The following is a 71896-nucleotide window of genomic DNA, read 5'->3' as shown; positions in this document are numbered from 1 at the left end:
TTGCATGTCGAGGGTGGACAACTAGGTCGAGGTTTGAGGAGGGACACAAGTTTCGTATTGAGGATGGACATGCAACTGGGGGCCGGGTCGAGACAAGCTATGTGTCGAGGATGGACATACAACCGGGTCGGGTTGGAGTTGTGTCTCTAGGTTTAATAAGTGTCGTGATTTTAGTTTAAATTGAAGTAGTAAAATTTGGTGTGAAGTTGACCAAACTTAAAAATATTTGACATTTTAAAAATACACCTTATATTTTTGAAACAAAGGGAGTAATAGATATTCAAGTACGCATGCATCATGTTATTGTGCTGACACCTGAGGGGCTGCTCTGCATATGACAGTCCAGCCAGCTCGGAATATCGGCAGGAATATATTAGTGGCAGGTACATAGGGCACGTGATGGATCGGTTTGTACATTTGTCAGACCTCGTCCTACCTACGTGCAGTTCAGTAGCACTACGGTCTACTCCCTCCGTTTCAAATTACTCGTCGTAGAAATAAATGTATCTAGAACTAAAATACATCTAGATACATTCATACATGCGACAAGTAATTCGAAACGGAGGGAGTACATCATATCGTATATATTAACCGGATGCACAAGCAAGGAAATTACCCGTACGTTCGCATATATAGCTTTTTAGGATTTGTTGTTCTTGAGTGTAGCTTTTCAGGATCTTTGTATGTTCTTTGCTGCTAGCAGGAGCATTAGCTAGTAGCTGTACGGTCGATCAGTAAGGGTTTTGAATTTGATCATATTCTCATGCATGCACCATGGGAACCACCGACCCGCTGACGCAAATGGACGTGCATTTGATTTTTTTTTTTCGTTCAGGTCGGCTATAGGGACAGTGTCCCTCCCCTCCCTTTTTTTTTTGGTTGGTCAGTGCGTCCAACCGCCGACGTATTTTGTCAGCGCAGCCAGTAAGCGGTCGTATATTTACACAAATTTTCATACAAATTTAAACATAGTTTTTACATCAAAATAATAAATAGTTTACAACCAAATAAAAATCTCATATTTACAAACCAAATGAAATTTAAATTGTCACAAATACATTAAAGAAAAAGTCAGATATATCTATTGGTTGCCAAAGTGAGTCCACATATGCTCAATCAATCATTTTGAAGTTGAATATGAGTTGCTCAATCACGTATTTCATGATGAAATTAGACAAACTGTGAACACGTTGCCAGTCCATGCTCAGATACAACATTTTCACCCTGAAATTGAAGCCCTTGGCCGAACATGCTGTCATCATGCTCATCCTCTACGATCATGTTGTGCATGATCACACAAGCAATCATCACCTCGCATATTTTTTGGCGCTCCATGTTCTAGCAGGGTAAAAAATTTATAGCCCATCGAGATTGAAGCACACCAAAAACACGCTCCACATCCTTCCTATTACTATCTTATACTTGGGTAAATCTAACCCTCTTCTCTCTTACCAGATTGGAGATTGTCTTCACAAGAGGTGACCACCGAGGATACATACCATCAGCTAGGTAGTATCTCTTTTTGTAGTTGTGGCAATTGATCTCAAAGTTGACCTCCGGACACTTGCCTTCTGCAAGCTTTCCGAACACCGGAGAGCGTTGTAGCATGTTGATGTCATTGTAAGAACCAGCCATGCAAAAAAAAAAGTGCCAAATCCAGAGATATGTGAAGCCACAACTCTAACTATGACAGTGCAACATTTAACATGCCCTTATGTTTCCCCTGCATGCCCTTATATTTTCCTTGCCAAGCAGATGGACATTTTTTTCACTTACAGTGCATACAATCTATATATGCTACTAGCAATTCTGGGAAGTCTCTCTCTTCATTGATCACCAAGAACCGGGCTGTATCCACATCATTTGGCTCTCTCAAGTACTAAGGGCAAAACACTGCTCCACAACCTTGCAAAACTTGTACATGCAAGGCATGTGGACTCACTCATGTGGGCGTACTCATCAACAAGATCACTAGGAATTCCGTATGCAAGCATTAAATAGCTGCAGTGCATTTCTGATAAGAGGAGAAGCCAACCTTTCCGAGGGAATCCTCCTTGCATACGAAATAATCATCATATGCCATCACTCCCCCTCAAATACGGTTGAATGCATGTCTCACCATCCGAAAGCGGCGTCGGAAAAGCTTGGGATTGTAGAGTGGCGATGTGCATTGAAAGTAATCCGCGAAGATTAGGCAATTAATGGCCGCTCTTCTGTTGCAATTCAATGCCGGAGCATGGCCCGGGATCAATCCCCTAAACCTCGGCTGCCGCCTAGCAATGTGGTCACTGACAACCATAGTCGCAACAACAAAATCATCATCGTCCGATGAACATATGAAGTTATTGCAAAAAGAACTCATCCCCACTATCCATGGTACCTTGCGGGCAAAATGTCGAACACCTAGCGGGCATGGTGGAGTTGCGGCTGGTGAAGAGCCCCGTGCCTCTCCCCCGTACAGGCAGTAGGCCTGTCGAAGTGGAGGCGGCCGTGGGGCGAGGCCGGTGGCTGTGGATGCGAGGGGGTGGCGTGGCCGTGGAGATGCTATGACAGCGGTGAAAAGAGGCCGCCAACGCCAGCAAGAGCGGGCATCTGATGCGGCGTGGAAATGTGGAAGTGTGTGGAAATATGGGAAGTGTGTGGATACCAGCGGTGTCCTATGCAGTGTCAAACCGGCCGGAAGTACAAAGCTCACCTGGCTTGACGGTGGCGGCGAGGGCAGCGTGGCTGGAGGTCTCGGGTGTGCATGGGGAGGAGGAGAATGGCCTATGTGCCATCGACGAGCGGGCCATGGGAGGACAAGGGCGGGTGTCGCACATATCTGTGTCGACGCAAACCCGAGCCTAATTTAAACTGGAAATGGGCCACCTACGGACGGAAAACGAACAGTCGTCCGTTTGTATCGGTGCGTTGAGCCGCGTTTTCTGTCCGTTTTGATCCAAACAAACACCAAATGGACGGGGCGTTGCAGCTGCCCTAATGCAGGTGGACAATTATGCACGCAGCATGCGAATTGACTCATCAGCCATAGAAAAATGCAGGAGGTTTAATCTCACTACTCACGCGGTTGTGGTTGTGTATACGGCCGGGCTCACATGACAGCACTGCACTGCACTGCAGATGGTCGTTGCTGCATGAGAAGCGAGGCTTTTCAAAAGCGAGAGGATCGCAACAACTTCCTTTGCCGGTACGACGTACGCACGTGCTCGCATGTGAAACCCTGAACCTTTTACTTACCTCGACGCCGGCCGGTGGGTTGGTTAGTTACCCATCTAAAGCCTGAGCCTTTGCCTGGAGAGCAGGCTGGGTACCGATTCAAGTCTGACATTAGAACACTACTGGCCGTCATGGCTGTAAGAAAAATCAACCACAGTAGATAGGCCATAGATCGACCAAGAAGACTTTTCAAAAGGTGGACCGGATCAGGATCGTAACAAACTCTTTTGCGCTATGACGTCGAATCAACCATCTGAGCTGTGAGCTCTGAACACTTGCCTCGAGGGCTGCCGGTTCCTCTGCACTGCATGGAGCTCTGCTAGCTTCAGCAATGAGTACGAGATCTTTACTCTCTCACTGCAGGGCACTGCAGTGGGCTATTTCACATGCACACTCCAACCGAACCGGGTCCCTCTCGACCCCCCTCGTAGAGAGCATCTCTCTCGTGTGGCCTGGCTGGTGCAGACCTGAATGTGGAAAGTTCTTGCTCTTTTCAATGTGAAAAGTATCCTATCGTATCCATGCATGCATGCAGGCCTAGCTTGCACACTCCTACTTCCTGTGTTGGAGGACGGGGCGTCGAGCTGGTTGGGTAGCTAAGGTTGTTGCCAGTCCAACCGAGTTTGAGTCCCGGCACGGACGCGTGATGCTCACGGAGTTTCTCCTATAAAGAAAAGCCAACGAGGGTTAGCCCTCGGGTTGGTCTCATTTTTTTTTTTACTTCCTGTGTTGTATATGGATGGTGTTTTACTTTTACATATGCTTCCAGCCGGTAGCTGAGGCAGGTTCATGCTTTTTTCCTCAAGAACAAGGCAGGTTCATGCTCACTTGCTCGGTTCCAACGGTGGCATGCAAGACTAAGATCCGATGGAGCCGAAGCCAGTCAAGATCGGTGTGAAATAATACTACCTTTTCACATCTTGTATAGTTCACACCATGGGTGACACAGCTCATGAGCAAATTGCACAAACACATCATGGATATGTATTGCAGATATCGTTTTTTTTCTCATGGAAGAGAGCTTCGCCTCTACATTGTGAGACGCAGGCGCACATAATTTTCCTTTTGCCTCTGTTTCAAAAAAAGTAAATTGTAATCACTTGCATGTTTTAAAAATTTGTGTTACATTTTGCATGGTAAATCGTGAAACCGTCTGGGGCACCGATTTTGTTTCTGAAGTTTGGTACATTATGTCAAGGGGCCATGCATGAACACCCTTGGACACAAAACTTGTCTGACGTAAAAGAAAAGAACTTTCATGGGAAAATCTCAGCAAATCAACCAAGCATATAAAGGCAAACAAAAACTCCACCTAGTTCACAAATCTTACAGAAACGGTCGGAAGACACGCACCAGACGACTGCCGTTGACACACACAAACTAGTAGAAATATGCAGATGAGCGTACGTAGACATATACTACACTACTAACCCACTGCCGCTGCGGCATTACGCATGCACCGATCGACCACAAGCTCATAGAAGTAACTAACTTACATACTTAGGTAAATCACTCAGCTAGCTAGTTAACTACGCACCCCAACCCGGTGCACCATACACAGAAGCTAGATCATCGTCGGCGCCGAGGAGTTTGGAGTTGCATGCTGCTAGATAGGGTCTAGACTCTAGACTAGAGGTTGTTGGCGGCGAAGAAGGCTTCGACGTCGGCGCCGGCGTAGAAGCCCCTGCCGCCCTGCCGCGAGACGGCCCCGGGCGCGGCCCTCCTCTTCCTAGGAGGCGCGGGGCAGCCCCCGTCGGCAGCCGCGCGGGCCTTGGAGCCGCTCGGCGTCCTGCACCCGGAGGCCTCCGCCTGCTTGCCGCCGCCGCTGTCCGCCTCCTCGCTGCCGCGCCACTGCTCAAGCGGGAGACCCATGCCTGCCCCTCAAGATCTCTCTCACACACTTGCTAATTCGGGCGATGGGGTGGGGAGACGGCCGAGAGAGCTAGCTAGTCCTGAACCGCTGGGGCGGGGGTGCAGGGGTTTATATAGACGGAGCTAGGGCGTACGTGGGAGGTGGGCGGCGAGGTGCAGCGGATGTACGGACGCCCCGATGGATGTATCGCTATCGCCCCGATTCTGACTTCTGAGCCGGGGATCGAATCGGATCGTGGCGTGATGGCAGGGCAGGGCGGTGCCATGCCATCCATGGATACGATCATTCATCAGCGTAACGTGCTCCATTGCTTTATTTTGTCCGGAGGCGCGTGCACGGGATGCATGCTTGCTGCATGACTTCTCCCCGATCGACCGCCATATGCAACCTGCTGCGTGGGGTTTCTCTCCGCTAGCCTCTACTTTTTCCAGAAACTAACTCGTTAATTCCAGTAGCTAACTAAATACACGCTGCGTTGCTACCGATTAACAATTTATGTTGGCCAATATATATGTTCATATGAGAGCAGTTTTAACGAGGTCCCTCTTACCTCCTTTTTTCACATGAGAGGTAAGAATACAAAATAGATATGAGGCGTTGATCTCATTAATTAGTAACCACGTTAAAATTTTCCGTCATATGATTGGTGTGCTCTAAGAGAGACAGCGGTGCAACTAGAATCTAAGTACTAAGGGCATCTTCAACACAGACCACAAACCACCCGCAACCGTCGAGACCGAGAGCTAGGTCCGGACACAGTTTGCCATTCATCATAGTACTCATCGGTTCGCAAACTGGTCTGAATGTCCGTTTTCCCGTAAAGCGGACACATACCATGGGGGCTTTGCGAGCGTCTGGATCGGGGCCACGTACGCATCAGCCTCCCCGCACCCTTCCCAAATCCCCTCCCGTGTGAAGCAGTTGATGTGCATTCATGCCTGTCAGTGCCACTCCAGAGCGCCAGCGCCACATTCATGCCGGTTTGGAGCGGATGCGACCTCTCACTAGAGTCGTCTTGAAGCGGCGCGCCGGCAGAGAATGCAGAGGTCTCCGATGATGACCAGACGATGGAGGAGGCCTCCCCCGACGAGCCGACTTCACCATGGAGCAGGTGCAAACACACTTCCACGTCGTTATGGCAGAGGAGCAACCAGCGCCGTAGCCGGTGTCCTGGTAGGCGCAGGAGGAGCAACGTTACAACCTCGGTCTCCTCCCGCATCACCGGCTGGAGGAAGCCCATATGTACAGGGAGTTCACGAGCGAGGAGGCTGTGGCGGCCATGGCCACAGAGAACCGAACTTCATCGAGAAACAACATATGTTCTATTACTTGATGTTCTTGTTGCTTCCCTAGAATTTGATTTATTCTGTTCTTGGCGGCATGGTGGAATTTTGTAAAAAAGTTATGCCCTGCGATCCTTCTATGCTGCTCCTAGTATGCTAGTTGTCACTTGTCAGATCAACGATGTGTTCTCAATTCTTTGGATTCCACCTTAATCTGGAAAGTTGTTGTAAACTAGAGGGCATGTAGATTTGATCTACATGGGGTCATGCGTATGACGAATTTTAGTATTGGGGCTAGATATTTTTAATTAAGTCTTTTCCTACATACACCTCGCAAAGTTAATCTAGCATCTTAAATAATCATACTTGATGATGAACGTAGGTAACAATGGTTTGTTTTAAATGTTGGAAGTATGCCTTAGAAGCAATAATATTGTAGTATTATATTTTCATGTTCGTAATTAAGAGTTTATATTCTATGCTATAACTGCTATGATCCTGTAATATGCGATTCAGTGAAAAACTCATATGCACGTGTAGAATAATAAATGGTAAAATACGACTGGCTCAAGTGTTGTTAGTGATCACGTTTTCTGGATCTTAGGATATCGTTAAGTGTAAACGATAGTCCTAAAACAACAATGAGTGTATGATGTTAAAAAAGAACGATCATATTGAATCGACCCAAACTTGTATGTTATACTTTGAGATGATATCATCACAAGTCAATTGTTAATTATAACACAGAGTGTTAGCGTGTGTTTTAGTTCCTTAGACCATGAGAGTATCGTAGTCACTTCTTACCGTACGATGAGCTTTGGGGTTGCTCAAATGTCATTTGTAACACGGTGATCATAACGACAACTTACAGGTTCACTAGAAAGTTTGACAAGGGACTCGATAGCTCGAGACTGGATTTTGCTCCTTCGACGATGGAGAGATATTTTTAGGGCCCTCTCTGTGTGACGACATCCATTATTGTTTGGCTAGACACAGGTGACTACGTCACAGGGATGCCAGAACATGTGAACGAGAAAGAAGAACAAAACTAGCAACGAGGAGACCGATACAGTGAGCATGTGTTTGACTCAAGAGGATACCAAGGTATCTCACCTCGGGTTTTGTAAAGTATCGTGAAGCAAAGGGGGCATCACATGACAAGCAAAGGTTACAATCATTCGGGTAATCATATGGATCGATATGGACGTCCACAGTTCCGATATCGGTCATTGAATGAAGGGGTTTCGTTCATGTCTATGTTTTTACCGAACCTACAGGATCACAAGCTTAAGGTAATCATGATGTACTAAGTGTTAGTAGGATGAGAGTATCAAGAATTTATTTGTTGAATTGTTTCATTAATATTCGAAATAGTTCCGAGAGGAAACAGAAGCGTTTCGGGGTCATCAGAAGGGTTTCGGAGTTTATTGGGCAATACCGGGTATTACAGATAAATAATATATCGGTGGAAAATGTTCCAGTGATGTTAAATTAATAATAAAGGCTCTAGTAGTTGTTAGGAGGCTTTTATAATCAATTAAATATTAACGGGCCTTAAAAGGCCAAAGTGGTGGAAGGAGAATTGGGTCACAAGGGCCCAATAGGGGGTGGCACCCCCTTTCCTCCTAGGGACGCCGAATTGGAGTGGGGGAGGACTCCCCCTCCCGTACTAGGCCAGCGCAAGGGGGGAGTCCTTCCCACTTGTGTGGCAGATCCCCTCTCCCCTACAACCTATATATATACTAGAGGCTTTGGGCACTTTTAAAGACACAAGTTTTGGAGACTCCTCCAATTCTCTAGCTCTAGTTCTAGTTGGTCCTAGTTGATCAATTAGAGCTTGACATAGATTCTCTAGTCCTTATAGTTAGAATCCCCATGTGGTTCTAATCTGCTCCCTCTAATTCTCCGACGATGATTAGCTCTAGACGACAAAATGCTGACGGATCGTGAAGACCGTACACTTGCAATCCGTGGAGAGGCCGTGCTTTTGGTCTTCTGTTCGAGGGACTATTCTGGGAGGTTTACGAGATCGTTCATCCATGGTTCGAGGGACTTCAAATATGATGTACACCGACTCGTCTACTTCCGCTGCTACTCAGAGTCAGTAATGATATCTTAACCATTGATGCATCTTCATATTGTTCCTCGGTGATAGTAGGGCGATTTTTTTTGTTTTCTATTATGTTTCCCAACACTAAAACTATAGAAGGCACGTACAATAAATTTTGGTATAAACCGAGTAGAGGCGTCTAACTTAGTTCTGCCAGTTGCATGTGATGTGGCATAGTCTTCATCATATTGATGAAATTTTGCATTAGATGTATATATGTTGTAATATTTAACATGACGTGTGTTTCATGATATGACATAATGGCTGGAGCCATATGATTGCCGCTTTAATGACCTGCGTGTCAAGTTTTATGTAATGCTATTTTTATATAGTATCTATAGAAATAACTGTGATAAAATAGTGATTACATATGATGGTGACAAGTTTGTGGAGGAGCCCGACACAAAAGGAACTGTTACCGATTGCCACCAATTCTGGCAGAAATATGTTTTTTGTTAAAACTGCTACCAGGAAATATGTGTATTCTTGGACACAAGGAATTATTACAAAATAAGCATACAAATGATGCTAATCTCAGTAAGTCACACTTGTTTCTTCAATTGAATTTGACCCCCTTGTATTACTAGATAGATACACCAATCTCTAGTGTAAGGAAATGGGAGAAGAATTCAAAAGTGCATACAATTTTGAATGTATCGACATGGTGAGTACCTACCGTGCTACAAAATTCCACAGAGAAGTCAGGAAACCTACAAGAAATTTTTGAGACGGACACAACAGCGAAAACACTATTCACAAAATATGTTAGTCTATTCACGACAGAAATCATCCTTTTTATTACACGATGCATGACTTAAATTTGAACTCAAATTTTTGTGGCACGCTACATGTCAATTGTGTAACCCACTAAGGAGTCCAAACTTTTTAGTCTGCTCCAATGGCAGCAGCACCACATGAGCGCCATTCGTTATGTTCTCGCTGGACCAGGTTTCAAAGAAAGTTGATATACTAACAGAATAAATGGTCTCCATGACGGCTAGAAACCATCAGGGATGGCAACAAAAACAGCCAGGAACGCCTCACTTCAGGCATAATGACAACAGTAATACTCCTCGACGATGACAACCGGAAGTTTACAGGAAACACCTTTCACAGAAACTTCACCAAGGCGCCTCGCGCCTGTATACCTGCTGCAGTGTCTTACTACAACTCCACCAGATCTTTGGAGGTAGCAATCCGGAGTTCTAGACTTACAGCAACAAATTACAAGATAGCTCAAGTAAGCAACGCCACACAAAACAACGGTCTCAAGCTGGACGTTCATGTCCAGTATTAAGGCTGGAACTTCGGCAATAAGCCCAAAATGTACTTCGCTAGTATGCGGGGAAATCAGGATCGACGTCATGTGCCCAAGACTGCAGGCCACCGACTATGTCCTTGGTGGAGTGAAAGCCCTTCTCGCGGAGAAGCTGGACAGCGCTCTGTGAGTCGTTGCCTCTTCTGCAGACAACGTACAAGGAAGGCTGTTTATCTGAGGTGGCGGAGGCATCCATAGTTTCCTTCATTGAGGTCTCGAGCATAGGCAGCTTCTCCTCCAGAACGGAGAGTGGTATGTTCAGAGACCGGGAAAGTGAAACTATTTGGAAATGATGAGCAGGCCGTACATCCAACAGCACGTGAGGTTCCCCCTTGTCGATCAGCCCTTTGTACTCTGTACAAGTGATGCGGGCACTTTCTGGTAGCAGGTTCAGGCTCGGTGCCGTCTGCATTAATCATAACAATATGTGAAATGTCATAGCTTCACAACCTGGAACAAGAACTAAGTGATCCAGAAGAAACTAGTTTAGTACTCCCTCCGTCCCAAAATAAGTGTCGCTGATTTAGTACACTAAATCAACGACACTTATTTTGGGATGGAGGGAATATTATTTTGTTTGGCACTGCACCTTTGTTTTCAGGAAACTAGAGAAGCCCTAAAGAATTATGAATTCCATGTAAGGACTTACTGGCAACATGGCATTCAGCTTGCTTACTGTGTAAGCTGGTTATCAATGGTGGCCATTCCATGTGACACGCAGGCTCTACCGAAAAAGAAAAAAAACTGGACTTGGACTGCTCAGTACTCACATACCCATATTCCAACTCAGGTTGTAGAGCTACTAGAGGGTGCTCGTTAAATGTTTTCACTGCACATCTGTACTGGACTATCACTCCACATTTGTGTATGGGACAATGGATTAGCCAAAAATTGCCAAGTAGGGAAACCCAGTTGGTTTGCAGTGCCATGAGCATTTCCTATAACACTTGCTAAACACTAAGTGCTAAGCTAGCATTAGAGTTCTACTCTGTAACTCACACGTGATTAGAGTAACAAGAAAATAGTCGAAACATGCAATTCATAGCTCCCTTTGTTTACACAAAATGCCGATCGCATTAAAGACAAACTATGAAGTCAGTGTTCTGAAGCCCTCTCAAGTATTAAAAGCAAACCAGAATCTCAATACAGAGGGAAAACATACCTTGTCAGACATTGGGGATTGTGTGAAGGTCTCATAATCAAACTTCTGAAAATCTTCTTGCGTGAAAACTGAATTTTCTGCACAAATGGTACAAGTAGGCGAGCTTCCTCGAATCTTAACCTGCAGAAATATGCAGATTTGATAATGAAATATATAGAATTTGTTTAGTATGAAACAAGCATAATATAAAGTAACAAATTATAGGCAGGTTTGAACTTGTCCTGTGCAAGTCAATCCTCAAACAATTGATACAACTTCAAAAGGTCATACAAGGCTAATGACAGTTTGCGGGATCAGCAGAATAGGCTTAATGATCATAATATACTATGCATATCCCAATCCAACTGTTACATATGGTACAAAAACCTACATTGTTTAAATTGCCACTTTCAGGGCTGAAGTCAGTTAGTAGGATTGGCCAGATGAACATACCCCACTTGCCATATTATAAATATGACTAGCAGTTTGATTATATGATAAAATATACTAAAAACATTTAAGTTGGAGGTAGACAGTATATGGCGCTTGCACCCATTATTTGAGCTGCAGCAGCTGTAAATATAAGAGTAGACTTATCATGTTCAAAATTTGCTAGTACACAGAGGACTGGACAGCAAGTCTAATTTTCCCTTGTCCAAAATGCACATGAAGTACAATGCACATATTCATGGATGACTCTCATGTAGAAAAGTGAAATTTCCTTCCTAATTACTCCCTCTGTAAAGAAATATATAAGAGCTGTAAATGCTCTTATATTTCATTACGGAGGGAGTATTTGTTACACTCCTAATATATGGAACGGGTATTACAAGTAGCAAATAACACCTGACTGTATGCAGCACAATATGGGAAAATGAATAGATTTACAGGCGCATAAGCAGGAAGTAGAGTAACATACAATTCGAATACGAGCAGATAGAGCGTCAAAGAGCAGCATTCTTCCACTTAGAGGTTCACCAACATCACTTGCAACCTTTATAGCCTCTAGGGCTTGCAGGCAGCCAATCACTCCCGGAACTAGTAAACAAAAAGTAGTGAGCCTACAGTACGAAATTAGTTATGAAAAAAGAAGATATGAAGTCAATTAAGCACACACAGACCATCCTATTTACTGCCAAATAATTTACAACTACAGTAGTAAATGCATGCTCTATCTAGAAAATGAAGCATTGTTATACAAAAAACAATCTACATTGTAGTCACCCGATAAATAAACTAATTTAAAAACTGTGTAGTGTTTGATGAGTAACTTAATTATTTGTGTTTTTAATTGTTTGTGCAACAGAAATTTGGGTACGCATACATACCCGGAAAATGTTTACAGTGAAAACTACAGTTCATATTTCAACTGCTGCAGTATGCTGTTGCTATGCCATGAAACATGATTTACTAGAGTACTTACCAACCCCAAGAACGCCGCTGTCTGAGCATCTCTGGCAAGCTGCCACTGGTGGTGGATTTGGGAAAAGACACCGGTAGCATGGGCTTCCGTTATGATGATAAACAGTCAACTATTCAAGACATCAGCAAATGAAGACAAAAATACTAAGTCAGACTATAAAAAATACAAGATCTTTTGCAAGAAACAACTTTACCTGTCCTTCTAAACCTAATGCTGCACCAGATATAAGAGGCTGCACGAATAAAATAACAGTTCAGAATTTGATCAATGAAAACCAGTGCAAATGAAATAAACATAAATATAGTGGTGCAAGCTAATAAATAAGAACCAACAGCCTGGCAGAAGGCTTGCTAACCACCAACATAACACAACAGACAATCAGGATTACATTGTGAAGTAGTTAGAGTACCACTTGTTAACAAAAGCCAAAAACAAAATGTGTTACCTTGTTTAGCAATACACAACAATCACTGATCATGTACCGCGTAGGAAGGTTGTCAGTTGCATCAACAACTATATCATATCTGTGATAATTTAGTGCTGAAAACAGGGGTATTCATTGTTTTTAAATATATGTAGTGTTCATTTGCTGATCACATCAGATCACTGAAGGATACTTCCTCACAACCTCCAAAGCGTTGCTTGGCTTCAAAGTATGATGATGTTCTACCACCTTAATAGACGAATTAATCCTGATTTCACAATAACACAACTGAAATTATTTACACGGTAGCCTCAAATCTGCAAGAGCTTTTTTGCCATAAATACTATTTAAAAGGGGGTACAACCACATTCGCAAAAAGAGAGGGGATACAACCATACAAAGAATGGTTGAAAGAGCAGTATCTTACGCACGGCAAGTATCAGCTGCTGACTTCACTTTCGATCTTCCAATGTAAGCTTCTTGGTGGATTATCTAAGACAACATTCAAATATTTAATATGAGGAATAGCATGCCCCGTCACTGTTAAATACTTGAAATAGCAACCAATTTCTGATGAGCAGTTATGTTCAAAAGGTCCACTTTTATCAAGCAAAGTGACCGAATTCGATAGCTAACACCCTGAAAAGCGAATGAGAATATTTTGCCTACTTCTATCATTCAGATTTGTTTCTCAGATAGACAGATGGCATGATTGCCAACATAACTCAGAAGGTAGATTGACATAAAGATAAGAGAATAGGAGATAAGAGGAGCAAAGCAAATCCCAAGTTATTCATACCTGTCGATGAAGGTTGTTAAGCTCAACATCATCACCATCGACAATGCCCAAGACCCCTAGGAGGACAGCGGGTTACAGGAAAGCAATGCGTCAGTGACAGCAAGAAGAAGTGCCCTGCACACGGCTTCAGTCCAGCAGCAACAGGGACAGGGCAGGAGCATTACCAACACCGCAAGCTGCTAGATACAGCGCCACGGGCGAGCCCAGTCCCCCGGCGCCGACCACCAGAATCGATGACCGGGAGAGCTTCTTCTGGCCTGCCACGTTGTTAGCAAGGCGTCAGAGGGCAGGTTCATCGAGCCTCGCCGAGCAGGTGTGCAGTTGAGCTGAGAGCTGACAAACCTTCGACCCCGAAGTCCGGGAGGAGGAGGTGGCGGCTGTACCGGTAGATCATGTCGGCCGGGAGGGAATCGGCATCCGCGAGCCCAGGGCGCGCCTGGCACGCACCGCCACCGCCGACGCACCCGCCGTCTCCCACCCCCGCCCCGGGTGAGACCGGAGCGGCGGAGCCGGCCTCGAGCTCCGACTCTAGCAGCCGTATGCGGGCGTCTAGCTCGTCCCTCTCCGCCCGCAGCCTCTCCAGCTCCCTGCTCCTCCCGCCGTCGCCGCCGCCGCCGTCCATCTCGCCGCAGCTCGACACCTCTGCCGGGGTCGCCCAAGCCGTCGGCCGAGTTAACTTTCTCTAGTGGGCCGCTAAACCAACTACCCAATATTGGCTGACTATCTGGGCCCTTGCAATCCGTATGTCGGTCGGGCCTACGTCTTAGAAGCCGACTAAGGCCCGGATGACCCAAGCCCATTTAAATAGAGGCAGCCAACCCACCCAGGCCAGACGAGAAAGAGAGAGCCCGATAGCGCGTCGCGGTCGTCTAATCGAATCGAGGTCTCGTCCCGTGCGCTCCCTTCTCGCTCTCGCTGCCTCTCGGCGACTGCATCGGCGGCGGCGGCGGCGATGGCGCACCGGCTGCTGCGGGACGCGCAGGCCGACGGCTGGGAGCGGTCGGACTTCCCCATCATCTGCGAGTCGTGCCTCGGCGACAACCCCTACGTCCGCATGGTACGCGTCGCGCGCCCCCTCCCCTCCCCTCCCCCCCAAACCCTAACCCTACCTTGTCGATTCGCGCGCTCGGTTGCTGGTCCGGCTGTGGCGTCGGCGCGATTTTGTGCGCGCCGCCGCGATCTGCTCGGTGCGGTTGTTTGTCTCTACGTTGGGGAGTAGATCGGAGTCGAAGCTAGCGTCTGTCTCGCTGGCGTGCGCTTCGTTTAGAACTTCTCCGCGTTTTAGGATTTTTTAAATAAAATCGATATCAGTAGCTCTCGGCTGAACTGAACAGATTGGTTGTGTTGTTGTAGTTGCCACGTTGTAGAATTTTTTACCAAGTATCAAATCGGTAGCTCGGGGTGGATTGGTCTGCTTGGTTACATGTGTGGTTGTTTACCTGTCCCTGCGGTTGTGTCTATCTATGGGTAAATTAGATGTAAGCAGTTAACTGGATAGCAAAACAGAAAGAAGGTATCAATCAGATGGTTTAGGGGTACAATTAAACATGCAGTGGATGTGAAAACATCTGCAGTTAAAGCTTTTTTTTTTGTTTCTGTGAACTGCTCCTTGTTCTCTATTGCTTCAGTTCTTTGTAAGACGGATTATTTACCAGTTTTCCTGTTTGCGTTGGCAGCTCAGAGCAGAATATGACAAGGAATGCAAGATCTGTGCGCGTCCTTTTACTGTCTTCCGTTGGAGACCTGGTCGGGATGCAAGGTACAAGAAGACAGAGATCTGCCAGACGTGCTGCAAGTTGAAAAACGTCTGCCAGGTCTGCCTTCTGGACCTTGAATATGGTCTGCCAGTTCAGGTTCGCGATACGGCACTCGCGATCAATTCGAATGATGCAATTCCAAGGAGTGATGTCAACCGTGAGTACTTTGCAGAAGAGCATGATCGTAAGGTATGTTTTATTTTTCATCACAATCTTGCTGCCATCATTTACTAGATGTGATTTTGCTTATATCTAGATGTATTTTTAGTTCTAGATACATCTATTTTCTATCCATTTCTGCGACAAGTAATTTGGGATGGAGTGATACTTAACTTCCATATCTACTGCAGTGAGCATGTCTAAATCACTGGTTTTATGACAGGATGACACTAAAAACCAAATTTCATTGTGACTTGCAATGATCTACTAAAACTTAGTGAGATGGATGCGCTTAAAGTATATTGATAACTAATAACCACAATATCTTTTAACTGTACTCTGATTTTCCATACTGCCTTGTACAATTTATCTGCTTATGTCACCCATGCTCAACTTCTTGTGCCTGCCTCTTGAATCTATGATTAGTTCCTCCGAATGGAAGTTCATGCTTTATATGTATGCAGGCTGCAGCTGGCATAGATTATGACTCTTCATATGGAAAGGCCCGTCCAAATGATACCATTCTGAAGCTTCAGAGGACTTCACCATATTACAAGAGGAACCGAGCTCATGTTTGCAGTTTCTATGTGCGGGGTGAATGTACAAGAGGTGCTGAGTGCCCATATCGCCACGAGATGCCTGAGACAGGGGAGTTATCCCAGCAGAACATCAAAGATCGCTACTATGGGTATGTGATTTTATTGTGCCTACGAAATTGAGGTATATGCTTTTAGTTCTCTGCAATTTTTCCGTATAGCATTGACAGGTAGTTTTTCATAATCACGACATATGAGTTAAAACTTCCTGTAGCAACCTCAGATTAGCTTTTAGACATTGACATGTTGCTGTACTTTGTTTTCTGAAATTGAGTGTCCTTGATATATATGGCATGTTCATATGTCCATAATATTGCACACTTCTTTTAGAGTGTCTGGCAAGAACCATCATATCATGCAATGATTCTCCTTTAATAGCCTTGTAGTTGGATCTTAGCCGACTTATCCAAATAAGCAGATTAATCTCACTTCCTCTGTTGTTTTGACCTATAGTTTCAAGTTATGTTTAGAGTATGATGTGATTGCACCACTAAACTCAATTCTCTTTCATGTTTCCTGAGGATGGAAAAAGCAACTGCAGGATTAATAAACATTTAAACTTGTATGTGGCTGATCTGAATTTGGGCATTAACTGAAGAAAATTATCGTACATCCATTTATCTGGGGATTAAAGCTGTCTAAACTTAGATAAGAACTGAGCTTGTAGCTATTTAAAATGGTATCTCAACCTAATTGAACTTCCGTTATACCAAGCAGTAGCAGTAGATCAATTGCTCCTCCTTGTTGACTCTTGAGTGAATATCTTGATGTGCACACTTCACTTAAATCTTTGGTTTGGTTTCTGATGTTCCCTTCTTACTCTTTACAGAGTTAATGACCCAGTGGCTCTCAAGCTTTTGGGTAAGGCAGGTGAGATGCCATCTCTGCAGCCACCAGATGATGAGACTATAAGGACCCTCTACATTGGTGGACTTGATAACCGAGTCAGTGAGCAGGATTTGAGGGATCAGTTTTATGCACATGGTGAGATCGAATCCATCAGGATGGTAATCCAGCGTGCTTGTGCATTTGTGACATACACAACAAGAGAAGGTGCTGAGAGAGCTGCAGAGGAGCTTGCTAACAAGCTAGTCATCAAGGGTGTGCGCCTGAAGCTCATGTGGGGCAAGCCTCAAGCCCCAAGGCAAGATGATGACGAGGCTGGGAGGCAAGGCCATGTATCCCATGGAGGATTGCTCCCTAGGGCTGTCATATCCCAGCAGCATAGCAGCGACCAGCCTCAGCCACCTGGGATGGAGGGCCAACAGCAAGTGGCACCACAAGGATCGGGCTACTTCAACATCCCACCACCGCCAGCGGTGGATCAGCGGATGTACCCTTCAATGGACCCACAGAGGATGGGTGCTGTAGTCAGGTCGCAGGAAGGCGATGGCAGCAAGGCAGGGCCACAGCATGCCGGGCAAGCTCAGGCGTCAAGCAGCTCAGGACAGGGCTATCCTATGCGTCCGCCGCTGCCGCCTTACTACCAGGGTGCTCAGTACCCTCCATACTACCCACCCCCACCATATGGCGGCGGTTACATGGCCCCGCCTCGCATGCCGTACCCACCCCAGTATCCACCATACCGGCCAATGCTGGCGCCCCCAGCGCAGCAGCCACAAGGGAGTTCATCCCAGCAGCCGGTACCAGCGCCGGCAGGGCAGCAGCAGGCTCAAGCACCTCGTGCTCAGCAGCAGCCACCGGCGGCGGCAGCCCAGAACTGAAGAAGCGGAGGATGTCAAAACAACTGCAGGCGATTGTAAACCCCTGGCTGGTTTTACCAGCTTTTGTATTCCCAAAATTTGTGATTAGCAGTTAAACCTTTCGGAGTGTTGTTGCTTATCTGGATCTATTAAAACTGACAGCTATAGTGGGTTTTTATTGAGCCACTAGATTTTGTTTTTGTCACCTGGTCGCAAGTCTTGCCTTGATGTCTACAATTGCAGAGCACATGAGAGCTTTCAGTATCATGTCATATTACCAGTAAACGTTATAGGCCAAATTCTAATACTAACATGTTTTTTCAATGAACGGTCTGGCACTAAACGTACGATTTTTGGCACTAAACGTAGCTGGTATGGATGGTGTGCCTCCTCGCAGTATAGAAGGCTCAAAACACGAGGAAACAAGACTCACCGGACTGAATGTGCTCCAAAATTTTGACACTGTATTTTCTGAGCGAAGCAGCTTAAGAAATGAACTACTGACAGAGCTCCAGGCAACGGTATTTATGAATTCATGGTGCCCAAAAGATACCTTCAACCAATATGTCTCGAACAGTTGACAGAGTTAGTTGGAATTAAACTTCAGTGCTAGAAATGAAGTAAGAGGAGGAGCATCGTCGGTATGTCTGTGTAACTTCTTAAGAATCCATTTTCTTCTGAAGTGTTTTCATTTCTCGTAGGAATTTCTTTAGCTAATAGCCTAATACTGAACTCGTGATATGCCGGTCTTTTTACAACAACGCAGAAAGCCAAAACAGAGTACTGCAACTTAGGGCATGTATAATGGTTGATAAGATAGTCTTATCTTAAATTTTGCATATAATTTAGAGATAACAAAAAAAAACATGTTTACAATGGGTCATCTCTTAATCTTATCTTCAATAACTAGCTATTTTTAAAAACATGATGAGACATATTATGCTAAAAGATCATCTCTTGTCTTTTCTTAAATAAGATAAAACAATCATTTTTCTATGAGTTCTTTCTCCTTCATCTCATTATTTATTCTACGTGGCAATCCTAAGATAACACCATTGTACATGCCCTTAATTCATTCGTGCTATTTAAAAAAAAATTGAGGGAAGGGAGATGCCTTAGATGGATGCTCGTTCTGGTGCTCCAGTTCTAGCTGTGTTTTTCTTCCTCTCGTGTAGCCTATCAGTCCAGGTGTTCTTTCTCTTTGAACTTTTGTTTTCCAAATGTCTTTTTCTTCAGACGTTTCAGTGCCTGGCCAGGCCTTGGCTTGCTTTTTCTGCTCGTTTCATACGGAACGTGAGCCATTGTTATGTTCCACGGGCCGTTTCTCTTTTTTCTTTGTCTTCTACTAGCAGGCTATTCGTTCTTATTTTGTGCTCGTTCTTTTCAGCTAGTTGAGAGAGTAAAAGGGTAGTTGGACTCATTTCCGAGGAGATTAGAGTGATGGCTCATAAGGCTTTTCTTTTTCTTTTGTTATTTTATTTTGTTCTTATCCTTTTGTAAATTTTTACATTCTTTTTTTCTTGTTTTTCTTCTTCATAAATTAAGAGGTTATATTGTTTCTAATTTTTTTGTCAGCCTATAAAGTGTCAAAAGTTGTGTGTTCTATTTATTTGGAATTGCTAAAACTCAACTAGATGAGATATACATATAATTCACATTTCTAGCCATTCGATCAAAGCGCGTTGTGATTTGTGCAGATTGTCCACCGAACATGTGTGTATCCTGTTGTCGTCGTTCATTTTGTGGTTGTTTGGCATGCGACCTACCCGTGGGTTATTCAACGAACCTTTTTTGGTTCCACAGAACTGGATCAAGAGACGGGTGGGTAGTACTTTAATTTTTGGAACTTTAACTATTTTTTAGAGAATAGGTTTCCATAATCTTGCCATGCACATTTTTTATTCATTGGCAATTTTACTGATTAGAACATGGCAAGTTTTAATTGTCTCCGTGATGAATTAAGATGTGTTTTTGCCATTGTAATTGGTTTCTATTTCATCATAGCAATTTTTATACCATACTTGTCATCATGGCGAAACTACACATGCATGTTGTCTCTATTATCATTTTTTGGAATCATGGAAAGTTTTTTTGTGTGCATCATATCATTTTTTTTGTAAATAGCATGGACAATTCTTTTTATTAATAGCATTATGTACTATGTCAATTAGTTCAACATGGCAAATTGGGGGGGGGGGGATTCCAAATCATCACAAATTGTATTACAAGAAATTGATCACGCACATGGAGAACTCTATGATTTTTTTGTTCTCAACTCATGTCAAAGTTTGAAAAATAATTATAGGACTTTTATAACTACCAAACGTTCGGATTTTAGCAATAGTCAAGAACAATCCTTACCTCACTTTAATTATATATATGCATGCATTAGAATGACTAATTTTACTTTCACGTGCACTCTTCCCTCTAATTACATGCATATATGCACTGAAGGACGAAAAGCTGATGTCATCCTAGATTTTTTTTTCAAACTTCAAAATGTTTTGTAGCTCAAACCGTCGCCCCAAATGAAATACTGTCTTCACAAAAAAAATCATCTCGACGAGATCTTCGAAACTAGATCCTATGTTGATATGTTCTAATGACTTTTTTCGGACCAAAAGTTACCACATCCGGGCTACATGAGTTATCACATCTGTCATACACAAGTTACCGTGTCATTTACACAAAAGTTTCGGGGGTAAGTTTTCAACAAACTTTTGTCCGAGGGGTCAAAAAGTGACTACGATGTTTGCAGTGAGTTATCAGCTTTGTTGTGTATATTACCATGTTGCACAAAAGTTATCGGGGGTATCTTTTTCAATAATTTTCATCCCCTCGGTCAAAAAATTACCGCGATATTTGTATATGAGTTATCAGCTCTCATGTGCGTGTATTATCATGTTGTTCACACATGAGTTATTGAGAGGTATTTTTTAACAACATTTTCCATGTTATCAACTCATGTTATTTACACGAGAAGTTATCAGTGGTATATTTTCAACAAATTTTTTCACGTCAAAGTTATCATGGTGTTTGTACCTAAGTTATTAGGGCCGGGAGCCTATATTATCATGCTATTTACACAAAAAGTTATCAGAGTATGTTTTCAACAACTTTTTTTCATGGGTCAAAGTTATCGTGGTGTTTGTACCTAAGTTATCAGACCCGGAATCCTATATTACCATGTTATTTACACATATGTTACTGGAGTATGTTTTCAATAAAAAAATTTACAGGTCAAAGTTATCGTGGTGTTTATACCTAAGTTATCAAGTCCGCGAGTGTATATTGTCATGCTATTTACAAAGAAGTTATCGGTTGTATGTTTTCAACAATTTTTTTTCATGGGTCAAAGTTATCGTGGTGTTTGTACCCAAGTTATCAGGACCGGGATCCTATATTATCATGCTATTTACACAAGACAAGTTATCAGAGTATGTTTTCAACAACTTTTTTTCACGGGTCAAAATTATCATGGTGTTTGTACCTAAGTTATCAGGTCTAGAATCATATATTACCATGTTATTTACACAGATGTTACCGGAGTATGTTTTCAACAACTTTTTTCCAAGGATGAAAGTTATTATGGTGTTTATTCCTAAGTTACCAAGTCCGGGAGTGTATATTATCATGCTATTTACAAAGAAATTATCGATGGTATGTTTTCAATAACTTTTATCCATGGGGCAAAGTTATCGTGATTTATGTGCCTAAGTTATCAACTCCAAGAGCCCGATGGCGTGCATTGGTTGCGTACTCCTGGTTTTGAAATGGAGAGAAACATGCTACCATAATAGGAGCAAGGATTGCGTGCTCCCATTTCAACCCTCTTAATTTTTTAGTCCATTATTTACATTCCTCGAACAAGGTAGAAATGGGAGCAAGACAACAAGACATACTACCATAATGTGGAGAGACAACAATATTTTTAATGCTATGTATGGAAACTGCCTAGTGTATACCAACAGGCTATTTAAAAACATAAAATTAGGGGGTAAGACAACAAAAGTAATTTAAGTGAGCTGGTTAATGGGCCAGAGCTTAGTTGCGAGAGACTCAAGTCCGAGTCCAAAGGCACCCCACACACAACATCAAATTTATTTTCCAATTTTTTGGCTGTAGATGCAAAGGAGCAGTTATACGATGAAAGGAAATGTAACATATGTTTTATCATATAAAAGACTTAGCTGGGCTGGTTACCAGTAGTGGAAGGCATGCAGCAGGTGCAATGATCGAATCCCACCGCCGCTGATTTTTTTTGCGAAAAATAAAAAGCGGGTGGAAGGTGGAGTGCTGGAGCCGAACTCGTTCGGATCTATCGACAAGGTGAGGACGAAATTACAATTTCCGATAATTATATAGTGACATGGCATTTTCACAAAACTTTTTCCGAACACATGGCAAAATTTATAACATACTTTTCATGCTCACATGTCAACCCTATGAATTTCGTTTTACACACATGGGCAACTTTTAAAATTACTTTTTATGGTCACATGTCAATTCCAAATACTTTCTTTTTTCCAGGACATGGAAAAATAATAATGCTCACTTGGCAACTATATGATTTTTTGGTTCAACCCACACGGCAAATTAGTGTACCATGGCAATCATATTTTTTGCCATGTTTTATTTTGTCTTGAACTTGCCATCATCCCATTTTTTTAAATAAATCTTGGTAATTTTGTATATTAGAGGATGGTAGTTTTTAAAATTATAATATCACATTTTTCTATACATTTACAACATGATAAAATATAAATTTATTTCTCTGTCCCTTTTTCTTTATAAGATTTTTTTGTCCATGCATTCTTTTCCGAAAATAACTTCTTTTAGCAGGTAGTCGCCCTGGGGGATTCCTAGTGGATCGTTCCTAGTGCGAACACTCGACATGACTGATTTCGTTCACTGGAGAGTTCCTCACATATCGAATGATTCGTCCGCTGGGGGTCCCCCAGATCGAACGTTCCCGAGATATTCGGGCCCAATAATAAACATCCAGTCCGATCTAATGGAAAATTTCATGCGGAGAATGCGGTGGCTTCCAAACCTTTCGGCACGGTTTTTCCTCGCGTTTGTGCACCCAAGGAAGCTCGGCCGACACCCGAGATACCGCACCCGAGTCGCAAGATGCATGGATGTGAGCCATAGTCGTTCATGTCGCCAGCAGTTCCAGTTTCACCTCACGCCGTGGTAAGGTCATCAATCGCCATGGAGCAGCAGGTTGTGCCTGCATCAAGGGTCCCCGAGGGACTACAACTATGAGCTGGTTTTGCCCAAGGTTCTCTCGTCCTCACGGGCGTCACAGTCCCTGACGATGAGGTCGGGAAGAAGCAAGCATACGTGTTGAATTTTATCGTATGATGATATACGGTGTATTTTCTGAGGGTGTACACATGCACGTGTTGTCGTTGCATCTGCGAACTATGTGGAAGCAAAACATCCCGAGGAAGATGGGCCAGTTTAAAATTTTGCGGTGGGCGGAATAAATTCCTCTTTTTTACTTCACTTGATGGTTGAGACATTTGGTCCAAACATGATTGGTTACACCGCAATGACAACTCCTCCAACCACTCTACTTCTTCTCGAAGGGCCAGTGGCCGAATTTATTAGATAGGGAAAAACAGAGATAGTACATGACGGTAACAGTCTAGGAGAACTAGAGCTGTTACACCACATTACAGCACGGTACCATAGTGGGAAAATAAGCTGCAAGCAAAGCATGCAGGCAAGCCAGTTCAGGCCGTCAGGTCGCTGATACAGCCCGCGGATCTCCAAATGCCTATATCCTCAATTACCAAGTCCCGAACTTTGTCTGCTGTGCAACTCGCATTATCAAATATCCTCGCGTTCCTTTCCTTCCAGATCCTCCAGTGTACAAGAATGACAATTGTATCAAAGTTCTTCCTCATTGGTTTCGGGATTCCCTCCCTCGCCTTCAGCCACCAGTCTTCAGTTGTACTGAAATTGACTTCCGGGATCAAGAAATCAGCCCTAGTCCATGTCCTGAACCGCAGCCAGACTAGTCTGGTAAACTGACAGTGCACAAATAGGTGCGAGCATGTTTCAGGCGCAGAACAGCACAAAGGGCAGATGCCATTAGATGGCCAGTTTCTTTTTTCCAAATTGTCCGCCGTCAGACATCTTCTGTGTACAGCAAGCCACATAAAAAACTTGCACCGCGGCGGTGCTTTGGATTTCCAGATCAGCTTGTGGCAAGCAAAGCGGATGTTCGCGAGGTAGAACAACTGATATACGCTCTTGACGGAGAACTGGTGGTCCTTGGTGAGCTTCCAGATCGGTTGGTCCCTAGTTCCAGAAATGAGTGTTGTAGACTGAACAATCTCCCATATCCTCAGGTATTGGGCCAAAGCAGTCAGTGTCAAACCTCCTGAGATGTCTCTAACCCAGGCCCGACCAAGCAAAGCATCACTCACTGACTTGTCCTTGTTCTTGACAAACGAGAACAGAGCTGGTGCCGAGGTAGCAATCGACTTTCCATCCGGGAGCCAGTTGTCCGTCCAGAACTTCGCTCTCTCGCCATTACCTAGGCTAATGCGACAAGCTGTTCTGAAAATGAGTTCCACGTCCTTCTCATTATCATCAGGGAACAACATCCAGGGTCTCTCCTCAGTGTCCCATCTTAACCAAGGCCATTTGCAACGCAGTGCCATGCCGAACCACTTGAGGTTGATAATACCGAGCCCTCCCATCTCCAAAGGCAAGCAAACTCTGGACCAAGGCAGTAGACCATGACCACCATTGATCTCCTGTTCACCCTTCCAAATAAATCCACGGCAACGCCTATTAATGATCTCGATGACCCAAGCCGGCAAAGGGAGTACAGCCATCCAGTGTAAGGGCAGGGCCATGAGGACCGAGCGAGTGAGAGTTAGACGGCCCGCAACAGCAAGCATCTTTGGCTTCCATCCTTTCAATTTTCCTGAGAATTTATCGATGAGTGGGAGGAGATCTTGGCGTCGCAATCGGAAGATGGAGAGGGGTAGGCCCAAATATTGGATAGGGAATTGTTGCCTCCTGCACTGGAAATGCTCCTCCACAGCTGCTGCAACCCCTTCGTCGCAACGGATGGTTGTGATAGTACTCTTATACAAGTTAATCCTCAGACCCGCGGCTTCACCAAGGAGCTTCAGAATACTAGATATGGTCTGTAAGTCGGCATGCACCGGCCTGAAAAACAAGATAGCATCATCTGCGAAGATGGAAGCCCTCGGCATCTTGGAGTTGCATCCAAAATCAGAGAGTAACTTATGCTGAACCGCCCACTGCAGCATGCTGTGAAGAGTATCCATGGCAAGGATGAACAAAGTAGGCGAAAGTGAATCGCCTTGCCTGACTCCTTGACCCAGAGAAAATGGTTGGCCTAATTCACCATTAATCAAAACAGAGGAGGATGCAGTAGACAACAATCCACAAACCCAAGAACACCACCTTCTGCTGAACCCTCTGTTCGTCAGCACTTCAAGAAGGAATTCCCAAGACAGTGTATCAAAAGCTTTGGAAATGTCAATTTTCAAAAGTATGGCTTGCTTGCGTTTCTGATGGAGCCATCTGGCCGCATTGCGCACAAATTTGAAGTTCTCGTGCATATTGCGTTTGCATACGAAAGCAGTCTGGGCTTGTGATATTAAAGTGGGCAGGAGGGGGGTGACACGAACAGCTAGCACCTTGGCAAAAATCTTTGCCACCCCATGAATGAGATTAATGGGCCTGAAATCGCTAACCTCCAGGGAGTCTGATTTCTTTGGCAGCAGAGTGATAATGGAGGAATTGAGATCACCAAAGGAGTAAAAACAACCATCATACAGAGCTCGCATAATTGACATGAGATCAGGTGCTATGATTTCCCAGCACACCTTGAAGAATAACCCCGAGAACCCATCCGGCCCCGGCGCCCTATCCGAGGGCATGTCCATGATGACCTTCTTAACCTCTTCCTCCATGAATGGGGTTTCCAGACTATTGGCCATAGCAGGCGACAAACGCCCCAAGTCAAGATCCTCAAGGCTAATGGTGCGGCCTCTGCGATCTGTGGTGCCCATCAGATTACTGAAGAACTGGGTTGCCATGTTCAGTTTGTCTTCATTACTCGTGACCGTCAGGTTGCCCGCCCTGAGGTAAGGAATCAAGTGTTTTCTGCGTCTCCCGTTAGCTTTCATATGGAAGTATTTGGAGTTTGCATCCCCCTCCTTCAGGTCACGCACCCTTGCCCGCTGCCTCAAGCGCACCCTCTCCAGAGAAGCAAATGCTAGACATTTACCCTTGAGAAAAGCTTTTAGATTACGCTCTTCCCTCGACAACGGCCTGGCCTCTTGCGCCGCATCGAGTCTCAAAATGACCTCACTTGCGATCAGGAACTGAAGATTTAGCCGGCTCAGGTTCCTTTGACCCCAACTCCTTAAGGCTTTTGCCGTGCGTTGCAACTTGATTTTGAAAATCTTCATCGGATCGCGGCCCGGGGTCTCCTGTCCCCATGCTTCCCTAACAACCTCCATGAACCCAGGAAGTTTGCACCAGAAATTCTCAAACCGGAAACGGACAGCCCGCGGCCTAGCTGTCGAACAAGAGAGCACCAGTGGCGTGTGATCCGAGATATTAGAACTGAGCGGGATAAGATCACTGAAGGGGAGCAAATCTTCCCAAGCATTGTTGAAAAGCACTCTGTCCAGCCTGGCCATAATGGGTTGTTCTTGTTGATTGCACCAAGTGTACCGCCTACCCATCATTGGCATATCATGCAGTCCCAGCTTGTTGATAGAGTGTCTAAATTTGGACATGAGTCTCTTGTTACCTCTCCCAGAGCTGCGCTCCAACTCCGAGCATGTCAAGTTAAAATCCCCAGTTATAATCCAAGGCATGTGCACTTGCTCACCAAAAAGCACAAGTTGTTCCAGAAAACGCAATTTATCATCCTGGCCTTGTGGCCCATACACCGATGACACCATCCATACTTTACCATCCTCTAGTGAGAGCACGCGAGCAGAAATCATGAACTCATCCTTCTGAATGTTGGAGAGCCGTAGCTTATTGGATTTCCAGGCTAATATAATTCCCTCTCTCGTGTCGTCAGCCGGCAGATAGTCAAAACCATCAAAGGCAGGGCCAAGAGTTTCGCACACCACCGCAGCATTCACCAAAGCCAATTTAGATTCTTGAAAGCACACTAATGAGATGTTGTAGGATTGCGAGAATAGTCTGATGGAACACCTCCTCGCCGGGCTATTAAGCCCCCTTACATTCCAAACTAACACACCTAGGGACATGTCCATAACAGAGACAGAAAGCCACTAAAGCCCCACACACACCTAGGCACCACAGGGCTCCACGGCGTCAGGAAGAGAGAAAGCGCTGAATTCTGGCTGCATTGGTTCATCAAAGTCGACTTCATCCGGTGCAAAGAGAGCTATCACCGCCTTGACATGCTGTGGCGCCAATGGCTTGTCAAAAAGCTTGATGTATTCTTCCAGGGCTTCATCAGATACCTGCTCTTCTGCCTGAATGACGCCCATATGTCGGAGCAAAATAGCTTGAGCGCGCCGCACTGGCCCCAGATTAGTCCCTCCTGCAGCCTTGCACAGCCGGGCGCTTCTCCTCGGGGTGAAGTTTGGCGGAAGTATCTTCTTTCTACGCGTCGGTGCAGAATTTGTAGGCCATGGTCCCAGGATTGATGGGGCAGGGGTGAGCCCGAGACCTTGCATCAGCGTCTCCTCTGCAGATAGAGGGCCGGCCATCGCAGGCGGAAGTAACTGGTGCTCAGCCAAAGGCACGGCGATAGGAGTACGTGCAGGGCTCTGGCTAGCATCACGCTGGCGAGGGAATTGGATGGAGAGGTCCTGTGTCTGCTCCAGAATGAGTATCCTGGTCTCCTCTTCCTTGCGACTCCCCCCTTCCTCCGTATCATCTTGCCCCACTGGAGCTGTCTCAGAATGGTCCTCTATTAGATCCATCTCTGGCGCGGGAATATTGTCCGCTATAGAGTGCGAATTGAGAGCCGTTAAGGCCTGAATCTGCACACCACTTGCGTGTAAACCGTCCCTGTCCAACTCCGGCGTGCCAGCACCAGCAGGCTGAGGACTGAAAGATAGCCTACGTGGCGCTGCTGTGACCCCAAGGGCAGCCCGGTCCAGGGTTGGAGTGGAGACCAGGGCTCCCGAGCCCACTGCCGTCGGTGCGGTCGAGAGCTGCACTTTAGGCGTGGAAACGACCGCTCTCGAGCCGACCACTGTCGAGGACAAGGAGCAAAGTGTATCCCCAGCGCAGACCATGTCATTGTTACTTGCCATCGAAGCTCCTCCAGATGTGAGCTGTGAACCAGAGACATACAGAGCCCGAGATAGCGCCAAGCCACCCGCCGGTGGAAGGACACAATTGACACGGCGTCCACCGCCCCAGTCACCCGCCATGCCGTACCCACCCGGTCCACCAAATGGGTGAGCACCAGAGTATGGCCCTCCCTGGCCTGTGCCATCAATTCTGCCCCGGAGGCAACTTCTGGAGTAGTCGTGCCTCCTGGTGAGGTCTTCATCTTCATCCGGCTCAAAATTGGGTCTGAATTGGAGGTAGGGGACGGTGCTGTCTACCACATCCAAGACATGGATGATGAGAGGGTGGACCAGTGTTGGTCGCTCAGTTGGAGGCGAGGGATGTGGCGTCGACACATGGAACTCCTCCTCGAGCGAGTCCGGCTGGCCAACCGGCTCCGGAACCTCCATGTCGTAGATCCTAGGAATGCTCGAAGGATTCCTCATCCAGGCGGTGACCACCAGCTGCCAACGGTCATCTGGCGGCAAGATTTCCACCAGTTGGCCGTTCAGATTGTTGACAAGATGACTGATGACCCCACTCTCCCACCCGCTAGCCGGCATCCCCTCGATCCCCAGCTTGCAGAAGAAATCAAGCATGCCGCCGGAGGCCTAAGCACACCGGTGCCACCTCTGAAAGGAGATAGGTGCACCCGCACAGCGTAGCTTGCCGGAGAACGAGAAGACGTTGTCGCAGTCCGCGTTGGAGGCGAATGTGATGAAGAAGTCCGCCGGGTGGGTGACCTCGACCCTAACATGCCTCCTCTCGACGCCGCAGATCCTGGCGAGAGACTGGACCAGAGCCTCCGGGGAAACCGCCGGCCTTCTCCCTCCCACCGTAGCGAGAAGCGCCCTATTGCAAAAATCCGCCTCGAGCGCCTCCATCCCCGGTGTGCGCGCGACGATGCCGCCGCCCCTCTCGGGCCGCAGATCCGGATCACCATGGGTGAGGAGCTCACCAGGAAAGCGTTGATGGGCCAGCGGAGGGTAGTGCTCCATGTTGAGTGGCGGCGGAGGACGGGATTGAGTTCGGCTGGACGGAGCAGGCGGGGGGTGGTGGGATTGGGGGCGGCGGCGCGGAGCAGATGATGGAGGGAGTTGAGCGATGGCAGATGCGGCTGGGCCTCGATTGGATCTGGAGAGAGCGGGTTGAAGAGTCTGCGACGGGTCTGGGAAAAGAGAGCAGTCACGGGCGAGATGCCCCGAGACCCAGCACTTATGACAGCGAATCTCGCCGGAGCAATTAGATTTTTGGTGCCCCTCTCCTAGGCACTTAAAGCATCTTCCCCAAAGCCACCGGGGAATCCAAGGCTTGGAGCGGGCAGGTTGATTGACGGCGGGGGCGGCCACATAATGGGGCAGTCGACGCTGGTTGTGGACCTGAATCCAGCTGTCACTGTCTGGCTCCAAATCCACCGAAGCTGGTCGCGAACGACCCGGAAGAGGCACGTCCGTAGCAGAGTGGGAAGAAACGACCGCAGCAAAGCTGAGCCGACCTGATGTGTTATCTGGCCGACGGCCCTCGGAGTGACGGACCGGCGGGAGGGGCTGAGTGTGGGGTTGGGTGTGTGGGGCGCGACAGCTGGGGATTGGGCCGCTGGCGGCGGCCGGAGCTAGGAGACAAGACGACCGTTGGTGGGAGCGAGCCATCCCTTTGCTAGTCACACTCAAACAAAGTCACATCAACCACTCTACTTCTTCCAACAAATAAGATTATATATAGTTAACCTGGAATGTTATTTTACATATTTCTTTCAATGGAGGAGTGTTTCCTTGTCCTTTTTCTTAATAATTGAAAAAAAGGATTTGCTACAACTCAGCTAGCTGAGTTTTAATTTGGTCTCATTCACTATCACAGCCATTGGATTAAAATCATATCTCGATTGGTGTAGTTGCCGCATAAATGATGTCTACAGCCATGGCGGCCCGTTTTCAGTTTTGGCCTTGTTTGCACGCTAGCGGCCCGTCACGGCCCAGGAAATGCAACACTGTTTTTTCTTCTGAACTTAAACGCAACACTGCCTTTGTTGTTCAATCATTCGTTCTTTTTCTTCTTTTACTATACGCAAGCAGCGAACGATAGAAGAAGAGAGCAAATTGAAGGAAATATGCCTAGAGGCAATAATAAAGTTGTTATTTATATTTCCTTATATCATGATAAATGTTTATTATTCATGCTAGAATTATATTAACCGGAAACTTAGTACATGTGTGAATACATAGACAAACAGAGTGTTACTAGTTTGCCTCTACTTGATTAGCTCATCGAATCAATGATGGTTATGTTTCCTAACCATAGACATGAGTTGTCATTTGATTAACGGGATCACATCATTAAAGAATGATGTGATTGACTTGACCCATCCGTTAGCTTAGCACGATGATCGTTTAGTTTGTTGCTATTGCTTTGTCAATAACTTATACATGTTCCTATGACTATGAGATCATGCAACTCCCGAATACCGGAGGAACACTTTGTGTGCTACCAAACGTCACAACGTAACTGGGTGATTATAAAGGTGCTCTACAGGTGTCTCCGATGATGTTTGTTGAGTTGGCATAGATCGAGATTAGGATTTGTGACTTCAATTGTCGGAGAGGTATCTCTGGGCCCTCTCGGTAATGCACATCAATATAAGCCTTGCAAGCAATGTAGCTAATGAGTTAATTACGGGATGTAGCCTTACAGAACGAGTAAAGAGACTTGCCGGTAACGAGATTGAACTAGGTATTGAGATACCGACGATCGAATCTTGGGTAAGTAACATACCGATGTCAAAGGGAACAACGTATATTGTTATGCGGTTTGACCAGAGACATGTCTCGGTCATGTCTACATAGTTCTCGAACCCATAGGGTCCGCACGCTTAACGTTCGGTGACGATCGGTATTATGAGTTTATGTGTTTTGATGAACCGAAGGTTGTTCGGAGTCCCGGATGTGATCACGGGTATGACGAGGAGTCTCGAAATGGTTGAGACATAAAAATCGATATATTGGATGACTATGTTTAGACATCGGAATGGTTTCGAGTGAGTTCGAACATTAACCGGAGTACCCGGGGGTTACCGGAACCCCCCGGGGAGTATATGGGCCCTAATGGGATTTAGGGGAGAGAGGGAGGGGCTGCCTAGGGCAGGCCGCGCGCCCCCAAGGCCTAGTCCGAATTGGACTAGGGGGAGGGGCGGCGCCCCCTCCTTCCTTCTCTTCTCTCTTCCCTTTCCTACTCTCCTACTCTCCTACTCCTACTACATGGAAAAGGGGGAATCCTACTCCCGATGGGAGTAGGACTCCCCAGGGGCGCCATAGTAGAGGGCCGGCCCTCCCCCCATCCACTCCTTTATATACGGGGAGGGGGGCACCCCATAGACTGACAAGTTGATCATTGATCTCTTAGCCGTGTGCGGTGCCCCCCTGCACCATAATCCACCTCGGTCATATCGTAGCGGTGCTTAGGCGAAGCCCTATTCTGGTAGCATCATCATCACCGTCATCACGTCGTCGTGCTGACGAAGCTCTCCCTTGACACTCTGCTGGATCGTGAGTTCATGGGACGTCACCGAGCCGAACGTGTGCAGATCGTGGAGGTGCCGTACTTTCGGTACTAGGATCGGTCGATCATGAAGACGTACGACTACATCAACCGTGTTGTCATAACGCTTCCGCTTATGGTCTACGAGGGTACATGGACAACACTCTCCCCTCTCGTTGCTATGCATCACCATGATCTTGCGTGTGCGTAGGATTTTTTTTGAAATTACTGCGTTCCCCAACACAAATCTGCTGAACTCCGAACACAAGTGTTCAATTCTTTTTTGTGTCCAGTTTTTTTTGCGAAAGTGGTCTCGAGATCTTTTTCCAGCATGGGTTTCTTCTTCTCTTGCTATTTTTTTATTGTTGTACAAAGAACACAAATGTACAACATCATTGTTTTTTATATTTAATCAAGCAAATCTATTATTAGACAAGCCACTGCAACGGTATGTATCTAGGGTTGGAAGGGGACTTGTTGGGGCCAATTGCATGTCGATCACTATACACGTAATTGCAAGCATTTTAAACCAACTTCAACTGCATGTGCACAAAGCGACTACAACTGGGGGCGGTAGGGAGTTGTTGGGGCTAGTTGCATGTCTACCACTAGACATGCAACTGCAAGCATTGTAACCCGACTACAACTGTAGGGGGGAAAAGGGACTATGTCTGGGGTCGAGAAGGAGTTATTGGGGACTAGTTGCATGTCCACCACTACACATGCAACTGCAAGCATTATAACCCCACTGCAGGTCGATATGGGGGTTGTCGAGCCACTTGCATGTCCATCACTAGACATGCAACTGCAAGTGTTGTAACCTGACTGCAACTGGGGTCGGTGGGGAGTTCTCAGAGCTAGTTCCATGTCCATCATTAGACATGCAAATGCAAGTGTTGTAACTCCACTACAACTGGACAGGCACAAAGTCGCTGCAACCCACTTGCATGTCCACCACTAGACATGCAACTTCAAGCGTTGTCAGGGCCAGTACTTGACTGCAACTTTGGTCAGGTGGGGAGTTGTCAGGGCCAGTTGCAGGTGCACTACTGGACATGCAAGTGTTGTAACCCGACTACAATGCATGTGCACAAAGCGACCGAAATTCAGTTGTCGGGCCAATTGCATGTGCATCACTAGACATGCAAATGCAAGTGTTGTAATCCAACTGCAACATCAGGGGCACGCATGTCACTGCTACTAGGGCCGGGTTAGAGTTGTCCGGGCCAGTTGCATGTTCACCACTAGACATGCAACTGTAAAAGTTATAACTCGACTGCAACTACATGGGCACATATTGACTGTAATCATAGTGGCGAGAGGGTTCTCGTGTTGGAAATATGCCCTAGAGGCAATACTAAATTAGTTATTATCATATTTCCCTATTCACGATAATCATTTATTATCCATGCTAGAATTGTATTGATCGGAAACTCAGATACATGTGTGGATACATAAACAACAATGTGTCCCTAGTGAGCTTCTACTAGAATAGCTCATTGATCAAAGATGGCTATGGTTTCTTAGCCATCATTACTAGGGAAATGCCCATATACAGGAGCTTAGTAGTAGCGCTTTTTATAAGAAACCGTTGTTGCTACTTATCAGTAGCGCTTGCACACGGTAAGCGCTGCTGCTATGCACTTACCAGTAGCGCCGTGTTCATACAACACGCTACTACAATTGCCAGACCATTGCCGGCAGGCCAGGCATACTAGTAACACTTGTATGTAGGAAGCCCTACTGCTATTGAACGTAGCAGTAGCGATTTCTACATACAAGCGCTAATACTATGGGATCCTTATCCACGCTCCGGCCCGCGCTCGACCTCACTCTCCCCATCACACACTCTCACTCGCGCGCCTCCGCCGCACGCCGTCGCTGCCGCCCTCCCCCGCGCGCCGCCCTCCCCCACATCGGTCTTCTCCCGTCGGCCGCCCTCGCCCGCGCTGGCTCTCCTCCCCCGCCGTCCACCCTCCCCCACGCCGGCCTCCTCCTCCGTCGGCCGCCCTCCCGTGCCGGCCCTCCTCCCCCACCGGCGCCCCCCCCACACCGGCCCTCCTCCACCGAGAGGTACACCTCCTCCCTCCTCACTCCTCCTCCCTCTAGGTTAATTAATTTAGTTGAATTTTTTCATTAGGTTAACTAAGTGAACTAGCTAGGTTAATTTAGGTAAACTAACTAGGTTAGGTAACTAAGTAGATGTTAATTAGGTTAGGGCAGTAGTGGTACTGTTAATTAGATGTTTTTTAGTTAGGGAAGTAGGTTAGGTAACTAAGTAGATGTTAATTAGGTTAGGTAACTAAGTAGAAGTCAATTTAGGGCAGTAGTGTTTAGTTTAGAGAGAAAAAAATCAATATTGTTTTCTTACTATTTTTTAGTAAGTGTTTAATAGAATTAGTAAGAAAATTAATAGAACTAGTTGAACTAGTTTAGTTTTAGTAAGTACTAGTTTATTTATATTTATAGTAAGTGCTTAGTTAAACTAGTTGAATTAATAGAACTAGTTTATTTTTAGTAAGAAAATTTAGGTATATGAGATTTGATGATCTAATTAAAATTTTACTATAGAACTACTTTATTTTTAGTAAGAAATTTAATAGAACTAGTTTATATTTTTAGTTAAAGCAATTATTCCCGCATCGACGTCGACAATGCCTATCCCGCATCCTCGTCGTCGACTCGGCGGAGGAGGACTGCTTGATTAGAGGGGCCATGTCCGGGATTGGGCTCCGTCGGGCTGGTACTGGGAGGTGCTACCTTCCAGGGGGCACATCTTGGTGAGGAGCCAGCCCGTCGTTGAGTCGAACCTTGTTTGGTGGCGGTCGCGTAGGTCAGTGACGGTGCAGAGGCTTGAGGACCCCGCAGAGGTGGTACACCACCGTGTCAGCGAGGAGGACGAGCACGTCCGTCGCTACATGGTTGCGTTGGAGGGCAGGTTCTCCAGTACCTGGCAGGTTCTTCAGGGATCTCACTAGATCTATGATCCTGTGATGGTTCCTTCTCCTTGGGTGTCCACCACCCGCGCCGATACCCGTCGTTCGCTAGGGTTTTAGCTGTATTAGTGATGTTATATGTATGATACTATTCGAGATGTATTAGTGATAATATTCGACATGTATGGATGCAAGATATGATTTAGTTTTTCTTATTGAATGCATGCTAATTTGAATACTAATTTATTTTATGATTTGGTTTGGCTTATTGAATGCTCAATTGGAGAACTACTCCTATTTTGAATGCTCAAATTGGAGAGCACTATGCAAGGCGTATGCATTTGATTAGTTGATAGGTTATAGGGTTTTTGTTTTTGCAGAAATCAAGGAGCCCCTCCATCATCGTCGCCGCCGTCCCCGTCACCGACCCCCTCCGACCTCGAGGTGAGACCACCCAAATCTCCATGTCAATATGAGTCCTATGTTTTTGTTCATATTTTCAACCATTGAAATGCAAAGACCATCAAGTCTGAATGCTCATATGATGTAGATATAAACATGTATATCTTCTGTTGCTCAAATAGGGTATGTGCTTGCCCAAGTGGTCGGCCATGTTTGTAGGTTACACCTCCGAGTGGCCTATGTTTTGCTGGAATGTTGATTAATTTCTGTTCCGGCAAATTTCACGCGCTCGATATGTCCTTTTTTAGCAAAGGTCATGCCGGATTTTTTCGTGAATTTTGGCATGACTTGTGCTAGAATATGTAGGAAATATAGAGTGGCCTGGATTTTCTAGAAAGATAATTAAACGACATTTAGGGTTGACTTTAAGTCTGTCGAGGCTCCATACATGACAGTCAACAAATGAGTGAGGGAGAAAGTCTGCACCATATATGAGAGAAGAAGAATCCTGACTGTTGTCGTGGGGGTCGTTTTTCCTTCTTCTCCGTGTGCTAGACCTTTGTAATGCACTAGGGGAAGGAGGAATAACAACCATCACCGACGGTCGAAAAATCAGTGGGGGAGTGTATCCACCATATATGAGAGAGGACGAAGAATCCCGACTGTTGTCATGGGGGTCATTTATCCTTCTTCTCCTTGTGCTAGACCTTTGTTATGCACTAGGGGAAGGAGGAGTAACGACCATCACTGATGGTCGCAAATGTCAGAGAGGAATCAGTGAGGGAGAGTCTCCACCATATATGAGAGGACGAATAATCCCGACTATTATCGTGGGGGTCGCTTCTCCTTCGTTCCCGTGTGCTAGACATTTTGGTGTAATGGACTCGGGGACGAAGGGAGTGACACGTCTCCAACATATCTATATTTTTTGATTGCTCCATGCTATATTATCTACTGTTTTGGACATTATTGGGCTTTATTATCCACTTTTATACTATTTTTGGGACTAACCTATTAACCGAAGGCCCATCCCAGAATTGTTGTTTTTTGCCTGTTTTAGGGTTTCGAAGAAAAGGAATATCAAACGGAGTCCAAACGGAATGAAACCTTCGGGGACGTGATTTTCTCAACGAACAAGACTCGGGAGACTTGGACCCTACATCAAGACACAAAAGAGGAGGCCACGAGGTAGGGGGCGCGCCTACCCCCACCAGGCGCGCCCTCCACCCTCGTGGGCCCCCTGTTGCTCCACCGACGTACTCCTTCCTCCTATATATACCTATGTACCCCCAAACGATCAGATACGGAACCAAAACCCTAATTCCACCGCAGCAACTTTCTGTATCCACGAGATCCCATCTTGGAGCCTGTTCCGGAGCTCCGCCGGAGGGGGCATCGATCACGGAGGGCTTCTACATCAACACCATAGCCCCTCCGATGAAGTGTGAGTAGTTCACCTCAGACCTACGGGTCCATAGTTATTAGCTAGATGGCTTCTTCTCTCTTTTTGTATCTCAATACAATGTTCTCCCCCTCTCTTGTGGAGAACTATTCGATGTAATCTTCTTTTTGCGGTGTGTTTGTTGAGAGCGATGAATTGTGGGTTTATGATCAAGTCTATCTATGAATAATATTTGAATCTTCTCTGAATTCTTTTATGTATGATTGGTTATCTTTGCAAGTCTCTTTGAATTATCATTTTGGTTTGGACTACTAGATTGATCTTTCTTGCAATGGGAGAAGTGCTTAGCTTTGGGTTCAATCTTGCGGCGTCCTTTCCCAGTGAAAGTAGGGGAAGCAAGGCACGTATTGTATTGTTGCCATCGAGGATAACAAGATGGGGTTTTCATCATATTGCATGAGTCTATCCCTCTACATCATGTCATCTTGCTTAAGGCGTTACTCTGTTTTTAACTTAATACTCTAGATGCATGCTGGATAGCGGTCGATGAGTGGAGTAATAGTAGTAGATGCAGGCAGGAGTCGGTCTACTTGTCTCGGACGTGATGCCTATATACATGATCATACCTAGATATTCTCATAACTATGCTCAATTCTGTCAATTGCTCAACAGTAATTTGTTCACCCACCGTAGAATACTTATGCTCTCGAGAGAAGCCACTAGTGAAACCTATGGCCCCCGGTCCTATCTTCATCATATTAATCTTTATCACAAAAATACCAAAATATTATCTTATCATATCTATCATAATCTCACTCTCGTAAGTGGCCGTGTAGGGATTGACAACCCCTATTCGCGTTGGTTGCGAGGATTTATTTGTTTTGTGCAGGTACGAGGGACTCGCGCGTAGCCTCCTACTGGATTGATACCTTGGTTCTCAAAAACTGAGGGAAATACTTACGCTACTTTGCTGCATCATCCCTTCCTCTTCGGGGAAAACCAACGCAGTGCTCAAGAGGTAGCAGGGAGGAACGACCATCACCAACGGTCGAATATATACACCACGTGAGCTGAGAGTTTTCAAGAAAAGACTGGGCAAACTGATAGTCAACCCGTGATGAATAATAATGATCTAATCTAGTTTTTTAGTACATATATATATATATATATATATATTTAATTTTACAAGTTAAATCTTTGAATTATGAACCTAGGAAATGTTGTCATTGGGAGACGAAAGTCTTCCAGGGTAGTGCGACTGGTGCAACGACGATCGGGTCTGTGCGACAGGGCTCACCTGGACGAAGGTCGGCGCTTCAGCATTAAGCTTCAGGAGACCTTCGATGTTGAAATAGTACACAATGACAACAAGTATTTTTTTCGCAATTAAGCACGACTTCTACTACTTCAACGTGTAATTTTCATCTTTTACAATTTGACTATATGTATTGGGGAGGATGGATTTTGAAGATCATGAAAGTATGGAAACAAAGAAAAGTCGCCTAAGGACCCATGATGGTATGGATTTTGATGTAAATCTATACAATTCTGAGAGCGTATCCCATTTTGGTTGCCCGAATTGGGAAGCACTTTGCAAGATGTATGATTTGCATGAGGGTATGCTTGTCACCATGGATCTTGGTGATCCTGACATCACCCAAGACAATATGGACATTTGGGTCCTTGTTGGTACACTTCCAATTCTACTGCTATGTGAGTTTATCAAACATAGTTATTAAGTAATTTATATTGTTTATTTCAAAATAGTTGACAGATTATTTCCATTCATAGCTTATTTTCATTCTTCAAAGAGTGTGCAGAAGATGGTAGACAGAACCTACTACACCGATGGCTCAGAATTAACTTATCAGGAGAAAAATCATCTGACCTCATTTATTACTAATCTTGGGAATTACAATATGTATTATCAAACTCCTCCACATTATGGTCAATACGTGCCACTAGTGCATGTGCTGAACAACGGTAACATCCATGGAGATGCCATGGTAAGATTCTTTACTATTACGACATCTGTGCATCTTTTGCATAAATTCACTCAACTACATTGCTAACTATGAAGTCATTACTTTGTTTTCTAACAGAAAACCCCGAAGGATTGTGTGCCTCATCTGATGTTTCGAAAAGGCCGCCTTGATGTTTTGAACTTACGGCTAGGTCATCCTGCGAATCACTCATGTCCATACCAGATTTCTAAAACCGATGAAGACATGACAATCAAAGATTGGAAAAAATGTATGGTCAATCGTAGGGAGCTACTTGGAAGCAACATTGTGCGAAGGGCAAGAACTGGATACATGATAATCTCCATTCTCCATAATGGAGAGTCAGGGCCTATCTTGTTTTATGCTATTTTACCTTAGAGAGGGTATTTAGGTCCTAGCTAATACTCATGATCATGTGTTAAGAGAAATTAAGTAGGATTGGTTAGATGACTATGATGATGATGAGTATGACTTGTTATTATGATAATGAGTAGAAGTCGTATGATCGATGATGATGGATAGTGAAGGAAATATGCCCTAGAGGCAATAATAAAGTTATTATTTATTTCCTTATATCATGATAAATGTTTATTATTCATGCTAGAATTGTATTAACCGGAAACATGATACATGTGTGAATACATAGACAAACAGAGTGTCACTAGTATGCCTCTACTTGACTAGCTCGTTTATCAAAGATGGTTATGTTTCCTAACCATAGACATGAGTTGTCATTTGATTAATGGGATCACATAATTAGCAAAATGATGTGATTGACTCGACCCATTCCGTTAGCTTAGCACTTGATCGTTTAGTATGTTGCTATTGCTTTCTTCATGACTTATACATGTTCCTATGACTATGAGATTATGCAACTCCCGTTTATCGGAGGAACACTTTGTGTGCTACCAAATGTCACAACGTAACTGAGTGATTATAAAGGTGCTCTATAGGTGTCTCCGAAGGTACTTGTTGAGTTGGCGTATTTCAGGATTAGGATTTGTCACTCCGATTGTCGGAGAGGTATCTCTGGGCCCACTCGGTAATGCACATCACTATAAGCCTTGCAAGCATTGTAACTAAAGAGTTAGTTGCAGGATGAGGTATTACGGAACAAGTAAAGAGACTTGCTTGTAACGAGATTGAACTAGGTATTGAGATACCGACGATCGAATCTCGGGCAAGTAACATACCGATGACAAAGGGAACAACGTATGTTGTTATGCGGTTTGACCGATAAAGATCTCCGTAGAATATGTAGGAACCAATATGAGCATCCAAGTTCCGCTATTGGTTATTGACCGGAGACATGTCTCGGTCATGTCTACATAGTTCTCGAACCCGTAGGGTCCGCACGCTTAAAGTTCGGTGACAATTGGTATTATGAGTTTTTGTGTTTTGATGTACCGAAGGTAGTTCGGAGTCCCGGATATGACCACGGACATGACGAGGAGTCTCGAAATGGTCGAGACATAAAGATCGATATATTGGACGACTATATTTGGATACCAGGATGGTTTCGGGTGAGATCGGGAATATACCGGAGCACCGGGAGGTTATCGGACCCCCCCGGGAGGTATATGGGCCTTATTGGGCTTTAGTGGAAAGGAGGGGAAAAGGAGCAAGGGAGGTGGCGCGCCCCCAAGCCCAATCCGAATTGGGAGGGGGGCCGGCCCCCCTTTCCTTCCTCCCTCCTTCCTCTTCCTTCCCTCTCCTACTCCAAGTTGGAAAAGGGGGAATTCTACTCCCGATGGGAGTAGGACTCCCCTTGGCGTGCCTCTCCCTGGACGGCTGCCTCCTCCCCCTTGCTCCTTTATATACGGGGGCAGGGGCACCCCATAGACACACAATTGATCATTGATCCCTTAGCCGTGTGCGATGCCCCTCCACCATAATCCACCTCGATCATATCGTTGCGGTGCTTAGGCGAAGCCTTGCGTCGGTAGCATCATCATCACCGTCACCACGCCATCATGTTGACAAAACTCCCCTGTGAATCTTTGCTAGATCGGAGCTCGCGGGACGTCATCGAGTTAAATGTGTGCAGAACTCGGGGGTGCCGTGCGTTCAGTACTTGGATCGGTCGGATCGTGAAGACGTACGACTACATCAACCGCGTTGTGCTAATGCTTCCGCTTTCGGTCTACGAGGGTATGTGGGCACACTCTCCCCTCTCGTTGCTATGCATCACCATGATCCTGGGTGTGCGTAGGATTTTTTTTTGAAATTACTATGTTCCCCAACAGTGGCATCCGAGCCTGGTTTTATGCGTAGATGTTATATGCACGAGTAGAACACAAGTGAGTTGTGGACGATACAAGTCATACTGCTTACCAACATGTCATACTTTGGGTCGGCGGTATTGTTGGATGAAGCGGCCCGGGCCGACATTACGCGTACGCTTACGTGAGACTGGTTCTACCGACGTGCTTTGCACATAGGTGGCTGGCGGGTGTCAGTTTCTCCAACTTTAGTTGAACCGAGTGTGGCTACGCCCGGTCCTTGAGAAGATTAAAACATCACTAACTTGACTAACTATCATTGTGGTTTTGATGCGTAGGTAAGAAGGTTCTTGCTCAGCCCGTAGCAGCCACGTAAAACTTGCAGCAACAAAGTAGAGGACGTCTAACTTGTTTTTGAAGGGCATGTTGTGATGTGATATGGTCAAGACATGATGCTATATTTTTTGTTGTATGAGATGATCATGTTTTGTAACCGAGTTATAGGCAACTGGCAGGAGCCATATGGTTGTCGCTTTATTGTATGCAATGCAATCGCCCTGTAATTGCTTTACTTTATCACTAAGCGGTAGCGATAGTTGTAGAAGCAATAGTTGACGAGACGACAACGATGCTACGATGGAGATCAAGGTGTCGCGCCGGTGACAATGGTGATCATGATGGTGCTTCGGAGATGGAGATCACAAGCACAAGATGATGATGGCCATATCATATCACTTATATTGATTGCATGTGATGTTTATCCTTTATGCATCTTATTCTGCTTTGTTTGACGGTAGCATTATAAGATGATCTCTCACTAAATTTCAAGGTAAGAGTGTTCTCCCCGAGTATGCACCATTGCCAAAGTTCGTCGTGCCGAGACACCATCTGATGATCGGGTGTGATAAGCTCTACGTTCATCTACAACGGGTGCAAGCCAGTTTTGCACACGCAGAATACTCGGGTTAAACTTGACGAGCCTAGCATATACAGATATGGCCTCGGAACACTGAGACCGAAAGGTCGAGCATGAATCATATAGTAGATATGATCAACATAGTGATGTTCACCATTAAAAACTACTCCATTTCACGTGATGATCGACTATGGTTTAGTTGATATGGATCACGTGATCACTTAGATGATTAGAGGGATATCTATCTAAGTGGGACTTCTTAAGTAATATGATTAATTGAACTTAAATTTATGATGAACTTAGTACCTGATAGTATTTTGCTTGTCTATGTGATTGTAGATAGATGGCCCGTGCTGTTGTTCCGTTGAATTTTAATGCGTTCTTTGAGAAAGCAAAGTTGAAAGATGATGGTAGTAATTAGAAGGACTGGGTCCGTAACTTGAGGATTATCCTCATTGCTGCACAGAAGAATTACGTCCTGGAAGCACTGCTGGGTGACAGGTCTGCTGCAGATGCTGCTGATGCATTAAGAATGTCTGGCAGAGTAAAGCTAATGACTACCCGATAGTTCAGTGTGCCATGCTTTACGGCTTAGAACCGGGACTTCAACGACATTTTGAACATCATGGAGCATATGAGATGTTCCAGGAGATGAAGTTAATATTTCAAGCAAATGCCCGGATTGAGAGATATGAAGTCTCCAATAAGTTCTATAGCTGCAAGATGGAGGAGAATAGTTCTGTCAGTGAACATATACTCAAAATGTCTGGGTATCATAATCACTTAACTCAACTGGGAGTTAATCTTCCTGTTGATAGTGTCATTGACAGAGTTCTTCAATCACTGCCACCAAGCTACAAAAGCTTCCTAATGAACTATAATATGCAAGGGATGAACAAGACAATTACCGAGCTCTTTGCAATGCTAAAGGCAGCGGAGGTAGAAATCAAGAAGGAGCATCAAGTGTTGATGGTCAACAAGACCACCGGTTTCAAGAAAAAGGGCAAAGGGAAGAAGAAGGGGAACTTCAAGAAGAATAGCAAACAAGTAGCTGCTCAGAAGAAGAAACCCAAGTCTGGACCTAAGCCTGAGACTGGGTGCTTCTACTGCAAACAGACTGGTCACTGGAAGCGGAACTGCCCCAAGTATTTGGCGGATAAGAAGGATGGCAAGGTGAACAAAGGCATATGTGATATACAAGTTATTGATGTGTACCTTACCAGATCTCGCAGTAGCACCTGGGTATTTGATACTGATTCTGTTGCTAATATTTGCAACTCGAAACAGGGACTACAGATTAAGCGAAGACTGGCTAAGGACGAGGTGACGATGCGCGTGGGAAATGGTTTCAAAGTCGATATGATCGTCGTCGGCATGCTACCTCTACATCTACTTTCGAGATTAGTTTTAGACCTAAATAATTGTTATTTGGTGCCAACGTTAAGCATGAACATTATGTCTGGATCTTGTTTGATGCGAGACAGTTATTCATTTAAATCTGAGAATAATGGTTGCTCTATTTATATGAGTAATATATTCTATGGTCATGCACCCTTGAAGAGTGGTCTATTTTTGTTGAATCTCGATAGTAGTGATACACATATCCATAATGTTGAAGCCAAAAGATGCAGAGTTGATAATGATAGTGCAACTTATTTGTGGCACTGCCGTTTGGGTCATATTGGTATAAAGCGCATGAAGAAACTCCATACTGATGGACTTTTGGAATCACTTCATTATGAATCACTTGGTACTTGCGAACCATGCCTTATGGGCAAGATGACTAAAACGCTGTTCTCCGGAACTATGGAGTGAGCAACAAATTTGTTGGAAATCATACATACTGATGTATGTGGTACGATGAATATTGAGGCTCGCGGCGGGTATCGTTATTTTCTCACCTTCACAGATGATTTGAGCAGATATGGGTATATCTACTTAATGAAACATAAGTCTGAAACATTTGAAAAGTTCAAAGAATTTCAGAGTGAAGTGGAAAATCATCGTAACAAGAAAATAAAGTTTCTATGATCTGATCGTGGAGGAGAATATTTGAGTTACGAGTTTGGTCCACATTTGAAACAATGCGGAATAGTTTCGCAACTCACGCCTCCCGGAACACCACAGTGTAATGGTGTGTCCGAACGTCATAATCGTACTTTACTAGATATGGTGCGATCTATGATGTCTCTTACTGATTTACCCCTATCGTTTTGGGGTTATGCTTTAGAGACGACTGCATTCACGTTAAATAGGGCACCATCAAAATCCGTTGAGACGACGCCTTATGAACTATGGTTTGGCAAGAAACCAAAGTTGTCATTTTTTAAAGTTTGGCGCTGTGATGCTTATGTGAAAAAGCTTCAACCTGATAAGCTCGAACCCAAATCGGAGAAATGTGTCTTCATAGGATACCCAAAGGAAACTGTTGGGTACACCTTCTATCATAGATCCGAAGGCAAGACATTCGTTGCTAAGAATGGATCCTTTTTAAAGAAGGAGTTTCTCTCGAATAGGGAGGGGGGGGGGTGGCCCCCCCCTTTCCTTCCTCCCTCCTTCCTCTTCCTTCCCTCTCCTACTCCAAGTTGGAAAAGGGGGACTCCTACTCCCGGTGGGAGTAGGACTCCCCTTGGCGCGCCTCTCCGTGGCCGCCCGCCTCCTCCCCCTCGCTCCTTTATATATGGGGGCAGGGGGCACCCCATAGACACACAATTGATCATTGATCCCTTAGCCGTGTGCGGTGCCCCCCTCCACCATAATCCACCTCGATCATATCGTTGTGGTGCTTAGGCGAAGCCCTGCGTCGGTAGCATCATCATCACCATCACCACGCCATCATGCTGACAAAACTCTCCTATGAAGCTTTGCTGGATCGGAGCTCGCGGGACGTCATCGAGTTGAACGTGTGCAGAACTCGGTGCTGCCGTGCGTTCGGTACTTGGATCGGTCGGATCGTGAAGACGTACGACTATATCAACCGCGTTGTGCTAACGCTTCCGCTTTCGGTCTACGAGGGTACGTGGACACACTCTCCCCTCTCGTTGCTATGCATCACCATGATCCTGCGTGTGCGTAGGATTTTTTTGAAATTACTACGTTCCCCAACAGATAGGACTTGTTATTATGATACTAATGATGAATTATTTATTATTAAGATCAATGATGCATGATACTAAGTTGTTATATGAGCATGATGAGTGATACGTCTCCAACGTATCTACAATTTTTGATTGTTCCATGCTATTATATATTCTGTTTTGGATGTTTAATGGGCTTATTTTTACACTTTTATATTATTTTGAGACTAACCTATTAACCGGAGGCCCAACCCAAATTGCTGTTTTTTTTGCCTATTTCAGTGTTTCGTAGAAAAAGAATATCAAACGGAGTCCAAACGGAATGAAACCTTTGGGAGCATGATTTTTCGAACAAACGTGATCCAGAGGACTTGGAGTGGACGTCAAACAATCAACGAGGAGGCCACGAGGCAGGGGGCGCGCCTACCCCCCTGGGCGCGCCCTCCACCCTCGTGCGCCCCTCGTTGCTCCACCGACCTACTTCTTCCTCCTATATATATATTCATATACCTTGCAAACATCCAGGAGCACCACAAAACCCGATTTCCACCGCTGCAACCTTTTGTACCCTAGAGATCCCATCTTGGGGCCTTTTCCGAAGCTCCACCAGAAGGGGCATTGATCACAGAGGGCCTCTACATCAACTCCATGGCCCCTCCGATGATGTGTGAGTAGTTTACCTCCGACCTTCGGGTCCATAGCTAGTATCTACATGGCTTCTTCTCTCTCTTTGGATCTCAATACAAAGTTCTCCTCGATTCTCTTGGAGATATATTCGATGTAATCTTCTTTTGCGGTGTGTTTGTCGAGATCCGATGAATTGTGGGTTTATGATCAAGTTTATTTATGAACAATATTTGAATCTTCTATGAATTCTTTTATGTATGATTGGTTTATCTTTGCAAGTCTCTTCGAATTATCAGTTTGGTTTGGCCTACTAGATTTATCTTTCTTGCAATGGGAGAAGTGCTTAGCTTTGGGTTCAATCTTGCGGTGCTCGATCCCAGTGACAGAAAGGGAAACGACACGTATTGTATTATTGCCATCGAGGATAAAAAGATGGGGTTTATATCATATTGCATGAAAGATCCGTTTTCTGGCCTTCCTAGTGAAGATGCCGCTACCCATCTAAACAACTTTGTTGATTTGTTGATATGCAAAAGAAGAAAGATGCTGATAATGATATTGTTAAACTTAAGCTATTTCCGTTTTCGCTTAGAGATCGTGCTAAAGCTTGGTTTTCGTCTTTGCCTAAAAATAGTATTGATTCATGGAATAAGTGCAAAGATGCTTTTATCTCTAAGTATTTTCCTCCCGCTAAGATCATCTCTCTTAGAAACAATATTATGAATTTTAAGCAACTTGATCATGAGCATGTTGCACAATCTTGGGAGAGCATTAAATTAATGATACGTAATTGCCCTACACATGGTTTGAATTTATGGATGATTATACAAATTTTTTATGCCGGATTGAATTTTGCTTCTAGAAATCTTTTAGATTCGGCCGCGGGAGGAACTTTTATGGAAATAACTTTAGGAGAAGCTACCAAACTCCTAGATAATATTATGGTTAATTATTCTCAATGGCACAATGAAAGATCTACTAGTAAAAAGGTGCATGCAATTGAAGAGATTAATGTTTTGAGTGGAAAGATGGATGAACTTATGAAATTGTTTGCTAATAAGAGTGCTCCTACTGATCCCAATGATATGCCTTTGTCTACTTTGATTGAGAATAATAATGAATCTATGGATGTGAATTTTGTTGGTAGGAACAATTTTGGTAATAACGCGTATAGAGGTAATTTTAATCCTAGGCCGTTTCCTAGCAATTACTCTAATAATAATGGTAATTCCAACAGAAATTCTTATGGAAATTATAATAAGATACCCTCTGATTTTGAATCTAGTATTAAAGAATTTATTGGTTCGCAAAAGAGTTTCAATGCTTTGATTGAAGAAAAATTGCTTAAGATTGATGAGTTGGCTAGGAACATTGATAGAATTTCTCTTGATGTTGATTCTTTGAAACTTAGATCTATTCCACCTAAGCATGATATCAATGAGTCTCTCAAAGCCATGAGAATTTCCATTGATGAGTGCAAAGAAAGAACCGCTAGGATGCATGCTAAGAAAGATGCCTTTATAAGAGCGTGTTCTTCTAGTTCTTATGAAAATAAAGATGAAGATCTAAAAGTTATTGATGTGTCCGCTATTAAATTTTGTTTTGCAATATGAATCTTGATAATGATGGGACTGGATATTAGTCAACTTTAGTTAGAAGGCGTCCCAAAAATTCGGAGTTTTTAGATCTTGATGCACAAATTGGTAAAAGTGGGATTGAAGAGGTCAAAACTTTAGATAGCAACGAACCCACTATCTTGGATTTAAAGGAATTTAATTATTATAATTGCTCTTTGATAGATTTTATTTCCTTGTTGCAATCCGTGCTAAATTCTCCTCATGTTTATAGTCAAAATAAAGCTTTTCCTAAACATATCTTTGATGCTTTGATGCAATCTTATGAAGAAACACTTGAGTTGGAAGTTCCTATCCCTAGAAAACTTTATGATGAGTGGGAACCTACAATTAAAATTAAAATTAAAGATCATGAATGCTATGCTTTGTGTGATTTGGGTGCTAGTGTTTCCACGATCCCAAAAACTTTGTGTGAATTGCTAGGTTTCCGTGAATTTGATGATTGTTCTTTAAACTTGCACCTTGCGGATTCCACTATTAAGAAACCTATGGGAAAGATTAATGATGTTCTTGTTGTTGCAAATAGGAATTATGTGCCCGTAGATTTCATTGTTCTTGATATAGATTGCAATCTTTCATGTCCTATTATTCTTGGTAGACATTTCCTTAGAACGATTGGTGCAATTATTGATATGAAGGAAGGGGTATTAGATTCTAATTTCCGTTAATGAAAGGCATGGAACACTTTCCTAGAAATTAAATTAAATTACCATGTGGATCTATTATGAGAGTCACTTATGGATTGCCTACCAAAGATGGCAATACCTAGATCTATCTTTGCTTTTATGCCTAGCTAGGGGCGTTAAACGATAGCGCTTGTTGGGAGGCAACCAAATTTTATTTTTGGTCCTCTCTTTTTGTTCCTATTTAGTAATAAATAATTTATCTATCCTCTGTTTTGGTTGTGTTTTTTGTGTTTAATTAGTGTTTGTGCCAAGTAGAACCGTTGGGAAGACTTGGGGAAAGTGTTTTTGATCTTGCTGTAAAAAACACAAACTTTAACGCTCACAAGAATTGCTGCCATTTTTTATTGGAGAGTGATATTTAGTTAATTATTTTTTAAGATTATTAATAGATAAATTCCTCACGTCCAGAAATTTATTTTAGAATTTTTTGGGTTCCAGAAGTTTGCGTTAGTTACAGATTACTACAGACTGTTCTGTTTTTGACAGATTCTGTTTTTCATGTGTTGTTTGCTTATTTTGATGAATCTATGGCTAGTAATAGAGTTTATAAACCATAGAAAAGTTGGAATACAGTAGGTTTAACACCAATATAAATAAAGAATGAGTTCATTACAATACCTTGAAGTGGTGTTTTGTTTTCTTTCGCTAACGGAGCTCACGAGATTTTCTGTTAAGTTTTGTGTTGTGAAGTTTTCAAGTTTTGGGTAAAGATTTGATGGATTATGGAACAAGGAGTGTCAAGAGACTAAGCTTGGGGATTCCCATGGCACCCCCAAGATAATCTAAGGACACCTAAAAGCCAAAGCTTGGGGATGCCCCGGAAGGCATCCCCTCTTTCGTCCACTTCTATCGGTAACTTTACTTGGAGCTATATTGTTATTCGCCACATGATATGTGTTTTGCTTGGAGCGTCTTGTATTATTTGAGTCTTTACTTTCTAGTTTACCACAATCATCCTTGTTGTACACACCTTTTGAGAGAGCCATACATGATTTGGAATTTGTTAGAATACTCTATGTGCTTCGCTTATATCTTTTGAGTTATATAGTTTTGCTCTAGTACTTCACTTATATCTTTTGAGCTATATAATTCCCAAGGCACCCCAAGGTAAATCCAAGGACACCAAAAAGCCTAAGCTTGGGGATGCCCCGGAAGGCATCCCCTCTTTTGTCTTCGTTCATCGATAACTTTACTTAGAGCTATATTTTTATTCGCCATATGATATGTGTTTTGCTTGGAGCGTCTTGTTAGATTTGAGTCTTTGATTTTTCGTTTACCACAATCATCCTTGCTGTACACACCTTTTGAGAGAGACACACATGAATTGGAATTTATTAGAATACTCTATGTGCTTCACTTATATCTTTTGAGCTATATAATTTTTGCTCTAGTGCTTCACTTATATCTTTTAGAGCACGGTGGTGGTTTTATTTTATAGAAATAATTGATCTCTCATGCTTCACTTATATTATTTTGAGAGTCTTTTGGAACAACATGGCAATTTGCTTTTAGGCATAATAAAAACTTTCATATAAGTGCATTGAATACTAAGAGAAGTTTGATACTTGATGATTGTTTTGAGATATGGAGATAGTGATATCAGAGTTGTGCTAGTTGAGTAGTTGTGAATTTGAGGAATACTTGTGTTGAAGTTTGCAAGTCCCGTAGCATGCACGTATGGTAAACGTTGTGTAACAAATTTGAAACATGAGGTGTTATTTGATTGTCTTCCTTATGAGTGGCGGTCTGGGACGAGCGATGGTCTTTTGCTACCAATCTATCCCCCTAGGAGCATGCACGTAATACTTGGTTTTTGATGACTTGTAGATTTTTGCAATAAGTATGTGAGTTCTTTATGACTAATGTTGAGTCCATGGATTATACGCACTCTCACCCTTCCATCATTGCTAGCCTCTTCGGTACGGTGCATTGCCCTTTCTCACCTTGAGAGTTGGTGCAAACTTTGCCGGTGCATCCAAACCCCGTGATACGATACGCTCTATCACACATAAACCTCCTTATATCTTCCTCAAAACAGCCACCATACCTACCTATTATGGCATTTCCATAGCCATTCCGAGATATATTGCCATGCAACTTTCCACCGTTCCATTTATTATGACACGCATCACCACTGTCATATTGCCTTGCATGATCATGTAGTTGACATCGTATTTGTGGCAAAACCACCATTCATAATTCTTTCATACATGTCACTCATGAGTCATTGCACATCCCGATACACCGCCGGAGGCATTCATATAGAGTCATATCTTGTTCTAGTATCAAGTTGTAATCATTGAGTTGTAAATAAATAGAAGTGTGATGATCATCATTAATAGAGCATTGTCCCATCTAAAAAAAGAAAGGCCAAAAAAAGAGAAGGCCCCAAAAAATAAAAAAATAAAATAAAAAGGGGCAATGCTACTATCCTTTTTCCACACTTGTGCTTCAAAGTAGCACCATGATCTTATCATAGAGAGTCTCTTGTTTTGTCATTTTCATATACTAGTGGGAATTTTTCATTATAGAACTTGGCTTGTATATTCCAACAATGAGCCTCCTCAAGTTCCCTAGGTCTTCGTGAGCAAGCTAGTTGGATGCACACCCACTTAGTTTCTTTTGTTGAGCTTTCATACATTTATAGCTTTAGTGCATCCATTGCATGGCAATCCCTACTCCTTGCATTGACATCAATTGATGGGCATCACCCTAGCCCATTGATTAGCCGTGTCAATGTGAGACTTTCTCCTTTTTTGTCTTCTCCACATAACCCCCTTCATTATATTCTATTCCACCCATAGTGCTATATCCATGGCTCACGCTCATGTATTGCGTGAATGTTGAAAAAGGTTTGAGATTACTAAAGTATGAAACAATTGCTTGGCTTGTCATCGGGGTTGTGCATGATGAGAGCATTCTTGTGTGACGAAAATGGACCATGACCAAACTATATGATTTTGTAGGGATGAATTTTCTTTGTCCATGTTATTTTGAGAAGACATGATTGCTTAGTTAGTATGCTTGAAGTATTATTATTTTTATGTCAATATTAAACTTTTATCTTGAATCTTTCGGATCTGAACATTCATGTCACAATAACGAAAATTACATTGAGAAATATGTTAGGAAGCATTCCACATCAAAAATTCCGTTTTTATCATTTACCTACTCGGGACGAGCAAGAATTAAGCTTGGGGATGCTTGATAGGTCTCCAATCTATAATTTTTGATTGTTCCGTGCTATTATATCATCTATTTTGGATGTTTAATGGGCTTATTTTTACACTTTTATATTATTTTTGGGACTAACCTATTAACCGGAGGCCAACCCAAATTGCTATTTTTTTTGCCTATTTCAGTCTTTCGCAAAAAAAGAATATCAAACGGAGTCCAAATGGAATGAAACCTTCGGGAGCGTGATTTTTGGAACAAACGTGATCCAGAGGACTTGGAGTGGACGTCAAGGAATCAATGAGGAGGCCACGAGGCAGGGGGGTGTGCCTACCCCCCTAGGCGCCCTCCACCCTCGTGGCCCCCTCGTTGCTCCATCGACCTACTTCTTCCTCCTATATATATATATATATATTCATATACCCCGCAAACATCCAGGAGCACCATGAAACCCTATTTCCACCGCTGCAACCTTCTGCACCCAAGAGATCCCATCTTGGGGCCTTTTCCGGAGCTCCGCCGGAAGGGGAATTGATCACGGAGGGCCTCTACATCAACTCCATGGCCCCTCTGATGATGTGTGAGTAATTTACCTCAGACCTTTGGGTCCATAGCTAGTAGCTACATGGCTTCTTCTCTCTCTTTGGATCTCAATACAAAGTTCTCCTCGATTCTCTTGGAGATCTATTCGATTTAATCTTCTTTTGCGGTGTGTTTGTCGAGATCCGATGAATTGTTGGTTTATGATCAAGTTTATCTATGAACAATATTTGAATCTTCTCTAAATTCTTTTACCTATGATTGGTTTATCTTTGCAAGTCTCTTTGAATTATCAGTTTGGTTTGGCCTACTAGATTTATCTTTCTTGCAATGGGAGAAGTGCTTAGCTTTGGGTTCAATCTTGCGGTGCTCGGTCCCAGTGACAGAAAGGGAAACGGCACGTATTGTATTGTTGCCATCGAGGATAAAAAGATGGGGTTTATATCATATTGCATGAGTTTATCCCTCTACATCATGTCATCTTGCTTAAGGCGCTACTCTGTTCTTATGAACTTAATACTCTAGATGCATGTTGGATAGCGGTCGATGTGTGGAGTAATAGTAGTAGATGCAGGTAGGAGTCGGTCTACTTGTCACGGACGTGATGCCTATATACATGATCATACCTAGATATTATCGTAATTATTCGCTTTTCTATCAATTGCTCAACAGTAATTTGTTCACCCACCGTAATGAAGGAAATATTCCCTAGAGGCAATAATAAAGTTATTATTTATTTCCTTATATCATGATAAATGTTTATTATTCATGCTAGAATTGTATTAACTGGAAACATAATACTTGTGTGAATACATAGACAAACTAAACGTCACTAGTGTGCCTCTACTTGACTAGCTCGTTAATCAAAGATGGTTATGTTTCCTAATCATAGACATGTGTTGTCATTTGATTAACGGGATCACATCATTAGGAGAATGACATGATTGACATGACCCATTCCATTATCTTAGCACCCGATCATTTAGTATGTTGCTATTGCTTTCTTCATGACTTATACATGTTCCTATGACTATGAGATTATGCAACTGCCGTTTGCCGGAGGAACACTTTGTGTGCTACCAAATGTCACAACGTAACTGGGTGATTATAAAGGAGCTCTACAGGTGTCTCCAAAGGTACATGTTGGGTTGGCGTATTTCGAGATTAGGATTTGTCACTCCGATTGTCGGAGAGGTATCTTTGGGCCCTCTCGGTAATGCACATCACATAAGCCTTGCAAGCATTGCAACTAATGAGTTAGTTGCGAGATGAAGTATTACGGAACGAGTAAAGAGACTTGCTGGTAACGAGATTGAACTAGGTATTGAGATACCGACAATCGAATCTCGGGCAAGTAACATACCGATGACAAAGGGAACAAAGTATGTTGTTATGCGATCTGACCGATAAAAGATCTTCATAGAATATGTGGGAGACAATATGAGCATCCAGGTTCCGCTATTGGTTATTTACCGGAGACATGTCTCGGTCATGTCTACATTATTCTCGAACCCGTAGGGTCCGCACGCTTAACGTTACGATGACAGTTTCATTATGAGTTTATATATTTTGATGTACCGAAGTTTGTTTGGAGTCCCAGATGTGATCACGGACATGACGAGGAGTCTCGAAATGGTCGAGACATAAAGATTGATATATTGGAAGCCTATGTTTGGACATCGGAAGTGTTCCGGGTGAAATCGGCATTTTACCGGAGTACCGGAAGGTTACCGGAACCCCCCGGTAACCTAATGGGCCTTAATGGGCCTAGTGGAGGAAGAGGAGAGGAGGCCTAGGGGCTGACACGTGCCCCTCCCTCCCCAAGTCCGAATTGGACAAGGAGGGGGGGCGGCGCCCCCCCTTTCCTTTCTTCCCTCTCCTCCTTCCCCCAAGTCCTAATCCAATTAGGGAAAGGGGGGAGTCCTACTCCCGGTAGGAGTAGGACTCCTCCGGCACGCCTCCTCCTAGGGCCGGCCGCACCCCCCCTTTGCTCCTTTATATACGGAGGCAGGGAGCACCTCTAGACACACAAGTTGATCCGCGTGATCGTTTTCTTAGCCGTGTGCGGTGCCCCCTTCCACCACACTCCTCGATAATATTGTAGCGGTGCTTAGGCGAAGCCCTGCGACAGTAGAACATCAAGATCGTCACCACACCGTCATGCTGACGGAACTCTTCCCTGAAACTTTGCTGGATCAGAGTCCGGGGATCATCATCGAGCTGAACGTGTGCTAAAACTCGGAGGTGCCGTAGTTTTGGTGCTTGATCGGTCGGGCCGTGAAGACGTACGACTACATCAACCGCATTGTCATAACGCTTCCGCTGTCGGTCTACGAGGGTACGTAGATTACACTTTCCCCTCTCGTTGCTATGCATCACCATGATCTTGTGTGTGTGTAGGAGTTTTTTTTGAAATTACTATGTTCCCCAACACGTAATACTTATGCTATCTTGAGAGAAGCCACTAGTGAAACCTATGGCCCACGGGTCTATTTTCCATCATACAAGTTCCTAATCTATTTTATTTTGCAATCTTTACTTTCAATCTATATCATAAAAATACCAAAAATATTTATCTTATTATTATTATTATTATCTCTATCAGATCTCACTCTTGCAAGTGGCCGTGAAGGGATTGACAACCCTTTATCGCGTTGGTTGCGAGGTTCTTATTTGTTTGTGTAGGTACGAGGTGACTCGCGCGTGGTCTCCTACTGGATTGATACCTTGGTCTCAAAAACTGAGGGAAATACTTACGCTACTTTGCTGCATCACCCTTTCCTCTACAAGGGAAAACCAACGCAGTGCTCAAGAGGTAGCAATGAGTTATTTTATATATATATATATATATATATATATATATATATATATATATATATATATATATATATATATCAGTAGGTGAAATGAATATGGATTAGATTCAAGTGGAGGCAACATGTGGTGCATGTCGAAAGTACTACTACATGTGGTGCACGTCGAAATTACTACTAATCCAAACTTGAGTTTGGATTAGTTGTACTTTCGACATGCACCACATGTTGCCTCCATTTGAATCTACTCCACGTTCTTTTCACCCACTGTTATATATAATAACTAATCATGGTCATAAAATCATATGATGAAAGTACTATATATAAACCACAACAAAAATAAGCTGTATTTTCAAAAATACAGGAAAAGTTAGCAGCAGCGCTTTTCGAAAGAAACGCTACTGCTACTTACTATTAGTAGTAGCGCTTTTTTGGGGGAAACACTACTGCTAACTAGGTGTAGCAGTAGCGCTGGCTAACCAGCGCTACTACTACCAGTTAGCTGTAGCGCCTTAGTGGTAGCGCTTGTACAAGTGCTACTACTAGGGTTTTCCCTAGTAGTGCATAGACATGAGTTATCATTTGATAATGGGATCACATCATTAGGAGAATGATGTGATGGAAAATACCCAAACTGTAAACGTAGCATATGATCGTGTCAAGTTTATTGCTATCGTTTTTTGCATGTCAAGTATATGTTCCTATGACCATGAGATCATGCAACTCACTAACACCGGAGGAGTACCTTGTGTGTACCAAACATCACAACGTAACTGGGTGACTATAAAGATGCTCTACAGATATCTCCGAGGATGTCTGTTGAGTTGGCATGGATCAAGACTGCGATTTGTCACTCCGTATGATGGAGAGGTATGGAGATAATCACGGGATCTTGCAAGCAATGTGACTAAGGAGTTAGTCACAGGATCTTGTATTACGGAACAAGTAAAGTGACTTGCCAGTAACGAGATTGAACTAGGTATGGAGATACCGACGATCGAATCTCGGGCAAGTAACATACCGATAGACAAAGGGAACTACATACGGGATTAGCTGAATCCTTGACATCGAGGTTCGATCGATAAAGATCTTCGTAGAATATGTAGGAACCATTATGGGCATCTAGGTCCTGCTATTGGTTGTTGACCGTGGAGGTGTCTCGGTCATGTCTGCATAGTTCTCGAACCCGCGGGGTCTACACACTTAATGTTTGGTTACGATATAAGTATAGTTGAGTCATTATGGTGGTTACCGAAGGTTGTTTGGTGTACCAGATGAGATCCCAGACATGACGAGGAACTCTGGAATGCCCCGGAGGTGAAGATTGATATATTGGACGAAGGGTATTGGAGTCCGGAAGTGTTCCGGGGGTACCGGGTGATGGACAGCATGACCAAAAGGGGTTTCGGGGGGCCCCGACAAGTGTTGGGGGGCTCATGGGCCAAGGGGAGGGGGCACACCAGGCCACTTAGGGGCTGTGCGCCCCTCTCACCCCATCCCACGTGATCAGGGGAGGTGGGGCGCATCCACCTGGCTTGGGGGGCAAGCCACCCTAGGGTTTCCCTAGGGGGCGCCCCTATCTGCCTTGGTGGTCGTCCCCTAGATGGGATCTAGGGGCACCCCTCCCTCCAGCCTTCCCCCTATGTATAGAGAGGGGGGGGGGGAGAGGGCCGCCGCACCCATATGGATCTATTTGTGCCACGGCGCTGCTCCTCCTCTCCCTGGTAGTCTTTCTTCTTCTCCGTGAGGCTTGGCAAAGCCCTGCTGAGATTTCTCCACCACCACCGCCATCAAGTCGTCGTGCTGCCGGAGGACTCGAGCTACTACTTCACCATCGCTCGCTGGATAGAGGAGGTGAAGGCGTCATCAAGTTGGATGTGTGTTGAACGCGGAGATGCCGTCCGTTGGGCACTAGATCGGGAGTTCGCGGGACGGATCGTGATTGGATCGCGAAGACGTTCAACTACATCAACCGTGTTTCTTAACACTTCCTCTTAGCGATCTACAAGGGTATGTAGATCTAATCTCTCTTCTCGTAGATGGTCATCTCTTGGATTGATCTTGGTGAGCGTAGGAAATTTTTTGTTTCCCATGCAACGTTCCCCAACAGTGGTATCAAAGCTAGGTCTATGTGTAGATGACATCATGAGTAGAACACAAAGAAGTTTGTGGGCGTTGATATTCAAATTGCTTCCTTCCTTGGTCTTTCCTTGATTCAGCGGTATTGTGGGATGAAGCGGCCCGGACCAATCTTACATGTCCACGTACATGAGACCGGTTCCATCGACATACATGCAACTTGCATAAAGATGGCTGGCGGGTGTCTGTCTTTCCCACCTTATAGTTGAATCGGATTAGACAAAGGCGGTCCTCGTAGAAGGTTAAATAGCAACTTGTATATCACCGTTGTGGCTTTGCGTAAATACGAATCGTTCTTTCTATATATCCATAGATCTAATCTCTTCTCTCGTAGATGGTCGTCTCCTAGATCGATCTTGATGAGCGTAGGAAAATTTTTGTTTTCCCATACAACATTCCCCAACATGTCGGGCCAGTTACAAGTCCACATGCAACTGCAAAGCTGCAAGTGCACATGCACATGCACAAAGCGACTACAATTGGAGATAGGCCAATTGTGTGTTTTCTTTTTCTTTTTCTTTTTATGTTCTCATGCCAGTGCGTACCTGTGCAAAGTTGGTGCATATGCTTGATTTAATTTTATTTAGATTTTTCTACTAGTCGCATGAGCACTAGTTGCATGTGGCGCACACATGCAAAATTTGACCCGTCACAACAATTGTGCAACATGTGTGACTCAATTTTTTTTCAGAAATAACATTTTTTCTGCCCGCTCACGTTTGTGCAACTACATGTGACACACGTCATATTTGATGCAACCACCACTATTTGAGACAGGATCGCTACATCAAATTTGTATTATATTTATATGTACGGTTGCAAGTGAAGAAGACTGTTATCTAGCCTACGGGAGTAAATTGACATGATCCATGCAAAAAAAGAAGAAGAAAGAAACAAGCAGCAGTGAACATGATGCATCCTATATCCTACTTGACATGCGTAGAAGATGTGTGTCTAAGCACTTCCTTCCTTTTTTTTTCTCAAATACTCCAGCCATGCAAACGTAAAAAGCAAAAAGAAAAAGAAAACAAGACACAAGCAGCAGTGGACGAGGACGTAGTACAAAAGAAGCCTGGCCCAGCCTACATAACAACAAGAAAAGGCAGCACAGGGGAAAAACAATGACAACCTCTATTAGTGATGTAAAAAAAAGAAAAAGAGATGAATGAGACCAAAGTATATCTCATCTACTCCCTCCGTCCTAAAATAAGTGTCTCAACTTTGTACTAACTCTAGTGTAAAGTTATACTAAGATCAAGACACTTATTTTGGGACAGAGGGAGTAGATGAGTTCTAGGCATTCCTTTGAAAAAACACAATTATGTAACTCACAGTGCAACGGTACCATGTCGACAAAGCTGATGATTTTCTTTTCAGACAACAGAAAAAAAAAGACCCGCCTCCACATACAAATATGCGCACAACCATTTAGACTCGTAACGATGCATGTACATCCATACGCATATAAGTAATTTGGCATGTTCAACCTGGCTTCCTTTCCTTTTTTTTTATAAATAAAGTTGGGACTTTATTGATTAATGAACATCAGTACATACTTCACCCCGAATACATTCCGGAATCACACCGCAGTAAAAACAATTTACAATATGCTCACAACGACGAACTGACTTATGTGCCAACATATTCAAACCACGCTTGATATGAAGGAAGGAGCGGCGAGCAAAGCCAGATGCCAGATACTTGATATAAGAAATCACGGCCCCTAATCTTGAGCGTTCCTGGTTTCATACCCTATTATACAATGATATATGATATCATCAATACCAAGACAAGCTTAAGAAGAGATAATGCTTAGGTGATCTAGTCATCTTCGAGGAGAGGTTTGGTTCCATCGGTGCCACCCCACTTTTGCACACGGCTTGAAGCTAGCGCAGCCTGCAATTGATGAGCAAGGTGGAAAGCTCAGGGTTTCCATACAAATAACAGGAAAAAAAATACATATAATTTGTCTGAAATGAACACAAAGAAAGAAAGAAATCATAAGTATGATATGTGGTTACGGAAGATTATTGGAAAGGTTTTATGACATGTGTTCCTGTATGTATAGTTGTTTCAATAATTGGTGCCTAATTAACAGTTAGTTATATTATAAGGATAGGCTAACATCCTTCAATTAATTGACTCTTTAAAAGTTGTTGTGTTCATCAAGTTTTGACACACACACACACACAAAACACATGGTGAAAACCGGAAGGGTGATGGAAATTCATATATACCTCTGCATTCCAATCTGTTCTCCACACTATGAAGAGTAAAATCAGTGTCTGAAGTGCAATCCCGCAAAGCATACCAGCCCAAATCCCCTGAAATTAGAGCCAGAAAAATCATAGAGACCGTAAATGTTCTTTATCATTCGTTAATTATGTTGCAATATGTAGTAGTTCAATGATCAAATAGGGAAAGTAGTGCCACTCTCCAATGAAATAACATGTATAAAGAATTACCCCCACTCCATAGTTGAACTTGTAGCCTAGAAGATAGCCCAAGGGCAATCCGAGAACGTAGTAGCAGCCTAGGTTGATGTATGCGACAAGGCCTTGCCATCCTCCTCCAACAGCAACCCCTGAACCATCATGAGATCGTGAACAAAATAAAATCATCACGCATGCTGTGACTCCAGAGACGAGGTTGAGGTGTCATGAACAAAATAAAATCATCATGCATGCTGTGACTCTGACTGTGAGAGGAAGAATCATAGTATATATATATACCTGAAACCACAGGCTGCACGCTGTTGAGCACCATGGTCAAGCCAAGGAGTCCCGCGATCTTGGAGACGGCGTGCTGGAGCTCCAAATCGGTGGTGTAGATGATGGCGAAGTTATCTCTGAAGATCAAGACGAGGGCCATGCATAGCAGCCCGATGAGCAGCGACTCGGCGATGATGACGATGACGGCGTGCATGGCTACCCTTGGACGGCCAGCGCCCAGCTCATTGGAGACTCGAACGCTGAAAACGTAAACAGGTAGGTCCGTGGGTGGTAGCAGTTTGTTTAGAAACTACTTAAAAGTTGACGGTTGGTGAAGGTAGTGAAGAATTCTTGAACAAAACAAGAACCAATAAATAATTTTTTAATTACACGGAGTTTGAATGAAGCTGACCTGATAGCAGCGTTGATGCCAATGAAGATCATATTCTCCCACCCGTTTATGTTCATGCTGAAAAATGAAGCACGATCGAGTATTCTGTCAGCTCCATGAGCTATATATATGCATATGTATGATCAGTCCTATATATGAAGCATATAATATAGTGGAGTATACCAGACGCCGAGGGAGTCGACGGCAATCTGCGCATCCTGGAGGTTGCCGGTGAGGACGGTGATGGTGCTGAGGTACCAGATCTCAAGGCAGATCATGACGGCGGACTCGAGCGAGAGCCTGACGAACGCCCACATGTCGTTGAAGGCGGCCATGGACCAGCCCCTCCAGCCGTCCTTGCACCAGCCGATGATGTAGGCGGACTGGCCGAGCGCGATGGCCCAGAGGGAGAGGTTGTAGGCAACGGCGGCGCCGGGGGAGCCCCATCCGAGGACGGTGACGAGGAGGTAGGAGAGCGCGACGTGGAAGCAGAGGCTGCCGACGCAGATCCAGACGGGCACGATGACCTTGCTCTGCGACTGGAGGAACTTGGCGGTGGGGAAGTTGACGGCGAAGGAGAGCGCGCCGGGGAGGATGTAGAGCGCGAAGCGGGCGGCCTCGCGCGCGACGGCGGGGTCCTGGCCGATGGCGAGGAGGAGCGGCTCGGCGAAGACGTAGAAGGGCACCATGAGGAGCGCGGCGACGGCGAGGATGATCCAGGAGCGCTGCAGGTAGACGCCGAGCATGGACACCTGGCCGGCGCCGAACGCCTGCCCGCACAGCGTCTCCAGAGCGCTCCCCATGCCGAGCTGCATGCACGCGCGCGCGTATTAGCATCAGAAGAACATAGTCAAGGAACTAACTAACAACGGTGTGTGATCTAGCGACCGAGCAAAGCATATAGTTAGTATACAAAGAATCCGAGGGAGAAGGTGGCGAAGACGGAGAGGCCGATGGAGGCGGCGGCGAGGGGCAGGTTGCCGAGGTGGCCGACGAAGATCGTGGTGACGGAGCCGACGGCGTAAATGCTGAGCCCGGCGATGGCGATGGGCATGCCGATGCCCCAGACGCGCTTGGACTCCTCCCACGTCATGCGCGCAGCCTCCCGCACGGTGCTCACCGCCGCCGCGTCGGAACCCATCGCCCCCTCCCTCGGCCGGTTTGCAGGTTGCAGCGTAAATGGTCTGCGTCGGCCCTCAGCCTCGAGGACAAGAGGAGTAATTTAAAGCGCGACAGTGCTCCTAGCAGTAGCAGCTACACGCGCGCGAGGAGGAAAAAATCACTATTCTGACATGTGGCGAAACGATATCATAAAATAAACTGTCCGCGAAAAAGTTTCATCTAGCTGACCTTGTGTAGCGCCCGAACAGTTAGGCGTCGTCTCTCTGACAGGCGCTACACGTCTGGTCATCGTCGCATCCGGATTGCCTGAAAAATGCTAAGTCAGTGTATAACGCCTGAGAGCTAGATGCCATCCTAGAATCAGACGCTGCACAGTATAAGGTGACATCAAGCTGTCAGATGTCACCCTGTGCGTTCGGTTTATTCGGTTTACATGGTTCGGTTTATACGGTTTTTTGGTTTATACGGTATACTTCCGTAAATATGGTATGAAAATAAAATACGGTTCGGTTTCGGTATATACCAAATTATCTCGGTATGGTTTCGGTATATATCATAAAAACCAAAGTTGACGCGAATTTGAAAATGACATAATAATAATTTGCAAATTTATGACACAAAACACATACTATTTACACAAATAGTATATGAGTATATATATAAGTATATATGCATGCATTGATTCAACTGTTGATGGTTATGGACGTGCTTAGCATTTTAAAAAGAGAAAAATGACTATGTTACAAGGAAAATTTACATGCTTAGTAGTGAATTTGACTCATGTACAAGGAAAATAACAACTTGTACGGTTGTTCATCTCAAGAAATATAAATTTATTTTTTACTTCGGTTTATTCGGTTAACCGTTCGGTTTTTGGTATATACCATAAAAACCAAAGTTCAAATCGGTATGAAAATTTCATACCATATCGGAACCAGAAACCATAAAAACCATAAATTCTGTTCGGTTCGGTTTATTTTCGGTATGGTTTTTCGGTTCGGTTTTAAAATGCATAGATGAATTATTTTTCGGTTCATTTTGTGATACTGTTTAGTGCACAGGTTAAATTTGTAGTTTTTTGAGGACTGTCCCTCACTGTTGAGTGTTGACTGGGGCTTGGGTCCCTTGGCACCCACAAAATAATACAGTAGTAACTTTGCACATGTGCGATGATGGGTACGTGCGTTTGTCCAGAGAGTGAATCAATTCTTGCTGATTGAATTGTTCAGTTTTCTTCCCAGCAAAAAAAGATTGAATCATATAGCGAGGATGGGATGAGTGTGGATTTTTGGAGGACGAGCTCCAGTGAGCTTGGTATTTTGAAAATATCTAAAAGCATATCTAAAAGTTTCAAAAAAAATCTAAAAAAATCCATGGAAACATATATGTATTCCATAAGAACATGTTAAATTTCATCTAAAAATGTTGTGATTTGTAGTTTGTACAAACAACAAAATTCCGGCCCAACAACAAAAACAAATGGCACATTTAAAAATGTGTATTTGTCATTTTTCAATACGCCACATGTAAAAGTATAATGATGTGAAATTTGGCACATACGTAGTATACATGTACAAGTGTGTTCACAAATAAATAAATAAAATCACGCTCTGAAAAAATAAAAATTGAAAACGAGCTCACTGGAGCTCGGCCTCCATTGCCATTTTTTGGGATGGGATGCGTTTATCAGAGAGAGTGCCGGAGGGGAACGTTTGGTTTTTGGGTACATATGTACCCTATATGGAAAAAAATAGCAATTCAATAAAAAGTCAAAAATTTCTGAAAATATTTTTGAAATAAACTTGACCTTTCATTGTACTAGTGAGAAAAGTTTCACAAAAGGAAAATTCCTCTTTGACTTCTTTTCAAAAAAGACAAATTTTTGATCAAAATAGCATGAATAGTGACCTATAATAGCAAATAAATTTTGTCTTTTTCGCTGTGAAGTCAACATTGGTTCTTTTTTTGGTGAAAACTTATATACTAGTGCGCGAGTAAGTCAAGGTAAATCTAAAAATACTTTTGAACTATTTTGACATTTTGTTTAATTATTTAAAAAAATATCCTATATAGGGTGTATATACATGCGAGAGCCAAAGGGTATTTCCCAGAGAGTGCCTTCCTACTAAGAGCACCGTATATCCTATCGTTATAATAACCGTCCATATGGCAATTTCAGTTGCTAACATTTGCAAGTCGAAACAGGGGTTACGGATTAAGCGAAGATTGGCTAAGGACGAGGTGACGATGCGCGTGGGAAATGGTTCCAAAGTCGATGTGATGGCCGTCAGCATGCTACCTTTACATCTAACTTCGGGATTAGTTTTAGACATGAATAATTGTTATTTGGTGCCAACGTTGAGCTTGAACATTATATATGGATCTTGTTTAATGTGAGATTTTTATTCATTTAAATCAGAGAATAATGGTTGTTCTATTTATATGAGTAATATCTTTTATGGCCATGCACCCTTGATGAGTGGTCTATTTTTACTAAATCTTGATAGTAGTGATACACATGTTCATAGTATTGAAGCCAAAAGATGCAGAGTTGATAATGATAGTGCAACTTATTTGTGGCACTGATGTTTAGGTCATATTGGTGTAAAGCGCATGAAGAAACTCCATTCTGATGGACTTCTGGAATCACTTGATTATGAATCACTTGGTAATTGCGAACCATGCCTCATGAGCAAGATGACTAAAACTCCGTTCTTCGGAACAACGGAGCGAGCAACAAAGTTATTGGAAATCTTACATACTGATGTATGTGGTCCAATGAACATTGAAGCTCGCGGCGGATATCGTTATTTTCTCACCTTCACAGATGATTTGAGAAGATATGGGTATATCTACTTGATGAAACATAAGTCTAAAACATTTGAAAAGTTCAAAGAATTTCAGAGTGAAGTGGAAAATCATCGTAACAAGAAAATCAAGTTTCTACGATCTGATTGTGGAGGTGAGTATTTGAGTTATGAGTTTGGACTTCATCTGAAACAATACGGAATAGTTTCGCAACTCACGCCACCTGGAACACCACAACGGTGTGTCCGAACATCGTAACCGCACTTTATTAGATATGGTGTGATCTATGATGTCTCTCACTAATTACCGCTATTGTTTTGGGGTTATGCTTTAGAGACGGCTGCATTCACGCTAAATAGGGCACCATCTATATCTGTCGAGACGACACCTTACGAACTGTGGTTTGGCAAGAAACCCAAGTTGTCATTTCTTAAAGTTTGGGGCTGCGATGCTTAAGTGAAAAAGCTTCAACCTGATAAGCTCGAACCCAAATCAGAGAAATGTGTCTTCATAGGATACCCAAAGGAGACTGTTGGGTACACCTTCTATCACAGATCCGAAGGCAAGATATTCGTTGCTAAGAATGGATCCTTTCTAGAGGAGTTTCTCTCGAAAGAAGTGAGTGGGAGGAAAGTAGAACTTGACGAGGTAATTGTACCTTCTCCCTTATTGGAAAGTAGTTCATCACTGAAATCAGTTCCAGTGATTCCTACACCAGTAAGTGAGGAAGCTAATGATGATGATCATGAAACTTCTGATCAAGTTACTACCGAACCTTGTAGGTCAACCAGAGTAAGATCCGCACCAGAGTGGTACGGTAATCCTGTTTTGGAAGTCATGTTACTTGACCATGACGAACCTACAAACTATGAGGAAGCGATGATGAGCCCAGATTCCGCAAAATGGCTTGAGGCCATGAAATCTGAGATGGGATCCATGTGTGAGAACAAAGTATGGACTTTGGTTGACTTGCCCGATGATCGGCAGGTCATAGAGAATAAATGGATCTTCAAGAAGAAAACTAACGCTTACGGTAATGTTACTGTCTACAAAGCTCGACTTGTTGCAAAAGGTTTTCGACAAGTTCAAGGAGTTGACTATGATGAGACCTTCTCACCCGTAGCGATGCTTAAGTCCGTCCGAATCATGTTAGCAATTGCCGCATTTTATGATTATGAAATTTGGCAAATGGATGTCAAAACTACATTCCTTAATGGATACCTTAAAGAAGAGTTGTATATGATGCAACCAGAAGGTTTTGTCGATCCAAAAGGTGCTAACAAAGTGTGCAAGCTCTGACGATATATTTATGGACTGGTGCAAGCCACTCAGAGTTGGAATATACGCTTTGATAGTGTGATCAAAGCATATGGTTTTGTACAAACTTTTGGAGAAGCCTGTATTTACAAGAAAGTGAGTGGGAGCTCCGTAGCATTTTTGATATTATATGTAGATGACATATTGTTGATCGGAAATGATACTGAATTTCTGAATAGCATAAAAGGATACTTGAATAAGAATTTCTCAATGAAAGACCTCAGTGAAGCTGCTTATATATTGGGCATCAAGATCTATGGAGATAGATCAAGACGCTTGATTGGACTTTCACAAAGCACATACCTTGATAAAGTTTTGAAGAAGTTTGAAATGGATCAGGCAAAGAAAGGGTTCTTGCCTATATTACAAGGTGTGAAGTTGAGTCTGACTCAATGCCCGACCACTGCAGAAGATAGGGAGAAAATGAAAGGTGTTCCCTATGCTTCAGCCATAGGCTCTATCATGTATGCAATGTTGTGTACCAGACCTGATGTGTGCCTTGCTATAAGTTTAGCAGGGAGGTACCAAAGTAATCCAGGAGTGGATCACTGGACCGCTGTCAAGAACATCCTGAAATACCTGAAAAGGACTAAGGATATGTTTCTCGTATATGGAGGTGACAAAGAGCTCGTCGTAAACGGTTACGTCGATGCAAGCTTTGACACTGATCCAGATGACTCTAAGTCACAAACCGGATACGTGTTTCTATTGAATGGTGGAGCTATCAGTTGGTGCAGTTCCAAGCAGAGCATCGTGGCGGGATCTACGTGTGAAGCAGAATACATAGCTGCTTCGGAAGTAGCAAATGAAGGAGTATGGATGAAGGAGTTCATATCTGATCTAGGTGTCATACCTAGTGCATCAGGTCCAATGAAAATCTTTTGTGACAATACTGGTGCAATTGCCTTGGCAAAGGAATCCATATTTCACAAAAGAACCAAGCACATCAAGAGACGCTTCAATTCCATTCGCAATGAAGTCAGGGAGGGAGACATAGACATTTGCAAGATACATACGGATCTGAATGTTGCAGACCCGTTGACTAAGCCTCTCTCACGAGCAAAATATGATCAGCACCAAGACTCCATGGGTGTTAGAATCATTACAATGTAATCTTGATTATTGACTCTAGTGCAACTGGGAGACTGAAGGAAATATGCCCTAGAGGCAATAATAAAGTTGTTATTTATATTTCCTTATATCATGATAAATGTTTATTATTCCTGCTAGAATTGTATTAACCGGAAACTTAGTACATGTGTGAATACATAGACAAACAGAGTGTCACTAGTTTGCCTCTACTTGACTAGCTCGTTGAATCAATGATGGTTATGTTTCCTAACCATAGACATGAGTTGTCATTTGATTAACGGGATCACATCATTAGAGAATGATGTGATTGACTTGACCCATCCGTTAGCTTAGCACGATAATCGTTTAGTTTGTTGCTATTGCTTTCTCCATAACTATACATGCTACTTGATACGTCCATTTTGCATCATGCTTTTATATCGATATTTATTGCATTATGGGCTGTTTTTACACATTATGTCACAATACTATGCCTATTCTCTCTTATTTTACAAGGTTTATATAAAGAGGGAGAATGCCGGCAGTTGGGACTCTGGGCTGGAAAAGGAGCAAATATTAGAGACCTATTCTGCACAGCTCCAAAAGTCCTGAAACTTCACGGAAGACATTTTCCGAATATATAAAAAATACTCAGCGGAAGAGATTTACCAGGGGGGGCACACCCTGCCCACGAGGGTGGGGGGCGCGCCCTACCCCCTTGGGTGCGCCCCCTACTTCATGGGCCCCCTGGTGGCCCTCCGGTAGCCATCTTCTGCTATATGGAGTCTTTTGATGAGGAAAAAAAAATCATAAGCCATCTTCTCGGACGAAACTCCGCCGCCACGAGGCGGAACCTTGGCGGAACCAATCTAGGGCTCTGGTGGAGCTGTTCTGCCGGGGAAACTTCCCTCCCGGAGGGGGAAATCATCGCCATCGTCATCACCAACACTCCTCTCATCGGGAGAGGGCAATCTCCATCAACATCTTCATCAGCACCATCTCCTCTCAAAACCCTAGTTCATCTCTTGTATGCAATTCTTGTCTCCAAGTCCGGGATTGGTGCTAGTAGGTTGCTAGTAGTGTTAATTACTCCTTGTAGTTGATGCTAGTTGGTTTAATTGGTGGAAGATCATATGTTCAGATCCTATATGCATATTAATACCCCTCTGATTATGAACATGTTTATGCTTTGTGAGTAGTTACGTTTGTTCCTGAGGAGATGGGAGAAGTCTTACTATTAGTAGTCATGTGAATTTGGTATTCGTTCGATATTTTGATGAGATGTATGCTGTCTCTCCTCTAGTGGTGTTATGTGAACATCGACTACATGCCACTTCACCATTATTTGTGCCTAGAGGAAGGCATTGGGAAGTAATAAGTAGATGATGGGTTGCTAGAGTGACAGAAGCTTAAACCCTAGTTTATGCATTGCTTCGTAAGGGGCTGATTTGGATCCATATGTTTCATGATATGGTTAGGTTTACCTTAATACTTTTGTTGTAGTTCCGGATGCTTGAAATACAGGTTAATCATAAGTGGGATGCTTGTCCAAGTAAGGACAGTACCCAAGCACTGGTCCACCCACATACCAAATTATCAAAGTACCAAACGCGAATCATATGAGCGTGATGACAACTAGCTTGATGATATTCCCATGTGTCCTCGGGAGCGCTTTTCTCTATATAAGAGTTTGTCCAAGCTTGTCCTTTGCTATAAAAAGGATTGGGCCACCTAGCTGCACTTTATTTACTTTTGTTACTTGTTGCTCGTTACAAATTATCCTATCACAAAACTATCTGTTACCACTTATTTCAGTACTTGCAGAGATTACCTTGCTGGAAACCTCTTATCATTTCCTTCTGCTCCTCGTTCGGTTCGACACTCTTACTTATCGAAAGGACTACGATAGATCCCCTATACTTGTGGGTCATCACTCCTATGACTATGAGATCATGCAACTCCCGAATACCGGAGGAACACCTTGTGTGCTACCAAACATCACAACGTAACCGGGTGATTATAAAGGTGCTCTACAGGTGTCTCGGATGGTGTTTGTTGAGTTGGCATGGATCAATATTAGGATTTGTCACTCCGATTGTCGGAGTGGTATCTCTGGGCCCTCTCGGTAATGTACATCACTATAAGCCTTGCAAGCAATGTAGATAATGAGTTAGTTATGGGATGTAGCATTACGGAACGAGTAAAGAGACTTGCCGATAACGAGATTGAACTAGGTATTGATACCGACGATCGAATCTTGGGAAAGTAACAATCCGATGACAAAGGGAACAACGTATATCGTTATGCGGTTTGACCGATAAAGATCTTTGTAGAATATGTGGGAACTAATATGAGCATCCATGTTCCGCTATTGGTTATTAACCGGAGACATGTCTCAGTCATGTCTACATAGTTCTCGAACCCGTAGGGTCCGCACGCTTAACGTTCGGTGATGATCGGTATTACGAGTTTATGTGTTTTGATGTACCAAAGGTAGTTCGGAGTCCCGGATTTGATCACGGACATGACGAGGAGTCTCGAAATGGTCGAGACATAAAGATCGATATATTTGAAGCCTATGTTTGGACATCGGAATGGTTCCAGATGAAATCGGGAGTATACCGGAGCACCGGGAGGTTACCAGAACCTCCCGGGAGGTATATGGGCCTTATTGGGCCTTAGTGGAAGAGAGGGAAAACAAGCAAAGGAGGGGGTGCCCCAAGACCAATCCGAATTGGGAGGGGGGCCGACCACCCTTTCCTTCCTTCTTCCTCCTCCTTCCTTCTCTCCTAGAACCAACAAAGGGAAGGGGGGAATCCTACTCCCGGTGGGAGTAGGACTCCCTTGGGGCGCGCCTAGAGAGGCCGGCCCCCTCCCCCTCCTCCACTCCTTTATATATGGGGGAGGGGGGCACCCCATAGACACACAAGTTGATCATTGATCTTTAGCCGTGTGTGGTGCCCCCCTCCACCATAATCCACCTTGGTAATATCATAGCGGTGCTTAGGCGAAGCCCTGTTCCGGTAGCAACATCATCACCGTCATCACGCCGTTGTGCTGACGAAGCTCTCCCTCGAAGCTCTATTGGATCGTGAGTTCACGGGACGTCATCGAGCCGAACGTGTGCAGATCGAGGAGGTGTCGTATCTTCGGTACTAGATCGGTCGATCGTGAAGACGTACGACTACATCAACCGCGTTGTCATAACGCTTCCGCTTACGGTCTACGAGGGTACGTAGACGATACTATCCCCTCTTGTTGCTATGCATCACCATGATCTTGCATGTATGTAGGAATGTTTTTGAAATTACTGCGTTCCCCAACACATTTAGGTCTCATGTTTACTCATATAAATGGCATAATCAACTAGCGAGCAATAATAGTAAATCTGGGATGACAACACTTTCTCAAAACAATCATAATATGATATAACAAGATGGTATCTCGCAAGCCCTTTCTGAGACCGCAAAACATAAATGCAGAGCACCTTTAGAGTTCAAAGACTGACTAAACATTGTAATTCATGGTAAAAGAGATCCAGTCACGGTCATAATCAATGTAAACTAATAGTAATGCATGCAAATGATAGCGGTGCTCTCCAAGTGGTGCTTTTTAATAAGAGGGTGATGACTCAACATAGAAGTAAATAGATAGGCCCTTCTCAGAGGGGAGAAGGCATTTGTAGGGGCGCGAGAGTTCGATTTTGAAATAGAGATAAATAATATTTTGAGTGGCATACTTTCATTCAACATAACAACCGAGAGATCTCGATATCTTCCATGCTACACACATTATAGGCGGTTCCCAAACAGAATGGTAAGTTTATACTCCCCCTACCACCAACAAACATCAATCCATTATAGGCTATGTGATGATATGGGGTCTTCGAATTTCAAACGATTGAAATTGGAATTTCATCAGAAGTTTTATCCTATGCATCTTGTTCATCATGATCGGAATTATATATATAATTTTTGGCCTCGCGAAGGAGAAGGCGTCGCTCAAGCTTGGGGGAGGCTTAAATCAATGTTATATGCATGCCCCAATCATGAGCTCTCAAGAGAAATGATTATTCAAAAATTTTATGCTCGGCTTTCTGATAGCAATCGCACCATGCTTGATACTTCTTCTGCTGGCTCTTTTATGATGAAGACTATTGAATTCAAATGGGATTTATTGGAAAGAATTAAACGCAACTCTGAAGATTGGGACCTCGACAAAGGTAAGGAGTCAGGTATGACACCTAGGTTTGATTGTGTTAAATCTTTTATGGATACCGATGTTTTCCGTAAATTTAGCACTAAATATGGACTTGACTCTGAGATAGTAGCTTCTTTCCGTGAATCTTTTGCTACTTATGTTGATCTCCCCAAGGAGAAGTGGTTTAAATATCATCCTCCCATAGAAGTAAAAGTAGTTGCACCTATTAAAGTTGAAGAAAAGATTGTTACTTATAATGATCCTATTGTTCCTACTTCTTATGTTGAGAAACCACATTTTCCTGTTAGGATAAAGGATCATGCTAAAGCCTCAACTGTGGTTCGTAAAAGCAATATTAAAACTTATACACCTCAGGAGCAAATTAAAGTTGAACCTGATATTGCTATTGTTAAAGATCTCTTGTCTGATAATATTGATGGGCATGTTATTCATTTCCTTGATGAGACTGCTAGAATTGCTAAACCTTGTGCTAAAGATAAAAACAGACCTGTGGTAGGCATGCCTGTTATTTCTGTTAAAATAGGAGATCATTGTTATCATGGCTTATGTGGTATGGGTGCTAGTGCTAGCGCAATACCTTATTCCTTATACAAAGAAATTATGCATGATATTGCACCTGCTGAGATAGAAGATATTGATGTCACAATTAAACTTGCCAATAGAGATACTATTACCAATGGGAATTGTTAGACATGTTGAAGTCTTGTGTGGGAAAACTAAATATCCTGTTGATTTTTTTGTTCTTGGTTCCCCACAAGATAGCTTTTGTCCCATTATATTTGGTAGACCCTTCTTAAATACTGTTAATGCTACCATAGATTGCAAAAGGGATGTTGTTACTATCGGTTTAGATGATATGACTCGTGAATTTAATTTCTCTAAATTTAGTAGACAACACCGTGAAGAAGAATTACCTAGTAAGGATGAAATTATTGGTCTTGCTTCTATTGTCGTACCTCCTAGTGATCCTTTAGAACATTATTTGCTAGACCATGAAAATGACCTGATTATGAATGAAAGAAGGGAAATAGATGAAGTATTCTTTAAACAGGAACCTATTCTGAAACACAATTTGCTTGTTGAAATCCTAGGGGATCCTCCTCCACCCAAGGGTGATCCCATGTTTGAGCTTAAACCGTTACCTGATACTCTTAAATATGCTTATCTTGATGAGAAAAAGATATATCCTGTTATTATTAGTGCTAACCTTTCAGAGCATGTGGAAGAGAGATTATTGAAAACTCTGAAGAAGCACCGTGCTGCTATTGGGTATACTCTTGATGATCTTAAGGGCATTAGTCCCACTCTATGTCAACATAAAATTAATTTGGAAGAAGATGCTAAACCAGTTCGTGATCATCAACGACGGCTGAATCCTAAAATGAAAGAAGTGGTAAGAAAAGAAATACTAAAGATCCTTGAGGCAGGTATAATTTATCCTGTTGCTGATAGTCAGTGGGTAAGTCATGTCCATTGTGTCCCTAAGAAGGGAGGTATTACTGTCGTTCCTAATGATAAAGATGAATTGATTCCTCAAAGAATTATTACAGGTTATAGGATGGTAATTGATTTTCGCAAATTAAATAAGGCCACTAAAAAGGATCATTACCCTTTACCTTTTATCGATCAAATTCTAGAAAGATTATCCAAACATACACATTTTTGCTTTCTAGATGGTTATTCTGGTTTCTCTCAAATACCCGTGTCAGCCAAAGATCAATCAAAGACTTCTTTTACTTGCCCTTTTGGTACTTTTGCTTATAGATGTATGCCTTTTGGTTTATGTAATGCACCTGCTCCCTTTCAAAGATGCATGATGGCTATATTCTCTGACTTTTGTGAAAAGATTTGTGAGGTTTTCATGGACGATTTCTCCGTCTATGGATCTTCTTTTGATGATTGCTTGAGCAACCTTGATCGAGTTTTGCAGAGATGTGAAGAAACTAATCTTGTCTTGAATTGGGAAAAGTGCCACTTTATGGTTAATGAAGGTATTGTCTTGGGGCACAAAGTTTCTGAAAGAGG

General features: G+C 43.8%; 4 protein-coding genes across 4 annotated transcripts; 1 reads left to right on the top strand and 3 right to left on the bottom strand.

Annotated features, from left to right (window-relative positions):
* Nucleotides 1-4506: 4506 nt before the first annotated feature.
* On the bottom strand, nt 4507-5153 carry LOC123154874 (uncharacterized). The gene has a single exon (XM_044573488.1). The coding sequence runs from the start codon at nt 5086-5088 to the stop codon at nt 4846-4848; it is 243 nt and encodes an 80-aa protein (XP_044429423.1). The 5' UTR covers nt 5089-5153; the 3' UTR covers nt 4507-4845.
* Nucleotides 5154-9537: 4384 nt separating this feature from the next.
* On the bottom strand, nt 9538-14271 carry LOC123151932 (adenylyltransferase and sulfurtransferase MOCS3-1). The gene is made up of 11 exons (XM_044571561.1): nt 13930-14271; nt 13752-13844; nt 13588-13643; nt 13216-13280; nt 12982-13056; nt 12810-12888; nt 12558-12596; nt 12365-12473; nt 11861-11979; nt 10963-11082; nt 9538-10206 (listed from the first exon to the last, which is right to left on the bottom strand). The coding sequence occupies exons 1-11, from the start codon at nt 14207-14209 to the stop codon at nt 9817-9819; spliced, it is 1425 nt and encodes a 474-aa protein (XP_044427496.1). The 5' UTR covers nt 14210-14271; the 3' UTR covers nt 9538-9816.
* A 133-nt stretch (nt 14272-14404) lies between these two features.
* LOC123151931 (zinc finger CCCH domain-containing protein 40) lies at nt 14405-18007 on the top strand. Its single transcript, XM_044571560.1, has 4 exons — nt 14405-14644; nt 15264-15533; nt 15968-16191; nt 16929-18007. Exons 1-4 carry the CDS (start codon nt 14540-14542, stop codon nt 17821-17823), a joined length of 1494 nt encoding a protein of 497 aa, XP_044427495.1. The 5' UTR covers nt 14405-14539; the 3' UTR covers nt 17824-18007.
* Nucleotides 18008-57725: 39718 nt separating this feature from the next.
* LOC123150467 (protein DETOXIFICATION 35) lies at nt 57726-60564 on the bottom strand. The gene is made up of 7 exons (XM_044570315.1): nt 60246-60564; nt 59516-60141; nt 59354-59410; nt 58963-59201; nt 58696-58814; nt 58468-58554; nt 57726-58126 (listed from the first exon to the last, which is right to left on the bottom strand). Exons 1-7 carry the CDS (start codon nt 60471-60473, stop codon nt 58052-58054), a joined length of 1431 nt encoding a protein of 476 aa, XP_044426250.1. The 5' UTR covers nt 60474-60564; the 3' UTR covers nt 57726-58051.
* Nucleotides 60565-71896: the final 11332 nt, after the last annotated feature.

The sequence above is a fragment of the Triticum aestivum genome, chromosome 7A (genome assembly GCF_018294505.1).
Source record: "Triticum aestivum cultivar Chinese Spring chromosome 7A, IWGSC CS RefSeq v2.1, whole genome shotgun sequence".
Taxonomy (NCBI): domain Eukaryota; kingdom Viridiplantae; phylum Streptophyta; class Magnoliopsida; order Poales; family Poaceae; genus Triticum; species Triticum aestivum.
This window is presented reverse-complemented; position numbering and strand designations above follow the sequence as displayed.

What these genes read in the sequence shown, in the direction of transcription:
- LOC123154874 (XM_044573488.1), bottom strand. Translation starts at nt 5,088, where the DNA reads ATGGGTCTCCCGCTTGAGCAGTGGCGCGGCAGCGAGGAGGCGGACAGC.
- LOC123151932 (XM_044571561.1), bottom strand. Translation starts at nt 14,209, where the DNA reads ATGGACGGCGGCGGCGGCGACGGCGGGAGGAGCAGGGAGCTGGAGAGG. An exon ending in GTTGTGTATTGCTAAACAAG is followed by an intron (nt 12,597 to 12,809) that starts GTAACACATTTT and finishes TTATTCGTGCAG; the next exon opens with CCTCTTATATCTGGTGCAGC. An exon ending in CAGCGGCGTTCTTGGGGTTG is followed by an intron (nt 11,980 to 12,364) that starts GTAAGTACTCTA and finishes TTTGTTTACTAG; the next exon opens with TTCCGGGAGTGATTGGCTGC.
- LOC123151931 (XM_044571560.1), top strand. Translation starts at nt 14,540, where the DNA reads ATGGCGCACCGGCTGCTGCGGGACGCGCAGGCCGACGGCTGGGAGCGG. An exon ending in CAGAAGAGCATGATCGTAAG is followed by an intron (nt 15,534 to 15,967) that starts GTATGTTTTATT and finishes ATATGTATGCAG; the next exon opens with GCTGCAGCTGGCATAGATTA. An exon ending in ATCAAAGATCGCTACTATGG is followed by an intron (nt 16,192 to 16,928) that starts GTATGTGATTTT and finishes TACTCTTTACAG; the next exon opens with AGTTAATGACCCAGTGGCTC.
- LOC123150467 (XM_044570315.1), bottom strand. Translation starts at nt 60,473, where the DNA reads ATGGGTTCCGACGCGGCGGCGGTGAGCACCGTGCGGGAGGCTGCGCGC. An exon ending in GTCGACTCCCTCGGCGTCTG is followed by an intron (nt 59,411 to 59,515) that starts GTATACTCCACT and finishes TTCATTTTTCAG; the next exon opens with CATGAACATAAACGGGTGGG. An exon ending in CGTGCAGCCTGTGGTTTCAG is followed by an intron (nt 58,815 to 58,962) that starts GTATATATATAT and finishes ATGATGGTTCAG; the next exon opens with GGGTTGCTGTTGGAGGAGGA.